Source organism: Quercus robur, chromosome 3 (genome assembly GCF_932294415.1).
Source record: "Quercus robur chromosome 3, dhQueRobu3.1, whole genome shotgun sequence".
Taxonomy (NCBI): Eukaryota; Viridiplantae; Streptophyta; class Magnoliopsida; order Fagales; family Fagaceae; genus Quercus; species Quercus robur.
The window spans coordinates 44617722-44689810 of NC_065536.1; the positions used below are offsets into that span (position 1 = coordinate 44617722).

General features: G+C 36.6%; 3 protein-coding genes across 4 annotated transcripts; all 3 read right to left on the reverse strand.

Moving 5' to 3' along the window:
• Positions 1-6082: 6082 nt before the first annotated feature.
• LOC126718033 (uncharacterized) lies at positions 6083-7183 on the reverse strand. The gene has a single exon (XM_050420057.1). It carries the CDS (start codon positions 7016-7018, stop codon positions 6443-6445), a length of 576 nt encoding a protein of 191 aa, XP_050276014.1. The 5' UTR covers positions 7019-7183; the 3' UTR covers positions 6083-6442.
• A 16400-nt stretch (positions 7184-23583) lies between these two features.
• Positions 23584-24927, reverse strand: LOC126718035 (protein SRC2 homolog). Its single transcript, XM_050420058.1, has one exon. It carries the CDS (start codon positions 24816-24818, stop codon positions 23970-23972), a length of 849 nt encoding a protein of 282 aa, XP_050276015.1. The 5' UTR covers positions 24819-24927; the 3' UTR covers positions 23584-23969.
• Positions 24928-25757: 830 nt separating this feature from the next.
• On the reverse strand, positions 25758-29425 carry LOC126718036 (probable 3-beta-hydroxysteroid-Delta(8),Delta(7)-isomerase). 2 transcript variants are annotated; one of them, XM_050420059.1, is made up of 5 exons: positions 29261-29425; positions 28658-28821; positions 26924-27070; positions 26726-26834; positions 25758-26292 (listed from the first exon to the last, which is right to left on the reverse strand). In XM_050420059.1, exons 2-5 carry the CDS (start codon positions 28809-28811, stop codon positions 26028-26030), a joined length of 675 nt encoding a protein of 224 aa, XP_050276016.1. In that variant the 5' UTR covers positions 28812-28821; positions 29261-29425; the 3' UTR covers positions 25758-26027. The 2 variants fall into 2 exon arrangements, with proteins under 2 accessions (XP_050276016.1, XP_050276017.1); XM_050420060.1 differs by having other exon boundaries at positions 28658-28816; positions 29261-29402.
• Positions 29426-72089: the final 42664 nt, after the last annotated feature.

Genomic DNA, 72089 nt, shown 5'->3' on the forward strand with positions numbered 1-72089 from the left:
GGATTAGCTATATTTGTTGTGTTAATAAATAAAGTAATAGCACATGTGACAACAAGAAAGCCTAGGCTTTCTTGTGTTAATAAATAAAGTAATAGCTATATTTGTTGTGTTGAGTTATTGTATGTGTTGCAAACAATTATTGTATGGAAGAAGTTTGAATTGGACACTTATTTTTATTTTTACTTGTGGAATGTATGGATCTTTTTTTTATAAATGCGTTGTTGAAATAAATGTGTTATTCAAATGTGAGGTTTTAATAATGTAATGATAGGTTATAGGTTAATATCAAAGTCATGAAAAAAATAAAAACAGAAAATAAGTTTTAGCGACGAATTTTTCCGTCACAAATATAGCAACAAAAAATTGTTTTAGTGACGAAATATTTTATCGCTAAATGTAGCAGAATTTTGCCAGAAATGGTTCTAGGGACGAAAATTTTCGTCGCTATATGTGCTTAGATTTTCTTAAAAATAGTTTTAGTGACAAATTTTTTCATCACTATATGTATTCGAAAATAGTTTTAGTGACGAAATTGTTCGTCACTAAATATGATTTAATTAACTAAAGTGTTTTTAGTGACAAAATATTTTCATCACTAAATAGTGTTTTTAGCGAGGAAAACATTTAGCGATGAAAAGTTTTCGTCGCTAAAAGTTTTTTTTTATAAACAAGTTGGACTTTTAGTGACAAAATTTTTCATCACCAGGATCACCAGGACTTTTAGCGATGAGGTTTCAGCGACAAAATGAGTTTCATCGCTAATTAGTAGATTTTGTCGCTAAAGGTCCTTAACGACGAAAAACTGGACTTTTAGTGATGAATTTTTTTGTCATTGAAAATACATTTTGTTGTAGTGCCTAAGTCATCAATTGAAAAATGGGTGTTAGAAGAACTTGAATACAAAAATTGAATTAGTTTGTTTACATCTCAAAAGGGAAGAAAAATGGATTTTAAATGAAATATATTGTGATATAAAAATATTAATTTAATTAATACATAAATATAAAATAAAAAAGGCCCATTCTAGATGTCTACTTAAGCCCCAAAATGTCTCAAGTCAATCCTAGATAGTACACATATATAAAGAATTAACCAAATTTGCCCGATGTAGAGGCAATCAAGAAAGTTGCTTAAGTGATTATATAACATACAAAAAAGGGCTAATCCAACCAATCATGCTTTCACAATAGATAGAGCCAAACATTTTATAACTTAATTGGTACCTTTTGGTGTTTCAAATAGAGATATCTAGGGTTCAAACCCCCACACCCCTGTTGCATCTATTGAATCATCAAACAAAAATGAGTATGGTCATAGAAAAATAAAGTATCTAATACTATATATAAAAGTGTAAGACTTTTCTTGCAATTAAGGAGGTGATGCTACATAGGAAAACTACCCATCTGAAATTCTGCCATGATAAGTTAAAAAGTGAAATGTTATTCTATTTCTCAATGCTACAACACCATTTAAAAGCCTTTCATTATAAATAAAAAATTAACCGCTTAAATTAATTAAAAAAGGCTTGCTTGCTGTATAGAGAAAGGGGAAGAGAACAAAGTTCGACGGAACTAAACACAGACCAAAAAAAAAAAAAAAAAATTCCCTTCACTCCAACGTTTCAATTTCATCTTAATTGTTGCTCTAATCATTCTCAAATCTCAACTCCATCCCTTCTCTAATTTGTTCACAAATCTGGCGATAACTATGATTTATGTTTGGCAGTTTGGGTATTTGCTTTGTTTTGATTTAGGTATTTTGGTAAGATTTCTATCTCCCTCTCTCCGCACTTTACCGTTAGAAATTCTCTGCATTTATCTCATTTTGTTCTTTGTTTAAAGTTTATTTACAATTATGGGCTTTTTTTTTTTCTTTTTCTTTTTCCTATAAAGAGTGGATCAATGGGTTTTAATGATTAGGAGTGTAGATATTGAAAAAATCAGATGCTAAGAAAAAGCTTGCTGAGACTACAAACAGAAAGTTTTCCTCTTTATTTTCAATTTGTGCATTAAATATGATCTTTTTCTTTCCTATAATAGTTGGATTAGTTTGGATGTAGATCTTTGGGTTACATGTGGCTTTGATTAAGGTATTTGCATTATAATGGTGTAATATAGATTAAAACACACAGGAATGGAATTAATGTCGGTGTCGTGACTAGTAAAAGAAGCAGGATACGCTCTGCACCACTTAGTGGTGGTGCATCCCAAGTGGAAACTACATCACATCTCTTTGACTCACCGCACCCACCCTTCATCAAAGCCTCGCTGACTGCAATGCTGAATAGAGAACATTTTTGGCTAAAGTCCAATATGTCTTCTTTTCTTGGTTTGGAATGAATCATATTTTTTGGTAGTCTAAGTATAACCTGGCTGCTTTTTTTTTTAAGGAATTACAGACTCTTTTAGACAAAGATACATATATTTATTGAAGTTGGTACAATCTCCAGTTATGGTTATGACTTCTATTTTGGTAGTTAACTTGGGACTGTTTTCAATTGACAAGTAGAACAGTAACAAATCTGTTAACTGTTCTTTATGAGATGTATATGTGTTGATTGTGATTTTTATGTTGCAGAAGCCATTGAGTGTGGGAAAGAATCCTTAAAATTGCTTCTAATATTGCTTCATTTGGATGATTTAAAAGTTATATAGGCATGGCTTTATGTATAAATTTGCGATGTTTATTTTGCTTCTTTTATGTGTTGAGCTTTTGACATCTGATTTTTTGAGTAAATTGTCTATGGGATTTTTCTCCTCTATCTATGTGTGTGTTTAATTGTGTAATATATGCGTTCCAATTTTGGTATTATTCAATTCTAATATGGATGTTGCATTGTATCAATCTTATAGGAGTCTAACATTGATTATCTTGAATGCCATTTGGTTTTTTGGTACATGTTAGTCTATTGGTTAAATATTTTTGTATTTTTAGTTTCTATTGAGAGATGATGTCTTTAGGAAATGTCTTCAAAATTCCTATCCACAATCTGTTTTTTTTCTGAGTGATTTATTTTCTTTAAGATGAAACTTATTCCTAAATCAGTTTATGATTATTGATATGCAGATTATCAATAAATGCTTGCTGAACATTGAATTTACGTTTTAAATCAGTTTAGTCTTGGTCTCATGAGCATTCAACATTACAAGCTTTTTTTTTTTTTTTTTTTTGCTTATACCCAAAATTTTGTACATGCATGTGTTTGCTGCACTCATACCCAGTTAGTGCCAAACATGTTGGATGATTTATGATAATAATAATAATCCTTTTTGTTTTTTGGTAACCGATAATAATAATCCTTTGAAATTGATAGAGTGCAACATAGTGCACCATTCTCTAATTTATGTTGATGTTACTTTGTTAGGTTTTAATTGCTATTAAAAGCAGGAGAGTAGTTGAGAAAGAGCCAAAGACAAATAAGAAAATGACTATTGATGAAGTCGAGAAGAGAGCAAAAATTGTCAATATCCTTATCACAAAATTTTTGTATTATGATTACATTATTAGAGTATGATAGTTGTAGGTTTGAACACTTAGCAAAAGAACTAATGTTCTACTAATAGAATTTATTATGATTTTACATATTTTTCCATCAATAATAAATAAAATAAGCTCGTGCATTGTGCAGGTCATGCGCTAGTTATTATAGCTACTAAAACTTTTACTACATAAATAATATAATTTGACATGGTAATTAAGGTGGAAGGTGCTATGTTATATACTTTTTTTTTGAGAGATAATTACAACGTGTTGCTAACCCCGCAACTCGAACCCTTTTCCCTCCTAGACCTCCAAGTACTTTGTGCATGGGGAGACGCTAATTCAGTTACAAGGCCTTTGGCTGCTACGTTATATACTTAAATTTCATAACATTTTTTTTTCTTTCTTAAATTTAGGTTTTAGAAAAGAAAAAAAATCATGTATTCTTTTGAAAATTTTAGTTCTTTGATAGTACTGAAACGTAAATGTCTCTTAAAAAAGACCATAGTGATGGAGGGAGGATTTATTTGTTTTTTTTTTTTTTTTTTTTTTTTTTTTTTTTTTTTTTTTTTTAAAAATTATAATAATGAATTGTGGGGGGTATAAAACCGGGAAGCCCATGTCAACGTCTGTGTTGGGCCCAAGGCCCGATCCAAGGAAGGCCCACCCCTTGGCCATGGGAAGGATCCTCCTCGGCCATGGGAAGGACCCTCCTCGGCCATAAATGTAGCCGAGGGCAAAGGGAGCAACTCGGTCCTGGTGATGACATTCTGGGTCATTTCACCGAACATGAAAAGTACTAAAACGACAAAGAACAAGGGAAAGGCTGCCCTTACTGCAATTAAGTACTCTACACCTGACAAATAAATTATAAAAATTATTTATAATTTTTTTTTATTTATAAAAATTATAATAATGAATTGTGGGGGGTATAAAACCGGGAAGCCCATGTCAATGTCTGTGTTGGGCCCAAGGCCCGATCCAAGGAAGGCCCACCCCTTGGCCATGGGAAGGATCCTCCTCGGCCATGGGAAGGACCCTCCTCGGCCATAAATGTAGCCGAGGGCAAAGGGAGCAACTCGGTCCTGGTGATGACATTCCGGGTCATTTCACCGAACATGAAAAGTACTAAAACGACAAAGAACAAGGGAAAGGCTGCCCTTACTGCAATTAAGTACTCTACACCTGACAGAGCCATGCTTTTCAGTTTTTACAACCACCCCCAACCACTTTGGGTATGGGCTGATGGGACAAGTACCAGCCTTATAAAGCTGAACCTGCACGTGAACGTTGGGAGGAGGGAAAAAGCTAGTATAAAAGGAGGAAGAAGTAGTCTAGAAAGGGGGGACTAGGTCCAAGAACCGGAGCCATCCAGGCCGTGCCAAGGAGAAAGTCTTCTTGGATTAGCTCAGTTCACCTCTGTGTGATCATCATGAACACCATGCCTACCGACTGTCCGTTCACCAAGACCTAGCCTTTTAGCCCACTCTCTACAAATTCATTGTATTGGGCCCGTTGGTCCAAGATCCCACCCACCGTGTGGTATTGGGCTGAAAAACGAGACCCTACATGAATCATTTAATAATAATAAAAACATGTAGTAAATTGTTGAGATGTAAAATACTAAAAAAGGTTTCAAGGATATTGTAATAAAATTTGTAGTAATTTTAACATTTTCTAACACTATAAAGTTAAAATATTTTTGTTTGGAAAATTTTAAAATATGTTAAAAATTTCATTACATCTATACAAACTAACGTGACAAAGAATGTAATTGGTGCGAAGAGCTTTATAACTTAACTGATTAGTATTTTCTAGTGTTTTTAATAAAAATATCCATAATTTATTGAATTATTAAAAATAGAATATGATTAGTAGATTTAAACAACATTATAAATGAATGTTGTTATTATTATTATTTTTATTTTTATTTTTTGATAAAATATAAATGAATGTTATTGGTTACACATCAGCTGTAAAGGTTACTTACTAATTTGCATCCTTCATATTAAGCTTTTTGTTTTTTAACTTCAACTTTACTTAAAGTAATGTTATAGTAACACACTTCGACGTGGACATTACCGAAAGAGTTTGTAAAGACGCGTCGTCTTCTAAATACAAAAGTTGTCTCAACAAAAGCCTTAAAACATATTTTAAATATTTTTGAACTTTTACAGCGAGCAACAGCTCATGTATAGTTTTTATGGCCTGACACTTTCCTTTATCGTTTTAAATTGATCTGTTCCACTTTCACCTACGTCATTTTTTTTTTCTATTTAAATTTACTAAAATTTTGAAAATAAATAATAAACACATGACGTATGATTTTCTTTTTTGTTGAGAAAATGACATTTTTGAAGGAGTATAAATTGGAAGGGACATAAGATTCTAGTTCCTATCATATGGTCATAGCATAAAAGTTAATAACAACGATGTCAATATGTCACTAACCAATGTTGCTAATCATTGTTTCAGAGCCTTTTATTGTTGAGAACTAAGAGAAGATCATCAATATATAAATTAAAAACTAAATATAAAGAGGTAAAAGAAAAGAAAAGAAAAGAAAAGAAAGAGAAATGAATTGACTGGATCCTTCCTCAAATGTTATAGCCATGAAAACAAACAGATCTGGCTGGCTAAATTAAGCTTTTATTCCACATCAAAAATATACACTAGTGTTAAAGAGTGTTACAACCTCATATGTCAAAGTACCCATAACAATCCAAAGAGACCCAAGAACTGTAGAAGCTAAAGAAGAAGATATAAACTGATACATATAAAACTTTTGATAGAAAACAGGCTATGGACCGAATCGAAGTAAAAGAAAGACAGCCCATATACATATCGCTCTTTTCTTGATCGAGCTGGCTAGCATTGATCATCAAAGATTTCATGTTGTGGTTATAAACGTTATGACATAATGGCAGCAGGTTCACCTTTCCCTATTCTTGAGTATTGATCTTCAAAGACTTCTCTCAAGCATCTCTTGGTACCTTTTGAACGAGTCCAGCTTTTGCATGCGCATCTGTTTATGGAACCTCAAAATGAACAAGTCCGCAACATGATCGATCTCATCTTCCAGATTAAAATTCTCACCTTCCTCCCTGGCATTCCTTACCAGATCAATAATGGACCCACCCTGATCCTCAAACTCGAGATCCTCTTCATCAAACAACGAGTGCCTGAGATCTGGGTACTTATCATCATCGTCATCATCATCATCAGCCTCGGCCTTCTCGATCAGCTGGGTGTGACTCGAGCTCGCTTGCGACTTGTTTCTCATGGCGTTGTAGAGAACTATGGCCATGCTTTGCTCACCTATCTCGTCGTTGTTTTCTTTGTCATTCTGTCCAAGAAGTCTATGGATCTTGTGGGAGAGTGAATCCATTATAACCTTCTTTTGCTTCAACAAGGAGAACATTATAAGGCGAGCTTTGAATGCGCTTGTTTTGTTCTTGATAGCTATTGACTTGGCTTTAGCTATAGAACTCAACGCAGCCATAATCTGTTTGATGATAACAGAAGCCTTGTTCTTCATTTTTCTAATTAATTAAGCTTAAGACGAGGGTCAAAGAAACCCACGAAATTAAGAATAATAAAACCGATTGAAACAAAAATGGAGGATATTATCAAAGAAAGCTCAAGCTCATCAAGTTGTGAGTACTAGAGAGGGTTGTAAAAGCTACGTTAGCATGAAGGAATAATGAAGCCTTTGATGGGGTTTATATAGAATACAAAAGCTGCTGCTTTTGTTTGCGTGAGTCAGTGAGTGGAGTAATAGTGCGTGATGAAATGGAGCAAACTAAACAAAAAGCTTCAAAGGGCAGCAATCTCCTTTTACTAACACACGTGGTATAAGCCTAATATTGGAGAAGTTATATCCTGTTTCCGTTGTATTGGATATAAACCACAAAAATATATATATATATATATATATATATATATATTTTTTTTTTTTTTCAAAACGGAAAAGAAAGGGATTTGCAAGTGTGGTTTATGCATCCGCGCCACTTAATCTCCCGTATTGCGGTATGCAATGAGATGACGTGAATATATTAACTAATGGGGCTTACTACTACACTTAAACTTTTGTATTGCATTATGACATGAGACTATATTAATATATTAATAAGGTTTACTACTACTTAATCTTACAATTTTCGAACTCGCTGATATAATGATCACAAAAGGTTTCTTTCTTCTCAAAAAAACAAAAAAATTGCAAGAGCTTTCTTCCACTAGGCTTGCTCCCTGGTGTTCCCAAACACTTTCTCTAATCCTTTGGAGAAAGTAAGTAAAAATGTGGGTGCACCACTACCCACTATAAATATATTCATTGTTAAATACTAAAAAAATACATACATACACACACACATATATATATATGTAGAGACACGATTCTCAAACGGCCCAACAATGACGTTGGGCTCGCACGTGGAGGATCCCTCACAATAAGATTTGTAGAGAGTGGGCTTGAAAGGCTAGCGTTTGGTCACAGGGCGTTGGTCCAAACCGGACTTTAGGGAAACTTAGGTAAGAGAGGACTACAGTCAAGATATCCAAGCCCTCCAGCTTCATAACCTGAGAAATTGGACTCCTCGGATCCTGTCCGAGGAGCACGAATGCCTTTCCCCGGTTACCCGGCGGTGGGATTTTTTGAGGTGGCGTCCATATATTGTCTGGGCATTCTCATCCCTGGAGTTTTTCCTTCCAGGCCGGATGAGGATAGAGAAAGAGAGATCCCCCCCCTCATCTAATTTAGTTTTCCTTTCCTTTTATACTAGCCTACGTTTGCTGTCCCTCGTCCACGTGTAGGGTCAATTTTTTCAGGACTGATATTTGTCCCGTCAGTCTAATCCCAGAATTGTTGGGAATGGTTAATAAAGCCTAAAAATCCGGTTCTGTTAGGTGCAGAGTCTTATTAGTGAAGGGTATTAAGAACAACTTCCCTGAGATATTTTCTGATCTTTAAAGTTTGCCCGTATACCACTTTCATCAATGAGACTTTGGGTCTGCCGAGGACCAAGCTGTCCTCGGCTGTATCCCTGGGCCATTTTGAGCTTCTTATCTTTGAGCTTGGGCCATGGCCTTCTTTGGCTTAGGCCTGTGGACTCCCCATAAGCAAGCGGGCCGGGCCCATAAATTATTGGGCCCCACAATAGCCCCTCAAAACCCTGCTGTCCAACATCTTGGTTGGAAAGGTGGGTTTTGATAATACCGAGCCTTTATTGTGGCTCATTTAATTCAGCCCTTGATCGACGTTGGCGACTCTTCACCTCCCCAGGGAATGCGCCGGTCTACAAGACGTTTCCCTCAATTTACGCGCGATGCGTTTATGCCGTTTGGCTATCCGAAGCATGCCTTTAATATTCTTCTTTTACGAGACCTCCCAAATTCAACGGTTTTGATGGTGTGGGGGAATGAAACGGGCGTATTTATGTTTGCAGATCTCCTTGGAGATCTGCACACATTAAGTACTCTGCTCTTCGTCCTCTATATAAAGAGAGAAGACAAAGGCTGATTTTCTCATACCTGAGTCCCTCAGATTCCTCCCAGAGTTCGCTTCTTCTCTCTGGTTATACCTTATCCGATAATACGTTCAGCACAGTTGTCAGCCATGAATAAACCATTCCATTCCCAAAAACACCATGTCTTAATAAAGCTTGAGATGGCTCGGTCAGGGCAAGAATGGCGGAGACTCAAGATTTGTCTCCCCTTCCTTTTAGCCAAAATCCGAAGCAGGGACTCGTCACATCTCACTTTCGGTGTGACCGAGTCAAAAACATCCATTATCACCACCATCCGCTCTCTCATGAGCATATCTAACATGGCACCAGTGTGTTAGGAGTCAGAACTGGGGCAGGGACTAAATGCCCCTGCTTCTTCCTGTCTTCGTTCACTGGTGCCACCCTTTGCCTCTCTTTCTTCCTTCTCACCTTTTCCCTCTTCTTCTCCTCCTTCTTACTCATGTCCTCCATCTTCTTCTTCCTTCGCGCTCCTTGATGACAAGAGCTTGCTGAAGTGCTTCCATGTGTTCCAATTCTTCTTCCTTCTCCTTCATCTTTTTCTAAAGAAGGTTCTTCTCTTGATATGAACAGTACTGAGGCAGAGATTGGAGAGACTTTGAAGGCGAGTTTAAAAGACATCTGACTGTTTACTTATCTGTATTGCGGATGCTATTGTTGCTTTGGCAATTCATTTTTGTATAGGCTTGTTTAAGCCCTTCTTTGTACGTTGTAGTAATTTTTCATATTAATAAAAGTTATTGTTATTCTACTTCGCATGTTCTGTTTATATGTTTTAATAAATTTGCGAGCACTGCTCGGCACAATAGTATAGCATTTGAATCAATGACAACTAAGGCCAAAATACTTGCTAATAAAAAGATGCCACCATAACTTTAATAAAATTATTCGACATGGCAATGCCGACCAGTGAGGAACGAGACTCACCTTAAAATTAGCTGAGATAAGGACTGAGTGTTTGATACAGTGTAAGAAGTAACCATCCGAGGACATGTCGCCCGCAAAATGATCAGTTTCCTTAGGCTAATGAACATTGGGTCGTTTCGCCATCTTCTTAACACATTGGCCTTAACCTTTTACAGTATTTTGAGTTGAGAACCTTCCCCATCCGAGTAGTTGGCTTCCCCAAAAAGGCTTGAGTCCGAGGACTTCGCAACGCCTGGGTTCTGTCTAAAACTTGTGTTTTTCTTTTCTTTTGCGTACTTGGTTTCCCCATAGGCTTGAGTCCGAGGACCATGCAAGTCCTTGGTTCTGTCCAAAACTTATGGTTTTTCTTTTGTGTACTTGGTTTCCCCATAGGCTTGAGTCCGAGGACCATGCAAGGCCTTGGTTCTGTCCAAAACTTATGGTTTTTCTTTTGTGTACTTGGTTTCCCCATAGGCTTGAGTCCGAGGACCATGCAAGGCCTTGGTTCTGTCCAAAACTTATGGTTTTTCTTTTGTGTACTTGGTTTCCCCATAGGCTTGAGTCCGAGGACCATGCAAGGCCTTGGTTCTGTCCAAAACTTATAAGATACCTTTTTTGTACTTGGTTTCCCCATAGGCTTGGGTCCGAGGACCATGCAAGGCCTTGGTTCTGTCCAAAACTTGTAAGATATCTTTTTTGTACTTGGTTTCCCCATAGGCTTGGGTCCGAGGACCATACAAGGCTTTGGTTCTGTCCAAAACTTGTAAGATTTCTTTTTTAAGTAATTTTTTCTCTATACTTATTTATTTTTCGAGGGTTAACCCCTAGGCCAGGGAGGGGAGAGTTGGCTTGAGGCCGGAAGCCCCTAGAGCTGCCCGCGCCGTTAGCAGTGCAAGGCGTAGCCCCTAGCAGAAGCTTATGTCAGAGCAACAACTGCACGTCACCGGAGATGGGAAAAACTCGCGAATCTCTGCTTGCTAGAGAGTTGACTCATGCGCCACCCGTGCCAACGCGCAAGCCTTCCCACAGACGGCGCCAATTGTAGGGACACGATTCTCAAATGGCCCAACAATGACGTTGGGCTCGCACGTGGAGGATCCCTCACAATAAGATTTGTAGAGAGTGGGCTTGAAAGGCTAGCGTTTGGTCACAGGGCGTTGGTCCAAACCGGACTTTAGGGAAACTTAGGTAAGAGAGGACTACAGTCAAGATATCCAAGCCCTACAGCTTCATAACCTGAGAAATTGGACTCCTCGGATCCTGTCCGAGGAGCACGAATGCCTTTCCCCGGTTACCCGGCGGCGGGATTTTTTGAGGTGGCGTCCATATATTGTCTGGGCATTCTCATCCCTGGAGTTTTTCCTTCCAGGCCGGATGGGGATAGAGAAAGAGAGATCCCCCCCCTCATCTAATTTAGTTTTCCTTTCCTTTTATACTAGCCTACGTTTGCTGTCCCTCGTCCACGTGTAGGGTCAACATTTTCAGGACTGATATTTGTCCCGTCAGTCTAATCCCAGAATTGTTGGGAATGGTTAATAAAGCCTAAAAATCCGGTTCTGTTAGGTGCAGAGTCTTATCAGTGAAGGGTATTAAGGACAACTTCCCTGAGATATTTTCTGATCTTTAAAGTTTGCCCGTATACCACTTTCATCAATGAGACTTTGGGTCTGCCGAGGACCAAGCTGTCCTCGGCTGTATCCCTGGGCCATTTTGAGCTTCTTATCTTTGAGCTTGGGCCATGGCCTTCTTCGGCTTAGGCCTGTGGACTCCCCATAAGCAAGCGGGCCAGGCCCATAAATTATTGGGCCCCACAATATATATATATATATATATATTATTGAATGACTTAATATCCTGATAGTAGCAAATTGAAAGGCAAGCATACTTAATTTGCTCTTTGAAAAATACAAGAAATTTTACTTTGGCATTGAAAAGTGATAATGCATTCTTTAACACAATTTATAATTAGGTTTGTTTTCCTATCCAATAAGTCTAGGGCATTGAAAATGTTACAGAATTTTTTACAACCCCTCATTTCTTTTGTGTTTGTGGTATGCCTAACTGAGTGAGTGAAAGTTCTATATGAACGACGGTGTAAAAAAACCAGTTGTTAATGTATTTATTTTAATGTAAGTTACAGAATTCTTTTCTATCATTTAATGTGATGAGAAGTACCGTTGAGAAAACAATTTAATTGACATGATATATGCTACACACAAGATTATCTGCATGGAATAGTCATGTGACGAAACTTAAGGTGTTTTTGCCTAAAACTTTTACTTTTAACTTATTTGTTTAGTCTCTCTCAAAAAAAAAAAAAAAAAAAACCTTACTTGTTTATATACTGATTTTAAAAACTTCATTTTTTTTTTTCTAGATACAATTATATTAGAACTAACTTTCAATAAAGAAACAAATTCCCCCAACCAAAGAATAAACAAATAAGTTTAATTACAATAAAAAATTAAATTAAAAAATGCACTCTAAATTCTAAAAGTCTCTTCAAAAATCTCCAAACGCAAAATTGTGTGGAGAGTTAGTCAATACTACTTCCATTGATCGACAAAATTGTTGCTGGTACAAGGAAAAATAAATAAATAAAGAGATAAGAGCTAGTCAATATTACTTCCATTTACCATATCAACCATCACATAAGAAATTACATTTTAAACCCTAAATTTTGTGGGGATTTTAAATTAAACTCTATAGTTTATAAGTTAGATCATGTAATTTGAGGGAAGTTTCAAACTAAACCTTTGATTTAAAATGTGTTTCAATTACTTTCAAACCATATGCGGATATGCCCTAAGGTCAATAATGATGGAGAGAAAGAAGAGAGAGTTTGAATTAAATGAAATACTTATGAAATTATTTATTTTAACTTAAAAGCCCTTAAACTATAATGTCTAATATTATAAATATAAAGGAACTTTAAAGTTTAAAACCTTCCTAAATTATAGTGTTTGAAATATATTTTTTTCAAAATAAAATTTCTCATTATGTTATTACTTGTACTAATAAAAATGCTTGATTATGATTACAGTGGTTACAATATAATTTTTTTCAAAACAAAAACTCTCATAAATCCTATTACTCATACTAATACCATTTAAACCATTTATGGGTTCTGTCGTCTTATTAAAAAAAAAGGAAATTATGTTTTATTCTTAAACTATACTCTATATTATATTTTGCACCATAAACTTTTAAATGCATGTTTTGCACCTTAAACTATAACTCTTATTATATATTTTGCACTCTAATGTTAAGCTTGTTGTTAGCTTGGACAGAAATTTAAAGTTTAAGATACAAAGTGTAATAAAAAATATAGTTTAGAATAGTAAAATATAATTTTTTTTTTAAGGAGATTAAGAAGATGGATAATTAGGTTTTTTCATGTGGTGTCATATTTTTTTATCCAAGTTAATAATAAGTTTGATGTCGAGGTGCAAAATATAACAAAGATCATAGTTTAGGATGCAACATTCAAAAAGTTTGTGATGCAAAATGTAATTGAGTATATAATTTAGAGTGATAAAGTGTAATTTTTCAAAAAAAAAAAAAACTATAAATATGTTTCTAATAACTTTTTAATTTTAAAGAAGAAAATTAAAACTTCACGTAAAAAATTGTTTGCCTCTTGTTAAATAATACCACAAAGACAGATAAAAAGAATCTCCTGCGGTAGGCAGGGCACATTTATTTTTCCTTTTTCTATTTTAAAATAAATAAAAAAAGGGGTTCAAAAGGACTTTAGGCGGTGAAAGTTAAAGCCATTCAGAGTGATAGAAAAAGCATATGAGGATTCCTTGTCCCATTAGGTGGTTGTGTTATACTTACTCTATGAAAGAAACTTTAGAAAAAGTGAGTTCCAATTGGATACGGTAAATTTTATATTGATGAATAAGAGATTTGAAATTCAAACTCTTTTATACTGAAAATTAATTAGTATCCCTTTAAAAAAAAAAAATTAGTATCTTAGGTATGATGATAAAAAACAGTTTTCATGAAACAGATGCTAGAGAATGAAATTCTTTTGTATTTATAAAAAACTATATTTAAAATTTTGTTTTACAAAACATGCATTAAATTTAAGGTTAAATTATAAATTGCACTGAAATGAATAAATCGAGGGTTACAAGAATGAATTTAATTTTAGGTAAAATTAGATAATACAGTTTGTGGTGTAGACATACGTAGCGTAACTATAATCACGTTTGCTTCAAACACAAATCATTTATCTCACTTTTGGTGCTCTGCTTTGTACTCTACTAATTACAATTTGACATATGTTTTATATATTATTTTTTATTATACGCTTTGGTTATTTCATAAAGAAATTAGAAATTAAAAAAAAAAATAGCAAATTGTGACTTATAGAGTATAAAGTGAAACACAAAAACTGAGATAAAAAATTTGTATTCGCTTTGCTTCCATTTCTTTTTTTGGAAAGGATATTTCATTTCATCAGACATTTTGAAAATAAAAAAATTCATCTAGTTATAATATATCATTCTTTTATGTCCTTCCTTTCTGTAAATGTAATTTATTCTTTTATTCAAAAAGGAAAGTGGTATTCCAATTCTACCAAAGTATTGCCGTTCCATTTTCATTTTGCATTGTTATTGTTTCAATTATTTAGTACACAAAATTTGGTTATGAATTTGGCTGTACCTAATTGCTCCACTAAAAACATTAACATGGATAAATATTTTAAAATTTTAATTGTTGGATTGCATATTTTTTTTGTTCTTAACACGCATGTTAAATTTCTTACCAATCATTAGGTGTTATTAACTATTCGATCCAATAACTTATTTTTATGCATAATTTTATACTATAAAAACTTGAAATTTAAATATTTGATAGTTGACCTAGCTATTAATCTTTGATCATCTGAAATTTTTGCAAATATAGAGGAGATAAGGAAAAAAATGTAATTTAATGGTAGATTTTACAAAATTCACATTCAATTAAAAGATATTGAGTGGAGTTGTAGTTATTGACTACAAATTAGTTTGTAGTCAAACGTTGTCCTTATTTAATATACTAATTAAAAAAAAGACAAAATTTAGTTACAAAATTAGTTGTAAGTTGTAACTTAAGGTTATAACTTCCTTTAAAAAAATTAACATTACTACATATTTTGAAAATCAAATCGTTGAATTGTATATTCTTTAGCTTTTAATACATATGTCAAATTTTGTGTAAATCGAATATTATTTACTATATGATCTATAAGTTTATATTTTATGCATAATATTAAACTACAAAAACTTGCAATTTAAACAATTTATTGATGACATAGCTATTGATATTTAATTTTTTTAAAACTTTTGCAAGTATGAAAGATAAAAAAATTAACATTATTACATATTTTGAAAATCAAACCGTTGGATTGTATATTCTTTAGTTTTTAATACATATGTCAAATTTTGTGTAAATCGGATATTATTTACTATATGATTTATAAGTTTATATTTTATGCACAATATTAAACTACAAAAACTTGCAATTTAAATAATTTATTGATGACATAGCTATTGATATTTAATTTTTTAAAACTTTTGCAAGTATGAAAGATATAAACAGAAAATGTAATCCAATAATAGATTTGTCGAAATTTACATCCATTAAAATGATATTAAGTAAGGTTGTAGCCTTAGATTAGGTATAACCAATTTTGTAGCTAAATTAATGTTGTCCTAAAAAAATTAATAAAGAAAATGATTGTAATTTGAAAGAAATATCTTACAACACAACTTCATCAATCAACATATTTACAATTTTTACCAAAAAAAAAAAAAAAAAAAAAACAATAGCAGCGAGGAAGAGACATTAGTATTATATAACATCAACATGAGACTTCAATGTACCGATTTGGCATAAACATGGTTCGAGAAATCAAAACGAGTGGCTAGGTTTAGACCAAGTTCCATTATTGAGTTAACAGTTTCCATCTCAAAACGATAGCTATTTCGAACCTTGTCAACTATTAAAGGAATACCTACTGAGCAGGCATTTAGGAAATACATGATGCATCTTGTAAATGTTAGTCATTCATGCAGAAGTACTAGTATCATACAAAGTTCATTAATACAATAATACCATCAAGCTATCATATATATATATATATATATATTTATTTATAGAGATGATTGGTTTTGTTCCTAGCTAGCTAGAGCTAGGGATGAAAAATAAGATAAACGGCGCACATGCTTCTGATTATTGAAATGCCATGAAACCTTCGAAGATGTTTCTCAAAATGTCCCAGAACACAAAGGAAGCACCAAAGTTCCCAAAATAATCCTAAGGAACGTGCTCCCCAATTTTGACTGAGAGGGAATTATAAAAATAATAGGGCGTTGGGGGTGTTATAGGGGAAGAACCTAGCTAGATGGTAGTCTCACTTTTCTGAAACCATCACTGCTTGTTTGCAGCTTGGTCCTTTATGGGAAAGAGCGATTACCTGGAGAATGAATATCAAGCACAACTTTGTTTCTTCCTTTTTAAGGAAAGACTGAAACATCAGCCTTTTTTTTAGTTCACTCTTTTTTTCTTTTTTTTTTTTTTTTTGGGACAATTTTTTAGTTGTCACTTATAAAAGCATGATGGCTGGCTTTAGATTTACTTAAATTTAAAAAAAAAAAAAAAAAAAACCAGTGCATGTCCAAAAGTGTTTTAGGAAATGAATAGAGCCTGTCTATGAATAAAGCCTCCCTACTGCAGCCGCGAAGTTCACGTTTAAGACTTTGTTTAGTTGGGAAGGTAGAAAATGATATTTGTATTTTTAATTATTATGTATGTTTAGTAAAGACAATCAGAAAGTAGGAGAATAAAAATTAAATTACTTTTATGCCCTACTCATTAAAAGTAAAAAGAAAAAGTAAGGGTAATTTTGTAGACTATCATTACCATTTCCTCTCATCTTTTCTCTCCAATTTGGAGAATAAAAAAGTGGTGGGCCAAGGTGGAAAAATTAATCCACACCATTTTCTTTCATCCCTCTTACTCCAACCAAATAATAAAAAATCACATTTTTCTCTCCATATTCCTTCCCTCATTCTCCATTTTCTCTCTTTTCACCCCAAACAAACATTGGCTAAGGGAATTATGGCTTTTGTCATTTTAAAGGTTTTCTGAGTATCTTGATCATTTAAAAGGTTTTAGGAGGTATTTTTGTTATATTAAATGGTTTCAAGGGTATATTGACCATTTGAAGATTTTCAAAGCGAATTTTGGAGGTTTTGATAGCGTTTTGATAATTTTTGGGTATTTCTATCATCTTAGATGTTTTTTATGGAGTATTTTCATAATTGTCAAGGCTAAAGGAAGTATTTTAGTCATTTTGGAGTTTAAAACAGTATTTTGATCATTTTGGAAATTTAAGTGGTATTTTGATCATTTTGGACTATGTGGTATTTTGGTAATGTTAGAGTTTTTTTTTTTTTTTTTTTGGGGTTGGGGGGGGGGGGGGGGGGGTTGGGGGTTCTCTTGAAGTTGAGAATACTTAATGCTCCTATAAGGATGTAAAGCATTTTTAAAGATGGAGTTTTTCTTGGTCAATGGAAAATGATTAATTAAATTTGATAAAGTTTTTTAACCACCTAAATACTTGAAAATTAGGAAAATATTTTTTGGAAGATGTTTTATGCCAAAATAAACAAGACCTTAATAACATTTGAAAATTTCAGTTTAATTACCACTCCCTACTAGTTAATGGAAAATGATTTCCATTTGACAAAGTTTTTCAACGACTCTAAATGTCTAAAATTAGTTAGTAAACATTTTCCAAACTATACTTTATAGTTTACACAAAAACAAATGGGACCTTAATAGCAGATGAAAATTCTAGTTAATTTACCATTCCCTTAGAGCATCCACATTGGTGGAGGCACATTTTTAACTTTTTGGCATCACAAAAAGCCATTTTATCTATTTTAACTTTCCATTTTACAACACACCCAACATCAATGGTTTTTTTTTTTTAGCTACTTCATTTAAATATTATTTTTTTATTCTTCCTCATCTCTTTCTCTCTCTTCCTCTTCGTCTCTTTCTCTTCTCAAATACAAAACAAGCAACCTAGCAAACCCACAAAACACCCTCTACCACCACCATACCAACCAGCCACCCAAAACTCAAACTACCAACCACCACACCCAAAACCCAATCACACTCAACAACCACCCATTGCCACACCATGTACAACCCACTACCAAAAACCACCACAAAGTCCGATCAATGACATAAACCCATGGCCAAATCCAAGAAACCCACACCCAAAATCAATCACCACCACCAAACCCACGGCCAAACTCACAAAAACCACCACACAATCCAAGAAACCCACAGCCAAAATCCAATCAACCACCATAGACAAAATCCAAGAAACCCACACCCAAAATCAATCACCACCCCCAAACCCACGGCCAAACTCATTAAACTCACAGCCACAAAGAAGAAAGAAAGGTGAAGAAAGAAAAAAAGAAAGGGAGAAAGAGAGGCAAAGCAATAGAGAAGAAAGAAAAAAAAGAAAAAAAGTGGGAGAAGAAAGAATGTTGAGGTCCAAAATGTAGAAAGAAGCCAAACCTGTAAAAGTAAGAAAGATCCAGCCCACAGAAATGAGAAAAGGAAAAAGGCTTGGCCCTTAAAATGAAAAAGGAGAGCCTGACCTATAAAAAGAAGAAAAATAAGTCTTGGGCCTTAGAAAAGGAGGGATGAGGAAGGCTTGGCCCAAGGATGTAAGGAAGTCATGATACCTAAGAAAGTCCAAAGAAGTGAGTAGGATTTGGGCCTAGATTGTATAGGATCCACCAACCTCAGAGAGTAGATCGTTGAGAAAAGCTGGAAGACGCCAACTAGGACGTGGACAGCTTTGGAAATGACAAGCTCATGTAAAAAGGGGCACAAAGGGCGAAGGAGGTCTTGTCAATATCAGCTTTCTATGACCCAGAAGAGAGTGATAGAGATAGATGGTGATTTTCTGGGTTCTTTTTTTTCTACAATACCTAGGCCCAAATAGAAACAAGGATCCTGAGCTTGATATTTGTTATTTGGTGGACTGGGCTTGGTTCACCGCAGCTATGTTGAACTAATTACGAACCAAGTTGCACACAAAAAATAGGTCCTACAACACATACACATCCATACATACAAAATATATATGTATTGTACAGTAAGGAACAGTAAAGGAATAGTAAATAAGGAAAATAAGACGTCTGGATCCTCAGAATGATAAATAATGTTTCATTATTCCTTAGGTTTTTAGTACATTAGGTCATTTCTCTACTAGGATATGTCACAAGATCCAAATAAGTTCAAAAGTCACAGACTTAGATAGCTCTTTCTAGGCTTCTAAGACATGTGAGGTTTGAATCCTTTTGAATCCAAGTGCATCCTCTAGTGTTTGTCTCAGGATTCCTCACAGTGTTTTCCCTCTTCTCTCTTTTTTTTGAATTCAAAAGGAGTTTTTCAAAGGATCTCTTTGCTCTGATTCACTATTGCTAAATGTTTTTTGCTGTTGGCCCCATCCCCTTTTATAGTGCCTTCTTAGGGTTTTTGGTGTACCATTGATTCCCTCCATTTGCTACCTTGGGTACCATAACTAATGTTGTGTCAGTAATATTGGTGGCTGGTCTCTTCCTTATTTCTTATTATTTTCCCCTTTTGAGGTTTCCTCCCCAAAAGTTTCCAGTTGACCTTCCTCTTTTTGGAGGTCCTAAGGGCTGACTTTCAATTTCCTTTTTCCAAGGCTTCTAAATGCTACTTTTCAGACCCACCATTTTGGCTGCTCCACCTTTTGTCATTTTCTCGACATGAGCAGATTCCTCTCAGGCTGAAAGATCCTCAGCCACCTTCCTTCATGGTCCACATTCCTGCATTCCCTGAGGTAACAGACTTCCTTTTTTGAAGTGTTGATTCCTAAGCCATCAGCTTTTTTTTGAACCATGGGCGGTTAATAAGACATATCCACCTTCGTTCTTTGTGTCCATGAGCATGCTCCCTTGGGTTATCCCAATCCCAATTGATTTCTTTTTGCATATCTTGAGGATCCTAGGCTTTTGGGAGTCCCAAGGCATCCTGGTCTAGTTCCTTTCTAGGCTCCCCAACAAATTTCCCTCACAAGGGCTAGGCTGAGCTTCCTTTTTCCTTTTCCTTTTCCTTTATTTTATAAGGCCCAAAACTTACTCATTAATGGTTTTGGACCCCTTCCTACTTATCTTAAGTGGATCTTGATTGGCAGATTTGGGCCTTGTCCCTTCTTTGAAGGCCCAAATAGGTTTTAAACTTTAATTTTGTAATGTTTTGAGCCTTGACGCAATGCTTGTGATATTTTGGACCTCAACAACCACCACACAATTCGATCAATGACACAAACCCATGGCCAAAATCCAAGAAACCCACGGCCAAAATCCAATCAACCACCATAGACAAAATCCAAGAAACCCACACCCAAAATCAATCACCACCTCCAAACCTAAAACTCATAGCCACAAAGAAGAAAGAAAGGTGAAGAAAGAAAAAAAGAAAGGGAGAAAGAGAGGCAAAGCAATAGAGAAGAAAGAAAAAAAGAAAAAAGTGGGAGAAGAAAGAATGTTGAGGTCCAAAATGTAGAAAGAAGCCAAACCCGTAAAAGCAAGAAAGATCCAGCCCACAGAAATGAGAAAAGGAAAAAAGCTTGGCCCTTAAAATGAAAAAGGAAAGTCTGACCTATAAGAAGAAGAAAAATAAGTCTTGGGCCTTAGAAAAGGAGGGATGAGGAAGGCTTGGACCAAGGATGTAAGGAAGTCATGATACCTAAGAAAGTCTAAAGAAGAGCATTGGACCCGGGTCCAGATTGCATAGGATTTGCCAGCCTCAGAGGGCAGATCCTTGAGAAAAGTTGGAAGACGCTAACCAGGACGTGGACAGCTTTGGAAATGACATGCTTATGTAAAAAGAGGCACAAAGGGTGAATGAGGTCTTGTCAATATCAGCTTCCTATGACCTAGAAGAGAGTGATAGAGACAGATGGTGATTTCGGGGCCAACACCTGTTAAAGGAACCTAGGACCTTGGGTAAGGCAGAACAAGTGAACCAAGAAGGAAGGTGGCTAGGAGCCTTTCTGGCCACACTATTAGCAAGAAGGAATTTGCCCCTATTTTAGGGAAAGAAACAAGTTATGAAGAGTCAACATCAAAATCTCAGAGCTTTGAGGTGTCCTTTTTAAGGCCTTGGGGAAAGAATGAGAAGTTTTGATCTTAGAGAAGAATTTAGACTTACTCAGAAAGGATCTTCCACTAGAGGAAAGTCAGCAGGTGGGCTTTCAACTATCAGTCACCAGGAAAGTGAAGTAAAAGACAAAAGGGGAAGAACCAGCCACCAATGTTTGACATAACACTGGTTCTAGTACCCAGAGCACCAAAGTGGTGGATTGTTGATTTGGAAGAATCTTCAAACAGCATTATAAACAGGGTAAAACCCAAGCCAAAAGGATTCATTCAGACATAAGCACTCAAGATACAAAGAAAGCACCAAAAAAGAGACTATAAGCACTCATTTATTATTATTATTATTTTTATAATATTTATATTTTACCACAATATTGCTGAATACTTTGAAACTTAATTTACTTAATTCATATATATATATATATATATGTAAGTTGTCATAGAATTAGTTTCCGAATATGGAGTGAAATTGTTCTACTAATTTAATTTCTGAGGTTGGAACAATCAAGATTTTTGGATATTTCTAGGAGACTTACATATTATATTATATGTAAACTTTATTTTTTAAATTGATTAAATGATTTTGAATTTTATCCTAAAATTTCAAAAATTTAAGCAACCTCCCAAACACTTCCTTAACTACTCAATTTTCAAAACCAAATAGCTACACACAAATCTCAAACACCCATTTCATTATATCAACGAAACGAAGTGATAAAATAAAGAAAAATTTGTTAAAAACATTTCCATTTATAAATATTTAATTGCCTTTAGCTAGACTTCCATATAAAAAATAAAAAAATAACACAAAAAATACTCTAAAATCATCATTGACTTTCACTTTTATCGTCATAGCTCATATCGATATTGCACTAAATAGTAATAAAAACTACAAAGAAACCTAAAAGTCATGAATTCTAAAAAAAAAAAAAAAAAACAACTAAGCTCATCAATAATCAATTAGAATGTTTCTTTCTATTTCTATCTAGTTCTAAAACAAAATACAACAATAACTTTCCCACACCAAAACCTAAAGATCCAAAACCAATCACGTCCATTACACAACTCATAACATCTGACCTCGATATCAAAATAACAAGTCATCATCGTCACTCAATAAAAAAAAGCAAAGCCATCTTTCTTGGTTATAGCCAACTCATATGAGTTGAGATGGAATGATGAAATTGGAGCTAGGTAGGTGTCATTGAAAGGCTGAAGATATATTGCATCATTCTTAGTTAGGATGTATTTGAGGGGTAATTATTGGGTACTCTCAGAGTACTATAAATTGTGCCCTCCTTTCTCACCTAACTGTGGGTCCCACTAATTAAATTTATAATGGGTTTTACAATTCATGTGAGAAGGGGGAGTACGCATTTATAGTACTCCCGAAGTATTCAATAATTTTCCGTATTTGAGATGAGATGGCATGAATGGTTGTAGGCATGTATACATAAAGGAGTAGAATTGCAAGAGGTTTTTAGCTTGAAACATTGAACCAAATAAAATGAATACTCTTACAAAGAATCATTATTCTTTAATAAGAAAAGTATTGAAACATTGAACAAAAGAAACCGAAAGTCTCTATTTTTTAGTTCTTATCCTGTGGCTTTAAAAATTATTTCAATCATCTTTTCAAAGAGAGCACCACATTGCAGTAGTTCTCTCTCGTATAAGATCTCTACTTTTATATACATACATATATATTGATTTGTCTATTTTTTATGTGACACAATGGGTTACACATAGGTCCAGATTGGCGCAAGAAAATTCCTTTTGGTCAATTTCATTTGATTTTTCTTTCTCCAAAGAAAAAAAAATCACTTGATATTTATTTATCCTTTTGCAAATAGCAAAGTAAAACAAAATAGGAACGCAGTTTTTTTCAACATTTTTCAAGTCCCGACTCCCACCCTTAGTTCTAAACTTTCACTCAAAAAAAAGAAAAAGTCCCAACATTGGACTGGGTTTTACAATTACACTAGTATTCTAGAATTCCTATTTCAAAAGAGAGTATAGTATAGTCTTATAAACTAGTATTCTAGAATTTTGACCATCTGATGCTAATTTCTTTTACAAAACATTTTTCTACCGTAAAATGAATTTAAATTTTGACCAATTTTTTTTGCTAAACTAAATTTTGACCAATTGATTATGAACATAGTTTTCCTTCTATTTTGGGCAGGACAACAAATGAAGTCAATTATACACTTATAGTGCCGTATACGGCACAAAATTGGATTTTTCTTGAATGGGTAACGCAAAGGAAAATTCGATGGGTCTTGAAGTTGAAGGCTACGAGGTCAGCAAAAGAAATCAAGCTTTGTTTCCGAAATGAGAGTTTGCTTTCGTTATAGAAAGGTAATTCAACGTAGGACAGAGTTGGTATTTGCTCTCAACCACACAAAATTTCTGGCCTTGAGGCTTCCTTAATATTTTGATTTTTAAGGAACCTCATCTCAGAAAAGGGATTGCATTGATATCGACCTAGTATCATTGCAAACGGGATACAATATTTGATCATCAAAATAAAACCAGGCATTACAGCTAACAAGGATATTATAGGCTATAGCTAACAGCATAGTTCCCTACAAGTGCAAGGCGTGCAACTACACTAGTAACAACTTACAAGCCCCGATCACAACTTGTTAGATTGTGAGATTGTGAGTGATTTATGTAAAGTGGTGAGTCGCAAAAGCAGAAAATGTTTATCACTCACAATTGCACAAATCAACAAGTTGTGAAATTTGGTGTATGATTGGTTGTCCCTAGAATTATTCTGCAAGCCCACATGATAAGCACACTAGTAGTCCACAAAGCTACGAAGAGCTCCCATTCCCTACTCCTATCTTGGATGCATCATCTTCAACCTTCCCCAATTGTCCAACCCCTGAGTATCCACACAAGGTGTAAGTGTGTAACCATAACTCATTGACTCTGGCGTGTACCAGTATGTCCCCGGAATTCGAATAGACGGCATGGGATGATATGGGTGATAAGGCACTCCATGGTAGCCGGTAGGAGCTAAGTGTGGCATCAGTGATGGTGATCCTGGTATCCAATGGTTGAGCTTGGGGGAAGGGATGTTAATTGGAGGTGGAGGAGAAAGAACATCTTCCAATGAAGGATATCGTATATCCCTCGACTGATTCTGAACTTCCACGGTTGTTGGAGAATGAACTTTGTCACTAGCTTCAACAATCTTGGTTTTCCCATTTATCTTGTCACTAGCTTCAACAATCTTGGTTTTCCCATTTATCTTGTAAGAAAAATTCAAGACCCCAGTAGGCTTATTACTATCACAAGTTCGAACTTGGTAGCTGATAAACCTCACGGGTCCATTAAACTCATCAATCAAGTCCTTGAGAGGAACTTGGACTTGACCGATGGTTTTGTTTCCAAAAACGATACCTTCACTGCGAAGCTCAAATTTGAGGAGAAAATGATTGCAGTGATCACGATGTGAGATGTGTTTAAGATCAAAGTGCACGACATGATTCCACTCAGGATTCCCATCTCCAACTCTGTCCACTGGAGTTTTTTGACGCTGTAGATGTTGTTGCTCTTGGTTTTTCTTCACTTCATTATCATTGATAAGTGAAACGACAGCGTAGGCCGATAGCTTCCGGAAGAGATTGAAGGATATGAGATCTTTACACGAGATTACCTTCAATTCTATAGAGGTAAAATCCATGATTAATTTGGCTTGATCGAGCTTTGCACAAAGTTGAAGATGCTAAAACTATAAACAAACAAGGGTAAATAGCTAAAGAATCCAGATGGGGGGGGTGGGGATCTCAGCTATGTGAAGTGGGGCACACGCAAGATGCCGTGGGAAATATGCACCATTGACCACTTGGTAGTCTTGTACTAACGACAGTAACAGAACAAGACTGCACTCTAAAACTTGGGTGAAAGTCTAACACGAGTTTGAGCTTTCACACTAGTCTCTTTGAAAGATAAAAATGAAAAAGACCGATAGTCCAATACCGTTTCGCTATCTGCGAAGAGAGCCAAGTCAATGGTAGTTGTGGTCATGGCATCCTTTCTTTTCTGTAGAACATTCATCTGAGGGAAAGTAATGGATCTTTGACGAGATCCAATCTTCCAGATATAACATTTTTATTTTTATTTTTTTTGAGCATAAAATAAAATCATTACTGAAAAAGCTGGAAAGTTTCACAGCTTTAGAAGTCTTATAAAGAAAATGATACTTGATAACGCGCACATTGTCAGGTTATACTTAAAAATAATGGACTAAATTTTTTAGACTCGGTTTATTGTACTAGTTCTAACTTCTTATAGCACAGAATGCATGAGATAAACTCTCCAATTTAGATAAAAGAAAGCATTTCTTACATTTCTAAACATCAAGAGCATATACTGCAGTAACTGCACAGTACAACCATCCAAGGGTTTGGCACAATTATCCAAGGTTGAGAGTTAAGACGCACAAAAGAAGAGCTACCGAGATTCAGATCATAAAGTGGCACAAGTACAACTGATAGGGTTAATATCCATGTCTGCTGAGCTGCAAATAGATGCAACTGTCTGCGTTTGAAATTATAAGCACAATGAACCTAGAATTTCCAAGTTAAAATTAAGGGATTATGCATGCCACCAAGAACACCAATTAGATACAATCAATGAGTAAACTTGTAATTCGAAATATTGATAACGTAGCAAAACATTCACTAAAACAATCTTAGTGCAAGAAATTTGTAATTACTTGGAAAGTTGTGCTATCAAAAAAATGTCTATTTTGCTGACTGCAATCCTTGAGTCAATGTTTCTGATTCACCCGGGGTAAGTGCATCACTGAGAAAACTATTATATCAAAAGAAACTACAATTTCCATAATCAGAATTCTGAAACTTCAGGAATCAAGGAATTCAAAAACAACTCAACGGACTTTTGTCTTTTTCTGGCCTTGGACTTGGAATGCCGCACAAATCTTCTTCCAACAACGGATGGAAATGAGTGTGGGTATTACAACCCAGGAGGCATTTGCTCCAATATAGTATGCATAGTAGTAAAATGGGCTTGCAGCAAAGTTATCGCCTTCCAACCAAGAGGTTATGAAATATGCAGCAGTTCCATAGAGCTGGCCAAGAGAAATGGCAAACTGAAGTATATAGCTGTATGACTTTCCAGTAGCTACTGCATACCTGCCACGTGTCAGCAACCATGGCACAGGAAAAATGATGAGTGAATAGAAAAATTTGCAAATCAAACTTAAATTCAGACAGGAACAGAAATAGCAAGACTAGAAAGGAGAATCAAAATCCATTTCTTCCACTTCCATTCACTGATTCATTCATTTTGTTAAACTTATATAACATATTTCTAAATGGTTTTTCTACTTTTTCATTTCTACTCTTCTTACAGTAAGCCTGGAAAGTCAACAGTACCAGAAAGCATACACACACACACACACACAATAATCTGGTCTGGCAAGAGGGATAGGGATTGCATAGCACCTACTCTCCAAATATATGAGTAATGAACACCGATAGAAACTATGTAAAATTTCCAAATCGAGAATACAGACGAGCATAAATATTGATTCTTTTTGGAAGCATGATATACAGTAGGTCTTACACTGCTAAAAGGCTAGCTGGACCCTCCAACACTGCAGTTAGTCCTTCAACAGCAACAACTCCTGCATCCCTTGCTGCGTATCTCGAATCACCTTTGCTGTATTCTTTCCCTGTGGGTTTCAATTAATGATTATTGACAATTAGAGAACTAATAAACAGTTTGGGGGTGAGGCCATTTTAATTGCAAGGAGAAACTTACAAACTTCAGCCAGGTAACAAGCAGTTTTATCCTTATAAAATTCTGGAGAAAAAACAAAATAACCCTCAAGAATCATATGAGTGAGGCCTGTGAAAGCCCACCAGCACATGAGCCATCTTTCAGTCTTGGATCTTTTGGGTGATCCCCCTGGTTAAAGAAAAAAGGCATACTAATTCAATTAGGCTCCTAAAAGACAATACAAGTTGTCAATATACAAGAGATTTAAATTTTAATAATAAAAAAATTGAAACTAATACATACACCACAAAGAAATTAAATTATCAAGAACATCAACGTTCAAGACAATTCTTAAAAAATCAAAACTCAGCCATAGCTCCTTCTTCCTCTACCAGATTAAATTGTTAAGAAACAGAATCCAACTGATGATTGTCAACTAGACAGTGTTCAGAGGCCAGACCAGAGACATTCCTACATAATGTATTCTAAAAGAGCCTCTAAATATCAATCTCTTTTACAAATATAAATGGTTGTATTCATTCAAGGGTGTAATAGTCTAATGGCTTGCACACCCTTGTCTTAGTCCATTAAAAAAGCAAATGAAGTTCAAACTGTTGTTACTCTACTCGAAGTATAATGAGGGGCCAAAGCATGTAGAACCACTTGATAGTTCACAAAAATGTGGACTAACATGCATCGCATGTGAGATTTCCACTAAGACAGAGCATGGTGGAAATATAATTCAAACTTTTTAAGAGAACATCATTTATTATCTTGTCTGTCTTATAAAAATGTATAAGTTTACAAAACTACCCTTAAATAAATTTATCAGTTTTTTTTTTTTAAAAGAGTTATTCTTAATGAGGCAACTAAAAAGGTGCTCCAATTAGATTGATTTTTTAAAATATTTGTTAGTTTTCTTCTCAAATAGTTTTGAAAATAAAGTAGAGATATAATAGGAACATACGTAAATTAATGGCTTTTATTTTTAGAAACAGGACAATATTTTGGGACATTCCAAAATAAAATAGAAGACAAACAAACTGGGATGGAGGGAATATGTCATTAAAAACGAGTTTGGCTTACCTCAGTACTCTTTTCACTAGAATCTCATTTTGTTTTAATGAGAAACTGCCACATCATCCATTAACTAAATAAAAAGTAAAGATTAAAATCCACTACCACTTGTCATTGTATATTTAAAACAAAAGGACATGTCTAGTTAAAAAAATATTAGAGTTAAAGCCAAATCTATTAAAAACATTATCCTAAAAAAAAAATTTTAGCCAAACAATAAATTCTAGTGTGGACCCACCATTTTATGGATTGGAAAACAAAAAACTATATTTAAATACTCCTACCAAACATGCCCTTAATTATTAGTCACTTTAAAGCTGAGAATCCGATAACCCAAAATATTGTACTCCATCCAACATTTCCCACCTACTTTTTTCTTTTGCAAGCACTACATATGCATCGCTCATTGTTAGTTTGTTACTCAGTTCAAACATCAAACTGAGGCCTCTTATAATTGAAAAAGTACCAACTTATTTCGAAATTGGAACAATAATTTCAGTATTCAGGCAGGAAAAAACATACATCACAATGCTAAAAAAATTAGAAATCAGGATCTGTTTAAAACCTTCCAATTCTCTAATTTATCAAGATAGCAGAAAGTGGCTCTAAACATTATAGTAATCAGTGACACAAATCAATTCGGTATAAGTAAAAATTGAAATGAACTTTAAGTAAATGTAAGAGTAAAAGGAAGCAAACCGGAGAGGATGAAAATGGTGGAAACAACGAGCAAGGAAGAGACGGCATAGAAACCAACAATGGTGGACTGTGAGAGGACACCTGGCACGAAACCTGGCAACTTTAGATCTCTAGGTATGTATGGATGTTCCTCATGGCTCTGAGATCCCTCCATTTTCGCTTTCCTTTCAAAAATTTAAATATACACGAAAAATCATCAAGCCCAAGTGAAGTTTGAAGTGGCTGAAGCAAAACAATGGACAGGCTCATAGGAACCACATTATTTTTGTCTATAAATCTCCAAAATCCAAATTAACCATGACCCAACACAATAATAATAATAATTAAAAAAAAGAAAAACACGGGGGTCAACAGATATCAAATTCCAACGAAAATCACAACCTCTCCAACATTCCAAATCCAACCAACAACATAATAATATACAAAAAAAGCAAAGGAATGCAGAAGCAGAAAAAATACAAACACTTTGACAAATCCACACAGATCTGAACATGACTGACTCTTAAACGCAGAGCACCAAAGCTTAGACCCCACAAAATTTCCCAGACAAATCCAAATTTCAAAATGGCAAAATAAAATGTAAAGGCTTGGAAAGAGACATACCTAAGAGAACTCGAAGCCCTGTAAGGAGCAGAGAGAGAAGAGAGCTTACAGACCAAAGGACATGGGAGCTTATTTTCTACATCTAGTCTATATATAAAAAAGTCAATCCGCAGAGAGTTACAATAATTTTGGTTTATGCAATACGCGTGTACATTTGAGATAGCTTGTTTTTATTGATGTTTAAAACTTGTTGGTGAATTTGGAGGAGATAAAAAATAAAAGTTAATTGAAATTGTGCCGTGAAATTTATAAACAATACTAAAAAGTGTTGTAAGACATATAAATACTAGTAAAAATAAGAATAAGTCGGCAAAAATAATTGATCTCAAATGCATACCCCGGTTTTATTGGCTTTTTCCCTTATTTTTATTTTGTGTGGAAATATTGCATATTGAATACACTTGTTATTTATTTTTTATTTGCTTATGAGCTGTTAATCTAAATAAATAAAAGGATAAAATTTAGTTACAAAATTAATTATAGTCTAAACCTACAATCTTACTCAATATATTTTTATGAGAGATGCTATGTCTATAACATTTTTACAATAAATCACATGTGGTTAGTTGTTATTGGTTCAAATTTCAAACTAACGCTAAGATTACTTTTTTGTCTCAACGATAACAACTAGTAATAACTTACCACTTAAGATTTGTTGTAAAAATGTTGTAGACATATCATTTCTCTATTTTTATTGGAAGTAAATTTTGACAAATCCGCAATTGGATTATATATTTTTCTTATATCCTCCATATTTGCAGAATTTCTAGAAAATTAAAGATCAACAACTATGTCATCAATAAATTGTTTAAATTACAAGTTTTTATAGTTTAAAATTGTGTATAAAATATAACCTTATAGATCATATAGTAAATAATATCCGATTGATACAAAATTTGACATGTATATTAAGAGCATAAAGAATATGCAATTCAATGGCTAGATTTTCAAAGGACAAAGTTTAGTTACAAAATTAGTTGTGACCTTAGACTATAACTTTACTCAATATCTTTTTATTGGAGGTGAATTTTGACAAATCCACTATTGAATTACATCTTCTTCTTATATCCTCCAAATTTGAAAAATTTCAAGAAAATTAAAGATTAATAGCTATGTCATTAATAATAATTTTTTTAAATTGCAAGTTTTTGTAATTTAAATTTATGTTCAAAATATATGTTTATAGATTATATAGTAAATAATATCCAATTTACACAAAATTTGACATGTGTATTAAGAGCGTAAAGAATATGCAATTCAACGATTAGATTTTCAAAATATGTTGTAATATTTATTTTATTGAGTGAGTTTGTAGCCTTAAGCTACAACCAACTTTGTAACTAAACTTTGTTCATTTCCAAAATATATAATAATATTTATTATATTGGGTAGAGTTGTAGCCTTAGGTTACAACTAATTTTGTAACTAATTGGTAATTAACACAACAAATTGCCACAATATTTTCACAATTGTTGAGGTGTTAATCCCTTATAGACTAAAATAAAATAATAAAATATCATACTGAAACCAACCACAATTAAAAATAAAGGTATTGCCGAAAAAAAAGCGACATCTACAACATTTTTCATAATACTTTCATAACAAATCGTAGATGGTAAATTATTATTGGTTCATTATTATTGGTTCTAATTTAAACTTACCAATAAAATTACTTTTTGCCTACCAATAACAACCCGTAAAACCTACTATTTTATGATTTGTTGTGAGAATATTGTAGACATAACATTTTACTTGTGAAAATATTAAGACATTCGTTGTCATTGTAATATTTTTATAACTATTAAACTGTCAATTCTTTATGAGTCAAAATAAAATATAACAAAATTATAAAAGTATTATGAAAATGTTGTACCATTATGTTGTGTTTTTAGAATTGTTTTTGGTTTAGTTAACTTTGTTAAACCAAAATTCACTATTTTACATACAGTTTTTTGGGATTGACTTTTTGTATTTTTTATTATTATATTTTTATCTTTTTACACCATTTTAAGTAAAAACACGTAGTTTTACCCAAAAAAAAAAAAAAAAACTTAAGATAAAATCACATTTTATTCTTTATGTTTGAGGTAATCCACAATTTTTACTTAAATTTTAAAATCAAGCAATTTTTCCCTTAATATTTTGTAAAAGAGCAAATATGTCATATTATTATTCTCTTAGTTAAACCCTAATGAAAGCTTATGATTATTAAAATATTACATTGTGTAATGTCTAAAATACTCAAACTAAATTTCAATATTCCAAAAAATTATTTCTTCACTTATTTTGAGTTTTAGCTGGTAGTAATGCTTAGAAAGTTGGAATGGTGATATAAAATGTTTTATTCATTACCTAAAGAACATTGATTTTTTTGGTTTATATCTTTGAAACTTATAATTTATCTAATGGAAAATTCGATGACACTTGCCTTTTGTTATCTTTTTTCTTTTCTTTTCTTGCCTAAAATGGGTGTTCATTAAAAACTATGTAAGCTAAACATTGCACCTAGACTTATGTAGAATGACAAAGAATAAAGTAGGAATGAAAAAATTTTCATTGTGTATGGTTGAAGGTATTTGATGAAAAGTTTCAATTGTAGTATATGACATCATTCATTATGAATATTTAAATATTATGACAAAGTCTTAGCAAAACTCAATTGTTTATTGTTGGAATATGATGATATTCGTTATCATTCTTAGAAGTTTTTAGTGAGTGGATATTGCCTTTAGCAAATAAATACTAAGAAACTATTATATTGAAATAGATATTTATATGTTAAATAGATATCCTAACTTTGTGTGTGGCATACAGGTTGTATGTATATAGTTTCATACTTCTTGAAATAGAAATTTTATTTTAATTTTTTCACTCAACTAACGTGCCTTACACGTGCCACCCTAACTAATATTGAATACAACAATTGAATATAGTTGAGTTTTTAGTTGACTTTGGGTAGTGGGTACCCTTTATCTTCTTTTATTATTATTTTTTTATTTGCAAAAATACATTTTTTGTTCTTACATTTTGGACCTAATCTTATTTTGGTTCCTAAATTGATTTTATGCCTACCTAAATCCTTGAAAACATAAAATCATTTCTATTTTAGTCTCTATCATCAACCTACTAACTGAAAATGCATACATGGCAAACTAAGTGCTCTGTTGGCAAGTTTTGCAATTAAAAAATAAATAATTGATCCTACTTGTTATTAGTCACACATTTTTTATTTTTATTTTTTTTTATACAAGATATAAATTCTATTTTAACTTAATCTAAGTATATATGTGTGTGAAGTTCCCTTCTGGAGATTTGAACCTCGGTCCTTGCCCCCCACACCTTACAAGCACTTAGTCACACGTTCCTATCATATCCCCATCAACCAAAAAAATTCATTTGGCATTTAAATAATGTCATGTTAGCATTAATTTTTTTTTAAAAAGCCATAAATCAGTGTTAGTTTTTTTAAAAAAACTAAAATTAGTATAAACTCCTTTTTATTTTAACTCATCAAATTAAAAAAAAAGGGTAATTATACTAAGGCCAAAACTTAGGTACAATACCTTATGTACAGTACCTTAGGTTCCAACCCTTTTAAAATTAAGACACATGGCTACTTAATAGAACTACTAAACGACATTATTTTGTGAGAAAAACCAGCTCTTTCACTTTTGTTGAATACACAAATCTCTTTGCAAAAAATTATGCACCCATGCCTTCTTTAATAAAAGGGGCTGGAAATTGTTGAAGGCAACATAATAAGCGATAACACCAGCACTAGTACCGTTGATGAGTCTCTCATTAGTTGCAGAAGAAATTGAATTTGAATTTGATTTCGGGTCTATGTTACACTCTAGGTAGATTGTCTAGATCTGATGTGAGCAATTCGGGTACGATTCGGCCTGTAACGAGAACTAGCATGACCTTGCTGCCTTCCCGTCAGGACAAGTCCCCATTGAGTCTAAACAAAAACAACCCGATTTCGAGTTACGACTTTGTTCTCTAATCTGCCAGGGGCTAAGGGGGTGTTTTGATTTGCTGTTTCCATAACTCATAACTCAAAAATGGTGGGACCCATGACTCAAAAGGTTATTTGGATTTCAATAACTCTGTTTCCATCACTCAATTATCTGATTTTTGAGTGATGAGTTATGGAAATTGAAAACACATTTTAGCTGTTTTCAATTTCCATAACTCATTACTCAATGGCATTTTTGTAATTAAAATTACATATGGGTCCCATGGTCAGACTTTTTGCACTGACTTTATCTTCTTTTCTTTTTTTTCTTTTTTTTGTCTTTCACGAGTCTGGCTCTCTTTATTCCCCTCTTCTTCTTCTTCTTCTTCTTTTCACTTTCTGGGTTTGGTTTTTTTTCTTTTTCTTCTTTTCTTTTCTATTCTCCTTTTCTTTTTTTCTTCTTTTCTTTTCTTTTCACGTTGGTTTCTGGGCTTGGGATTTTTTTTTCTTCTTTTCTTTTCTTTTCACTTTCTGGGTTTGGTTCTTTTTTTTTTGTTCTTTTCTTTTCTATTCTCCTTTTCTTTTTTTCTTCTTTTCTTTTCTTTTCACGTTGGTTTCTGGGCTTGGGTTCTTTTTTTTTTTTTTTTTTTTTTTTGGAAAAGAAAAATATTGGATAGCCTAATAAATTACTGGATAACCATTTGGTTATATTGTAGATTTGGGAAAAGTATGAAAATAAGGATCATGGTGGGCTTGATTAAAATATGTGTTAACATGGATGAAGAGAAAAGCAGAGAAAAACGAAGGGGAGAGGCAGGGGAAAAAGAAAGAAAAAAAAAAAGAGAGAGAGAGAGAAAAGTCAACTGACATTGGGTCAGTGGGTGGGTTCCACAAACAATTGAAAAATATTGAGTGATGAGAAGTGAGTGATGGTGCCAAACGGGGTAGGGTGTTTTAAGTGATGAGTGATGAGTGATGAGTAATGAGTGATGGATGATGAGTGATGGGTGATGGGTGATGAGTGATGAGTGACGGAAATTGAATGAGGAGTGATGAGTGATATAAAAAAAAAAAAAAATCCAAACAAGGCCTAAGTCGCACACAGGCCGAAAGAGCTGTGGGAATTTTTTTGACTGAAAATGGTAGAAAGTTTTATTGATATAAAGTATAAACAAAATACAAATGCAGAAGAATGAAAAGAAGCCAACAATAAGAGTCATATCCTTTTGAATAACATGGGACACGTCGTCTAACATAACCCATTACATGTCAAATGATTCACAAGCAACCCAACACCATATGAAGGTTAGAGAAGACAAATATAGCTCACAGCCGCTGCTCATGGTCATAGGTTCTACTAAATCCTTTTTAGGGGTATTGTTGTACGTTAATGGGATTCTGATAAGTTCCTAGAGAGAGAGAGAGAGAGAGAGAGAGAGAGAGAGAGAGAGAGAGAGAGAGAGAGAGAGAGAGAGAGAGAGAGAGAGAGAGAGAAGAAAATAAGAAATTGTTTTAACTTGTAATGCTGTTTAGTTATTATGATAAGTGTCCATGTGGCTTAATTTTAAAAAGAGAACCTAAGGTACTGTATATAAGAGAGTATATTTAAGTTTTAACCTTATACTAAACCCATTTGTGGTTTGGCCCAAATTCATATTGCATACCTATGGTTTGAAAAATGTCACTTTACCAACTGAGATTACCTCTGTAAGGCTTCCGTAACCCACCTCTCAATTTGCACCATTAAAAACATATAAAATATTTTTTAAAAAGACCAAACAAAATCAAAAAAAGATATTTGTAAAAAATGTAGAAGAATAACAAAATGAATTAAACCCAAAACGTAGGCAAAATTTATTTCTAAATATCTGTATTATCATCCACAAACAAAAAACATAATTAATACAACAGTCTCAAACCCATCATTATACCAAACACCCAACAAAAAATGGATGAAGGTTGGCTTGAGAGAAGGCACATGATCCCAGCAACGGCAACATGAGAGATGCTCTCTACGACCGTCCTTCTATGAGGTGAGGCAATGCCAATGGCTTACGGAGAGAAGTTTATCCAGCCACGGCTATGGTTTCATGGGTCTTGGCTTGGTGGGTTTGGCCTTCGAGTATTGGATAAATTTCAACAATTTAATTTTGTAATAAAGCAAAATGAACAACACACAAATCTAAATATAAGCAACAACACAAATAGATATGATAGACAAGAGTAATAAACAAATACTGAATATATTTAAAAAAAAATCTGTAAATAATTAAAAACTCACAGACCAAATGCGTGAAGGATGAATGATTTAGATCAAGTCTTGTGTTTGAGACAATCTCCTTAAAGCAGATTTCACCTCTCACACAATTACTGTGGTGTTTTGAGACTCACGGACGTCTACCTCGCAAGATGAAATGATCTACAGCATAAAAAGGAAGCACACAAGGTCGTGTTCTCTTTGACACAAAATGAAAGGACAAAATATTCTCACTAGAGAGTTTTTTCTTAGAAAAAGTTCTTTTTCATGAATAAGGGACAATGAAATTGTATGTAACTTAAGAACTGAAACACTGTTTCAAAGATAACTGTTGTATACAGACTTACTAACTCAAAATAAAATAATAAAATATTATTATAAATTGGATAAGTGGAACTAGTCCATACATGCCTAAAACCCAACCCAATATCCAGCCCAAACTCATATTCTCTATCATTTCCAATGTGGGACTCAAGGTTTTTCACCACTTATAATGATAAGGATAATTTTGTAATATTGGAACTTACCCATGACAAGGCGTAGAGCGACATTCCAAACCAGCCCGTCAGTCTTGCGTTTATCAACACGTGACAAACAGTAAGTCTACAAAGCTAACAGAATTAACTTAGGATGGAGATGGAAAGCTGATGCCGCCAATGATGAAGGGATGAGCGAGACTAACGGTTCTTACGTAACCCTAACTTGGTCTCCACACATACGTATAAGGAAATTTCTTGTGCCTCACGCCTAGTGTTGGTTAAAAAGTCTCCTACAAGGAAAGAATTCCAAAAAATATGCTCATGAGAACTCCTATAAGGAAAAGACTTCTAAACCAAGGAAAGAGAGGTCAACCTTTCATTACTATAAAAGGCCCAATACCCTCACTAACCATGGTATGCATAATTCACCCCCAACTCTGGCACTCTAGAGTTGTGAGAAGTTCTAACTTGATCTTTGGAGGGTATTTGGTCGGCACCACATCGGTGCTCTCTGTGAGGTCTTCTCTTTTTGTGTTGTGCAGGTGTTATTTCGAGCACGTGATGACCGTGTGGCTTACTGTTGATTTTTCGGCATCATCAGTTGGCCCCGTCTGTGGGAAAGAACTTTAGCAACTTGTAAGCCATACTATTGCTTCCCAGACAAAGAGTTGCATGGTACTTACTCGCTCGATGGCAACCACTAACAACGTTCAGGGAGACGAGCCGCGACCCATTGCCCTGGAGAAGCAGGTCCAAACCCTCACAGCAGCAATGGAACATCTCACCAAACAGAATCAGGACCTAGAAGAACAGCTACGGTAGAAGAACGCAGCGATGGTTACCGAAGAGGAAGATCAAGAAGGTACCAGTGTTGAGAGAAGAGACCGAGAGAGGCCGGAAGGTAGTAACGCCCCAAGCAGACCAGAACGAGAAGACATGAGCTGTCCATTCGTCACTGATATGGCTCCACCCCACATTGTCGTGGAGATGCAGATGATGAAAGAACGGATGGACTTTATTATGAACACCCGTTGTCCAACAAGTAGGCTGGGGGTGCAGGTGTTGTGCTCCTTTCTCCTGAAGGAGACAAGATTGAATGTATGATCTGCCTCGATTTCCCTACCACCAATAATGAAGCGGAGTACAAAGTTTTAGTGGCAAGGCTTGACCTCGCCAAAGCGGTAAGAGCCGCAAACGTAGTTCTTTACTGTGACTCTCAGGTCGTCACCAACCAAGTAAATGGGGATTATGAGTGCAAGGGAGAAATAATGAAGAAATACCTGGAGCAAGTAAGAAGAAGGGTAGTTGACTTAAAGGCCAAAATCATCCAAATTCCTAGAGGAAAGAATGAACAAGTCGATTACCTTGCCAAAGCCGCGTCAGCAGAATATATGATCACCCTTGATAATGTACTCTCTTTTGTTTAGCTTTCTCCACTAATAGATTCGAATGATGTGCAGGAGATAGGTTCTAAAAACGACTAGACCACACCATTAGCCTCGTACTTAAAGAATGGCGTTTTACCAGACGGGAAGGAGGCCGCAAGGAAGTTGAAGATACAAGCAACGCGATTCATCTTAATAAAGGACGTCTTGTACAAGAGAGGCTTCTCCCGCCCATTTTTAAGGTGCTTGGGACCTGAAGAAGCAGATTACGTCATGAGAGAGGTACACGAAGGGATTTGCGGAAACCATTCAGGGTTAAGGTCGTTGGTGCACAAACTGGTGCGGGCAAGATACTACTGGCCCACCATGTAGAAGGATGCCCAGACTTATGTCAAAGGCTGCGACAAGTGCCAAAGGTTCAACAATATCATCAGACAGCCGTCCTAAGAATTGACCCCAATGATAGCCCCATGGTCGTTTGCTCAATGGGGATTAGACATCATGGGGCCATTCCCCATAGCGATGCGATAGCTAAAGTTCCTAATAGTGGGCATAGACTACTTTACAAAATGGGTAGAAGCTGAAGCCTTGGCCACCATCACGGAGAAGAACGTGCGAAGTTTTGTCTGGAAAAACATCGTATGTAGGTTTGGGATCCCTAGAGTTTTAGTCTCAGACAACAGGAAACAATTCAACAATAACACCTTCCGAGATTTTTGTTCGCAGTTGGGGATCAGGAATCACTACTCCTCCCCTGCCCACCCTCAAGCTAATGGGTAGGTTGAAGTCACCAATCAATCTTTACTCAAAATTATCAAGACTCGGCTCGAGGGGGCAAAGGGTATATGGCCTGAAGAGCTGCCAAGCATACTATGGGCGTACAGGACAACAACGAGAATGCCTACAGGAGAAACTCCATTTTGGTTAACTTATGGGAGCGAAGCAGTCATTCCAGCTGAAGTCGGACTCACAAGCTACAGGGTGGACAGTCATGATGAAAGTAAGAACGATGAGACTATCCGCCTACAGCTTGACCTAGTTGACGAAGTCAGAGCGACAGCCGAACAAAGGCTCGCACGGTACCAGGACTGCATGGCTAAACACTACAACTCTCGGATCCGACACAGAGATTTTCAGGTTGGAGATCTCATTTTACGGAGGGTCATGGATGCCACTAAAGACCCCATCCAAGGGAAGCTTGGCTCTAACTGGGAAGGACCTTACTAAATCACGTCATGGCAGAGGAAGGGCACCTACCACCTGGAGATGCTGGACGAACAGAAACTGCAGCATCCATGGAACACTGAGCACCTATGGAAATACTACCAGTAGTGATGAGGGCATGAAGAACAACCCCTTTTTATTTCTAGTTTACCTTAGTTAATTTCAATTATAATCCTTAGTTTTTTCATTTACTTTTGTTTTGCTACAATACTTTCTTTAAGCCCAAAGGGTAGGTTTTTTCAGAGAACTACTTTTCTATGAATGGTTTATCATAATAAGAGGAGGTTATTCAGACATGACTAATGTGTTTTTCTACAAGTCCATAAAAATGGACAAGTCCATAAGTCCATAAAGTGAACGAATTTATTATTAATGTCCATAAAGTGAACAACTTTGTTAAGTCCATAAAGTGGACGAGTCCATGAAATGAACGAGTTTATAACATGAAGTGGGTGAGTTCATTATTAATGCCCATAAAGTGGATGACCTCATCCCAAGAGGATGAAAAATCATCATGTCCACAAAAAGGACAAGTTCATTACCAAGACCACAAAATGAACGAGTTTATTACTTAGTCCATAAAGTTGACAAGTTTGGTTGTCCCTAAAAGCGGACGAGTTTATTTATAAGCTCATTAAATAGACGAGTTCAGCCTAAAAGGATTAATGCTAGTCCAAAAAGGACAAGTTCACCAGAAAGTCCGAGGAATGGGCAAGCTCATCCATTGTTATCATAAAATCCGCTAGTATATAAACTTGCAAGTGAACGAGTTCACAGGAAAGTTCATAAGATGACCCATAAGGTTGACAGATTAATAGTTGATATAGACGAACTTATAAAGCCCAAGTTATTCCATGATGGCATTTTAATCAATAATTAAGGTGGGCAACAAAGAAGGCCTGATAACATAGTCAACAAAGCTGTCAAGATAATCAAACAGATTACGAATTCATCTTATTAAAGTTAATGAGACCAATAGAATAGACCTATGGACGAGTTCGCGAAGTGGACGAGTCCATTGTAAGGTTTATTAACTCTCAAACATTAGTTCAAGACGGATGAATCAAAATTTAAAATAGACAAGTCTATGAGGTACATACACGTGCCAATAAGCAAACGCCCAAAGCAACAGATATAAATCAACATAAAGTTTAGTCTTTATAAACCAAGCCCAAAAAGCAGCAGGGCGTTTTACAGAGTTTTAAAAACAAAGCAAATCAAAAGGAAAAATACATAAAACTATGAGGCTGGAGGGATTGGAGAGTTCCTGTCAGTCTTCTCCTCGGCAACAGGGTCTTCGACGTCCATGGGCCCAGTAGACGGGACCAGAGAGGTGACGGGGGCATTTGTGGCTGGCTGGGCAAGGACAAAATTACCATATTTTGGATTAGACTTCGTGGAGTTGTCAGTTTCCTCTTGGACAGTGTCACCAGCAGGAGTTGATGGCAGGGGCTCGTCCATAGTAACCGTGGAAAAATCCAGGTAAGGGTAGAGGGACTTAACCTGCTTAAGGCAATCCTCAAACCATTCACCATAATATCGACCATAAAAATCTATGAACGGCTGAGAGGCCTTGTATTCATTTACGGCGTCAGCTCTGGCTGTCTCCACCTGCTCAAGGAGGGCCGTAAGCTCTCTCTACTTTCTCCTTCGTTTCTCGCTCACTCATTCTCTGACAACCCTTCTCCTCCAGCTTACCCTTCAGATCTTTTACCTCCTCATTAAGAGAGCGAATGGCACCCTTGTATTGTTCTTCCTCGTCCGTCAAGAGCTTTATGCGCTTATGCAAGCAGGCAATCACTCCTTCTTTGGCGATGCCTCTATCTTGCAAAACTTTCATACTTACCAATGCCTACAAGGCAGAATAGCCGTCAGCTACTAGACAAATGAGTAAGTAAGAAAGTTGAACGCAAAGAAAAATGTACCCAAGCAAGATCAAAGAGGCCCGACGCCCCTAACTCGTCAGTCCCCTACTTAGCACAAGGGTTTACATCCTTATCTCTGATGATGGATCCCACCATCTTGATGGCATAGTCTTTGTGCGTGAGAAGGCGACAGTCTGTTCCCTAAGCAACAGGGTCTGATGACGTCATCAGACCCTTACCTACGCTGTGGCCAATCTTGGGGGGCATCGGCTTTTTTAGGGATTTGTCCCCAACAATAACAGAAGGCTTTTTGGGTGGACGATCGTCCTTCCCATCGACTTTTCTTTTGTGCATGCCCTTCCCGATGGCTTTTGGAGCTGATGAGGCCACCCTATCTCCATTTGTCTTATTTTCTTCTTTCTTCTTTTACTAAGCAGCGGATGTGCGCACCTGCGCCTTCAGCCTAGCAGCCTTCATTTCTGCAAAGGATATGTGACGAGCATAAACTAAGTAACGCCTAAGAAGTAAGAAAAGGAAGAATAAAGCGACGAAGGAAATAAGAAATACTCATGACGGCGAGAGTAAGTGTTTAGCCTGCAAGTTGCTGGGGTTGGCTCCAAACCACCACAGTACGCGTATAGTGTGTCAAGGGTAATCAAATCCCTGCATTTGTGCTTTTCGAATGGAATTTCAAGAACCCGTTGGATGAAGGCCTCCTACTCGTCGGTAATGGGGTAGACACTAGCTGAAATAGAAAAATGACAATGAAATTAGAACACTTGCAAGAAGACTAAAAGGTTAGAAAAAAGATGACAGCATTAAACCTGAATCCTTAACAATGCCCCAAGTGTTATCAAAACCGTAGGGCATTGTATCCCACTCCTCCGGACGACATACCCAATCCGTTCCTTTGACAAAAAAGTATTTGCTCTTCCGATTCCTGTTGGAGTTGAGCATGTCTAATACAATCCTCAACACTTTTTTCCGAGCAGCAAAGTGATAAATCCCTTGTGACGAGATGATGTGTTGAGGTCGGTAGCACTAGAAGAACTCGTCTAGCGTAAGCTGACAATTCCCTCTGCTTAGATGACCCCATAAGATCTCCGCCCCTATGAAGATCCTCCAGGCATTAGGAGTGATTTGGTTGACGAATAAATCAAGGACGTTAGGCAGCTGACGGTGTAACGCCATTAGTGGTAGCCTCAATCCCACTGCGAGCGTGGCGTCATACATACCAACATCCTTCGTCTCTCCAGAGTAGCGCTTCTCAAACTTCCCAAGAAGACGGATTGGTATGTGATCGGGGATTTGGAAACGGTCTCTCAAGTTCTTAAAAATGTTGGTCGTCATCTTTGGTAGGAAGTCATTGATGGTCCACATTTGAGGAAGAATGAACGGACGAGTATGCCCACTTCCAGGGTTTCTTGAACTCCCAACCTCGGGGGTCCTATCATCCGCATCATTTTCGTCCCCGTCACCCTCCATTACCCCTTCATCTTCAATCTCTCCCTCGTCTATCTCTTCCTCATCTTCCTCTTTAGGGATGGCAATTTTTCCCCGCCCTGCTTAACCCGCCCTTCCTCGCTTCGCCCTACGCGGATTTTCCCCGCCCCGCAAAGGCAATGGGGTGGGGATGGGGCAAGATTTTAGCCCCGCACCACAGGGCGGGCCGGGGATGGGTTTAGACTTTTTAGACCCACCCCGCCCCGCCCCGCATTACTAAGGGTTATAATTGTAATTTTTTCATACCATAAAACCCTACTATTTAAAAAGAACATGTAAGTTCAAAAACGTGTACCAATCCACTTTTGAACGTTTAGACCCCCAAAAACCAACTTAACCAACACAAGCAATATGTTAAACAACTAGTGTGCGGAAACTTAACATATGCTATAATATGGAATAGGTTAAACAACTATCTAAGCCACAACAAAATAAACCACAGCAGATAATGTAAAGGCAGAGATAGAGAGGAAGGAAGATGCAAACACAGAGATAACACCCGGATGTGTTATCGAAGAGGAAACCGAAGACCTCGGCGAAAAACCTCTCCGCCGCCCTCCAAGCGGTAATCAATCCACTAGAAAATACAGTTGGGATACAAGGACAGCAATAGACCCTCCAAGCCTAATCTACCCAATGCACCTAAGCCCTCCAAGCTTCTTGCTCCAACGAGGTTACGCCGAACCTTTTTCTTTTCTAGCTTTCCGGATTCCGCTACTACACCGTAGCATCAACCAATGAATATTGGCTCCTTCCTAACTGCTTCCCAGAACTCCAAACGACTGTCTCACAGAGATGATAATGGTGAGAACCAGGTTTGGTATAATGGCCTCTCAAGGATTTGACAATGGAGAGGAAGAGAGTGAGGGATTTTGATGAGACTCTAAGGTAGAGATTGTGGGTAAAACAATCTGGTTTTTCTTTAGGGTTTCTCTCTCAAAATTCTCTCTGGAAGCTCTCTTTCAATCGTGGGTTAAAAGGGTATTTATACTGGAGTGAAGAGGAATGCGAAACGTCAGGTTTTTCCAAAACAGGGGTGGCTCGCGGCTTGACCTCGCGGCTTGACTAAGTCGCGAGTTCCAGTCGCGAGTTAACCGTATGGCCAGTTGTCCTGTTTTGTCCTGTAGTGCTCCAGCTAGCATGACTGTTCATCTTCCAGCATGCTTGGCACGTGTGCATCTTCTGGCGGGTTGAAGCCGCGAGGCCAGCCGCGAGTCCCAGCCGCGACACTCTGTTTTCTTGCACACTCTTGAGCAATCTTCACACTATCTCACTCACTACCCTTACAACAATCCCACCTAAATACAGGGTTACTAAATGCTGAATTACAAGCAAATTTGGCACGGAATAAAGCCAATTAGATGGTTGAATAAATTCAACCTTACAGAACATATTAATATTAGCATATTTTATTCTACAAAATGTGATTCTCTGCCTTTATTTTGTTATGTGTTATACTATGAGATTTTTTTTTTAAAAAATTGTTTTTTTATAATTGTCTTGTTAAACACTTGGATATATTATTCAATTTTTTCTAAAAATTGATTTGATTTGATGGGATAAATTTAGTTTTAATTTCAAGTATATTTTTATTAATGAAATAGGTTTCATTAAAAAATTTGTACAAGTTGTAAGAAAAATTAACAAAAAGTAGAGTTTTACGAGGTGGGGTGGGGCTTCACGGGGCCTCAAGGAGCGGGGATGGGGTAAGACAAAACCATGAGGGGCGGGGACGAAGACCTCATCCTTCGGCCCTACCCCACCCCATTGCCATCCCTATTCCTCTCTTATGTAATTTTGCCCATTCTTGTTAGGAGAACGGGTTGATGTCTCTCTTTCTGATGACCAAGAATGGCCCTCCTCAAGCTCCTGTCTTGTTTGGTAGACTTTGTCGTAGCCCGCTCCTTCATGGACTGACGACTGCTCACTAATCGCTCCCATAGACATTTTTTACCTACAAGCGATGGAGTTATTCTAAGTACCTAAGTTGACGGCCTCACTAAAAAGCTACACTATCAACTAAAATGCAAAAAATGATAGATAGAAGAAAAAAAGAGAAGACTTACCAAGCAAACGATCATTGGGAGAAGTGACGGTCTCAACAAACGGATGAAGAGTGTAAAAAGACAATGGGAGCAAGGTTCTCCAAACAATAAGTTCTCTCTCTCGATCGACAATAAAATGGGAAGAATGGGAAAGAGCTGAGATATATATAGAATTGAAGGGTGTATAGAAGACGAAGCGACACCTTCGTCCAGAAGCGGAACCAGTTGGAATGCGCCACATGTTCAGGCAATTAATGCAGGCTGCTCAAGGAAACGCCCATAAATGCTTCTTCCTTATTCCTGAATAAATGAAATTAAATAAATGGAAGTCATATAAAACTGAACTCCACAACTGGTCAACTTTAGCTGACAAGGTTATGAAGTAGGGGGTAACCGATAAGGATAATTTTGTAATATTGGAACTTACCCATGACAAGGCGTAGAGCGACATTCCAAACCAACCCGTCAGTCTTGCGTCTATCAACACGTGACAAACAGTAAGTCTACAAAGCTGACGGAATTAACTTAGGACGGAGATGGAAAGCTGACACTGCCAATGATGAAGGGATGAGCGAGACTGACGGTTCTGACGTAACCCTAACTAGGTCTCCACACATACGTATAAGGAAATTTCTTGTGTCCCACGCCCAGTGTTGGTTAAAAAGTCTCCTACAAGGAAAGGATTTCGAAAAATACGCTCATGAGGACTCCTATAAGGAAAAGACTTCTAAACTAAGGAAAGAGAGGTCAACCTTTTACTACTATAAAGGCCCCAATACTCTCACTAACCATGGTATACATAATTCACCCTAGTTCTGGTACTCTAGAGTTGTGAGAAGTTCTAACTTGATCTTCGGAGGGTATTTGGCCGACACCACACTGATGCTCTCTGTGAGGTTTTCTCTCTTTGTGTTGTGCAGGTGTTGTTTCGAGCACGCGAGGACCGTGTGGCTTATTGTTGATTTTTTGACATCATCATATAATAATATCTTCAAGTGAATATAGAAAACATCAATTTCTTATTCACTCCATACTATTTTTTCCAACATTGAGTTTGAATGGGGGGTTTGTATTTTTGGAAGAGATGGGTTTGGTGGGATTTTGTTTTGTGGAATCTGCTTGGTTGTGGGATTATGCAGGTAAGGTGTTTGGATTTTTGTTGAGCTTATGGTTTATTCTTAGTTGATTTTTGGAGTTTGGCTCTGGGTTTGTGCAAGTAAGGTGTTTGATTTTTGGAGGCCGTGGTTTGGGTTTTTCTTGGCTGTAAGTTTCTCCTTCTCTTTTATGTTCTGGCTTTATTTCTTTGTGTAAAGTGTAAACTCTTATTTCTTAGGACTCTTGCTTTTGCAATGCATTGATGGATTTTTTTTTTTTTGGCAAAGTATTTAACTAACATGGAGCAGTATATTTTATATTGCAAAGAGGGAGAGAGATGGAAGATTATTACAGAATGAAGAAAGATGCAATTGCAAGCATTGTGCATGAAACATGGGTTACCTACGAATTTGACCAATCGTCAAATGGTTGATTCCTCTTTTTTTTTTTGATACTTTCATTAACATAAGACCAAGGTCCAAGGCAAATAACCCAGGTTTAACATTACAAAATTGCTGGTTGAGTCCAACTATGGTGAATTAGCATCGTAGTAGCAATAGAGGCCATATTAACAACATCATATAAAATTGGTTTTGGAACAATAATGAACTGGAAGGTCATTCCCTACTGTTGGAGAAAAAGATCAATTAACATAGCTTGATCACTTCAGTGGGGAAGCTTCTTCTTGTTGCAGATTTGTTCCAAGTTCTTGCTTCCAGTGCAAAGGTGCTTCTCAATCAATCTTATCCCCATATGTGAAAGAAATTCTTAATTTATTAGAATGTGTGTTTGTTATGAATACAATTTCACAAAAAAATAAGCATCTCCTTTTTTTCAGCCAAGTTTCTTAATTTTTACAAAACCCACACTTTTTGATCTTTATTTCTTCTTCTTCTTCTTTTTTTTTTTTTTTTTTTTTTTTTTTTTTTTTTTTAATGTTTTGGGAGGAAAGAGACATAAAATAAGTGCAAAAATACACATTTACCCTTGTTTTTAACAAAGGTGGGTAGCGGGAGACAAACGGAGCTTACCTCAGGTGGATAAAGTGACACTTTTTAAACCACAGGTAGGCAAAGTGATTTCAAGCTAAATCACAAGTGGGTTTATTGTAATTACCCCTAAAACAAATCTCTATACTCTCTAAATATAACATTGAGCGCCTAAGGGAGCCCAAAGCTGTACCCTTTGGAACTCTCCATTTAATCTCACACGCCAACATATTCCCACCCTCAAATTATGCTAATCTTAAACCTTCCAGCCGTTGAATAACAATTATTACTTCAAATTTCTCCAAGTGGAATGGTGGCCATGAAGGCCACCTTATGAGCTTCACCACCATTGAGTTTGTAAAGAGCCAAAATTTAAGGAATTTGAAGAAGAGGGTGTTGGAGTTTTTGGTGTAGATAATAATTAGGATTTTATGGTAAGAGAGTTTGGAGACTTTGAGGAAATGGGTGTTTGTAGAAACAGAAAACAAATAAAGATTCTAAGACGGTTTGAATTTGGAAATGAAGCACCACCGATGATCTCATTTTATTTTTTGAAGTTCAATTTGTGGGTTTGTGTTGGTTTGGTCTCCTTCTCTCTACCTTTAATCTGGGTTTTCCTGGGTGTTCTATGTTGGTGGGTGTGCTATGTTGGTGGTGGTGCTGTGTTGTTGTGAAGCCCAAATTGGTGGTGGTGCTGGGTTTCTATTCTTTTGCTTGGGTTTCATGTTCATGCCCAGAAATACATGAATGCGGAGGATGCAATGCTTGCAAAGGAGATGAAAGGGAAAAGGAAGAGAGACGAAGGAACAAATAGCAATCGGGATAAGAAGAAGGATATATGAAGTGGCGGACAGACTACAGGGAAAAAGAAGGAGCTTCCAGATAGGAAAGCCAAGTTCACCAACTTTACTCCTCTAATAATGTCAATTGAGCAGGTCCTTATGCAGATAAGAGAATATCCTTCCCTGCAATGGCCGAAGCCAATTAGCACTCCCGTAGAAAGAAGGGACAAGAACAAGAATTGTAGATTCCACTAGGACCACGGGCATCGTATTGATGAATGTAGGCACTTGAAATTCCAAGTGGAAACTTTAATTTGATAAGGGAAGTTGCAAAAATACATTAGAAAGACGGAGCCATACAGGTAACAACGGAAGGAAGACCAGGATAAAACTCTAGAGGTAAGGGATAACAAACCCCCTGCAGGAGAAATAAAGATGATCTCGGGAGGATTGACGACAGGCGGAATGCTAAGGTCCCTGAAAAAAGCACAGGGGAGAGAAATAAACAACATCCATTCGTGGGTCCCTCCAATGAAGATGCCAAAGAATGATGAGCCTGATATTGTATTCTCTAAGGGAGACAATTATGGCATCAGACAACCCCATGACAATCCGCTAGTAATCATGCTTAGAATAGAAGAATTTAACATCCATCGAGTGCTCATTGACAACGAAAGCTCAGCAGATATCGTCTACTTGCCTGCGTTTTAGCAGATGAAGTTGGATAAGAAAAGGATCAGGCCTTACAACTCGCCTTTGGTAAGCTTTATAGGGGATAGAATCGTCCCTAGAGGCATTGTTACTCTAACTGTGATCGTAGGAACTTACCCAGCACAAGTCACTAAGGAAATTGATTTTTTCATAGTTGATTACCCTACAACATACAACATCATCCTGGGAAGACCTGCACTCAACAGACTAAAAGTAGTGACATCAACATATCACTTGAAGGTGAAATTTCCAACAGCCTATGGAGTAGGAGAAATCAGAGGAGACCAAGTTCTACCAAGAGAGTGCTATCAAGCTGCCCTAGCATCAAGAGAGAATGACATATGGGTGATCAATGAACTAGAACCCATTCTCGAACCATCAGAAACACCACAAGAAGTTGAGATTGTCCTAGGAGATTCGACGAAGGTATTGAAGATCAGAACAGCACTCCCAACCTCGAAGAAAGAGAAAATGATCTCCTTCCTAAGGGCAAACCAAGATGTTTTCGCTTGGAAACATGAGTATATGCCCAAGATTGATAGGAAGATCATACTACATTGTCTCAATGTCAACCCAAAGTGCAAACCTGTGTAACAAAAATGGAGAATATTTGTACCAGAATGCAACAAAACTGTGACTGAAGAAGTAGAGAAGCTATTAAAGGCTAATTTCATTAGGGAGTTATTCTATCCAGATTGGCTAGCAAACGTGGTTATGGTAAAGAAGAGCAACGGCAAGTGGAGAATGTGCATTGATTTCACAGACCTGAATAAGACTTGCCCAAAAGACAGCTTCCCTTTGCCAAGGATTGACCAGCTAGTAGACTCAATTGCTAGACACAAGCTAATGAGTTTCATGGATGGATTCTCTTGATACAACCAGATTCTTATGGGCGAAGACGATAAAGAGAAAACCTTGTTCATCACTAGCCAAGGATTATACTACTATAAGGTTATGCCCTTTGGACTGAAGAACGTAGGAGCCATCTACTAAAGATTGGTGAATCGTATGTTCTCTCACCAAATTGGAAGGAATGTGGAGGTATATGTGGATAATATACTAGTGAAAAGCAAGGACAAAGCCAACCACTTGGACGATCTCAAACAAACCTTCAATACACTATGTAAGTACAATATGAAATTAAACCCGATAAAGTGTGTTTTTGCTGTTGCTTCAGGAAAATTTTTGGGATTGATGGTGTCCTAAAGGGAAATAGAGGCAAATCTAGACAAAGTAAAAGCAATGATCGAGGTCAAATCATGAAAAATAGTGAAGGAGGTACAGAGCTTGACAGGGAAAGTTGCAGCCTTAAACAGATTCATCTCTAGGGCAACAGACATGTGCATGCCATTCTTCAAGGTATTGAAAAAAGTCCTTCAATGGAATGACAAATGCGAGGAAGCCCTTGCCAAGTTGAAGGAGTACTTGACGAAACCACCTCTATTAAGCCCTTCAATGATGGGAGAGAAGTTGTTCCTCTACTTAGTAGTATCCAATATTGCACTAAGTTTAGCACTAATCAGAGAAGAAGGGAACGTTCAGAAGCCAGTTTATTATACCAGTCAGGAATTCCAAGGAGCAAAGGCAAGTTACCCAAGGATGGAGAAGATAGCTTTTGCATTATTGGTCGCCTCCAGAAAGCTCCGTCCTTATTTCCAGGCACACCCTATAGTCGTCATGATAGACCAGCCTATAAGAAAGATGATGAATGAGATAGATTTAGCAGGACGACTCATTCAATGGGCAACTGAATTAGGCTAGTTTGACATCGAATATCGGCCTCGAGCAGTAATCAAAGTCCAAGTACTAGCAGACTTCAATGCAGAATTCACTTACTCCTACAAGGAAGAAGAAGCCCCCATAGAAATATGAATGGTCCAAACAGATGGGTCAGCCACGAAGAAAGTGGAAAGAGCAGGAGTAGTTCTTATACCCCCAGAAGGAGAAACATTGAGGTATGCAATTAGTTACAGTTCATAGCAACAAATAACGAGGCAAAATACGAAGCATTGCTAATAGGGTTGAGTCTAGCAAAGGCTTCAGGAGCAAGGAACCTTATCGTCTAAGCTAATTCTCAGCTAATAATTGGACAAGTGAAGGGAGATTATGAAGCCAAAAGAAGAAAGGATGCTGAAGTACTTAAAGATCATCCAACGACTCTTACAGCACTTTGACAGTCTGGACTTTGTGCAACCCCTCAAGCCAAAAATTCAGAAGCTAACTTTCTAGCAAGATTAGCCTCGTTGGACGATTACAATGCGACCTCCGAACTATGTGTAGAGATAAGGGGGCAGCCGAGCACAAAAGGTGAACAAGTTATGAAGATAAAAGAGCAAGATGAGTGGATGATTTCCATCATCCGTTACTCTAAAGAAGAATTGCTCCCAGAAGATAAGACGGGGGCAAGGAAGATACAGATCAAGTAGCTCGCTTTGTCATCATTGACGACGTGCTATACATAAGGGGGTATTCACTTCCATATCTAAGATGTGCCAGTTCAGAAGAAGCAGACTATATGCTCTGTGAGATACATGAGGGAACTTGTGGACACCACACTGGGGCAAGATCCTTAGCAGGAAAGGCACTCAAAGCAGGATATTACTTGCCAACCTTACAGAAAGACGCGTACAACATCATCAGAGCATGCGACAAGTGTCAACGCTTCGCAAATGTCCAAACGGGACTAGGAGAGACGATGACGCCCATCTATTTACCATGGCCCTTCGCCTAATGGGGAATTGATGTTATGGGACCCTTCCCTCTAGGGAAGAAGCAACTCAGATTTCTAATACTCACAATTGATTACTTAACAAAATGGGTAGAAGCAGAGCCAATGACGATGATAACAAAGGCTAAAGTCACAAGTTTTGTGTGGAAAAACATTATTTGCAGGTTTCGAGTCCCACATGTCATAATATCAAACAATGGAAAGCAATTTGACAACCCCAAGTTTCAAAAATTTTGCCAAGACTTAGGAGTCAAGAATCACTATTCTTCTTTGAGACACCCTCAAGCCAACAACCAGACAGAAGTGACGAATAGAAGCTTGCTCAAAATTATCAAAACTAGGCTTGAGGGGGCAAATGGGGCATGGCCTAAAAAGCTACAAAATGTCCTTTGGGCATATAGGACGACCACAAGAGTTCCAACAGGAGAAACACCATTTAGATTGACATTTGGCACTGAGGCCGCCATATCGGTGGAAGTAGGACTGACGAGTTACCGAGTTAAAACATATGAAGACCAGAAAAATCAACAAGAGCTTAATAACAATGAGGACCTAATTGACGAAGTCAAAGAAGAAGCTATGAAGCGAATGGCCAAGCATAAGGAAGCAATGGCCAGATACTATAACAGAAAGGTTAAGGTGAGAAGGTTCAACACAGGAGACCTTGTCCTTAGGAAGGTGTCACAGGCAACAAAGGACCCGTCCTAAGGAAAACTTGGACCAAGCTGGGAAGGCCCCTACAAGGTAATCCATCATTCCAGAGAAGGCTCTTACTACTTGAAGTCTTTAGATGGCCAGAAACTACCTCGACCATGGAACATGGAACATAGAACACTTGAAGAAGTACTACTAGTAAGAAACGCTTTACATTTCAAGTTGCCTAATTTTCATTTCAGTATGTATGACAACCATTACTTTCATCATTCATAAAGTCAATAATAAATGAAAGCTTTATCCACGTGTATTTTTCAATAATTAGCCATGATCTACCATGTGCAATACATACTTATCAACAGTCATCCATGATCTATCACTATCAAAATGTGTGCAATGCTTAGGACTTGTTTTGTTTCTTCTACTCAAAATCTCTTCTTCAGGGCTTTCAATACATACCTCGATAGAAGTCTAGATACCTGCTCGACACCTCCTCGATACAAGCCTTTCTATCGAGTTTTCTGGGTTTTTCTTGATACCTATTGATAGATAGCTCGATCCATTGAGCCTTTTTCTTTGGGGTCTTTGTTTGCTCGATAGCTTCTCGATACCTTCCTCAATCTATCGAGAATTTTTGCCATCGACACCTCCTTGATACCTCTCGATCTATCGAGATTTTGTTCTTGATAGAAGCTCAATACCTCCTCGATCTATCGAGCTGTGTTTTCTATATATATGTTGAGGTCCGACCCAATTTTGTGTTTTCTCAAATATCTCGATCTCTCTCTCTTCTCTCTTGACCTAAAAACTTTCTTTTCATTAAAAACCTTCCTTCAATCAAGTTTTCAGCTTAATCCAAGTCTCAATCCCTTGGTAAGTGTTCTTTTTCCCTCTTTTTCTTCTACCTCGTGTATTTTCATGCATTTTGTGACCTAGGTTTTATTTTTTTGGGTAAAATTTGAGGTTTTTGTCAAAATTTTTGGGTTGAGTGTTGTTAAAATGAACTCATATAATCATGCATTGCATTCTAAGTTCATTATAACTCTGTTTCATGCATTCTAGGATTGTGTGCTTGATTTTATCTTGTGAGTGTTGTTAGGTTGGATTGGGTTTTTGCCCATGATGTAAGTTCATTTTACATGTCACATGTTCAAGCATCTTGATACATTGCACGTTCTTTTTCTTTTCTTTCCTATACCTTGTCTTCTGTTGTGACTCTGTTTCTCTCTTATCTCTCTCTCGTTTAGTCTCCTTATCATGGCACCCAAAAAGTCTATTCCTTCTAAAAACCCGATTCGTCGTGGTTCTTGATCTTCTTCTCTTCCCCCTAATTCTATTCGGTTCCGTGATGAGAAGGCATGAGTTGACTCTCTAAGAACTTTTCTAATCGGGCGATTTATTCGGAACGCCAAGTCATTTTATCTGATTTTCTAGACACTCCTCTACCCGGTGCTATTAGCTCTCAGGCATGGGCTTCTCTTTGTGAGAAACCCTCGAGGTGTCCCGATGTGTTCATAAAGGAGTTTTACTCCAATATACACGCCATCGATACCTCTATGCCCCTGTTTACTATGGTATTCCGTGGTACCTATATCGTAGTCACCTCAGGCTTCATTTCCGAGGTACTAAGTGTCCCTAGTGTGGATCGTCTGGATTACCCTAGTCATCCTCGTCTCACTCCTATCTCTAGAGACGAGTTGGCCTCACTCTTCTGTGAGAAGGCCATGTTGTGGGGAGGTACCCTTAATTTCTCCACAATTGAGTTCACTAAGGGACCATGGTTCCTTAATATGGTGATGACCTTTGTTCTCACTCCGTGGTCACACTATAGCACCATCACCGAGCCTCGTGCTCATTTTCTTCTTTCTTTCATAGAAGGTCTTTCTATAGACTATCCTTCACACATGATAATGTCTATCATTGACAACTATCGTGACACGACTATACGTGATAAGCTCATCTTTCCTTCAGCTATCATGCGTATCCTCACACACATGTGCAACACTATCCTTCCCTCTCCTCATTTCTATATCATGGGTGCCATTTGCAAGGAGTCTATTTGGCGGAGTGCAGCGTAGCTTGATACAAAGCAGCCATAGGTGGAGCCTTCCGATGCAGCCCCAGCTGACCTGCAGGTCCTTCCTTTTGACCTTCTTCATCCTCTACCCCTTCTTCCTCGTCTCGGGTTGTTGTCTCCCTCGTAGATATCATGGAGCATCTTCAGCACATGCATGTTGATTTTGGTAGTCATCTGGACCATCTATTTGATGAGATGTGTCAGTTGAACATCAGAATCAGTCGCATTGCTCACTGCTAGTCTCGACTTGGTGGTTTTGCACCCTCACCTTCACTGGAGCTTACTGAGGAGTCCTCTTCTTCGGGTGGTGGAGATGACAACCTCTTAGTATGATGCTGATGATAATGCTTTTGGCTTAGAGTATGATGCTGAGATGACAACCTCTTAGTGATACACCCTTTGTCACTTGTGACAAAAAGGGGGAGTAGTTTTCTAGATGAAAGTAGTCTAGGTGTTAGGGGGAGAGCTAGCATAGGACATACTAGATAGGGAGAGAGTAGCTCTGAGTGTTTTTGAGGGATGTAGTGAGGTTTTGATGTGTTCTTTTCTCATTACATAACCCATGGTCATATGACCAATTTTGACATACATTGTATTCTTTGATATATATATATATATATATATACATGAGATGATGTATGTTTTCTTCACTTTTGTCTCACATATGTTGTTTCTTTTCTATCTTTACACACATGTTTCTTCTTGTATACAACTTGTCTATGTTTCACACTTGATGCCTTGATGAATCTTGTTTAAGTGTTTCAGTTAAGACAGGTTGCAAGTCTACCATGCCATGATCTCTTTTCTTGCAAATTTTTTCAAGAGTTCGTGTTAGGGATAGACTTATGTACTTTTGTATACTATGGGGTAGTTGTGTTAAGACTTCTCTCATAAATTCTTTTTTTGGTTTTGTCACGAATTGCCAGAGGGGGAGATTGTTAGGGTCATATTTTGTTGTAATTGGCTTATCCTTTGACAAAATGCACTTGTAATTGGGTAGATCTAAGATGGGTTTAGTACTTCAAGAAACATGTTGTTGAAGTCAAGTATTAAAGATATGAAGATTGGTCCAAGAAACAAGTGAAGAATAGTTGTCCATTATGTCTTGACAAATAGCTCGACAGATGCCTACTATCGAGACTTAATGTGAAGCTCAAGATAGCTCAACAGTAGCTCGATCTATTGAGAATTACGATTTTAGAATTTCCAGATCTGAAATTCGGCTTAATCTTGCATATTTGTTTAGGGTTTCTTTTCTCACAACCTTAGACATATATAAGGCTTATTTTAAAGGCCATCACAAAAGTATACAGAGACAAAGAGACTTATTTTCTCTGTGTAAAACTACTGTGTTTGTATGCCATAAGATTTTGTAACTGAGTGCTTCCAGATCTTCATTGTTGATGAAGTGAAGAACTTTGTAGACAACAACATCTGTTCAAGTTGCTAGAGTTAGTCACGCAATTGGGATCCATGCAAAAGGGTTAGTTAGAAATTGGAGGTTTGTGTATCAAGGGAAAGAAGGCTACTACAAGATCAATTCCAATTGGGTATTAGAGCAATGGTTCAACTGTAGGTTGGTATTTCGAGATAGACCAAGGATAGTTGGTAAGATTCCTTATACTTGTTACTGATTGATTGTTGATTAGTGGATTCTTGGGAGTGGTAACCTTAAAATCACTCGGTGGGGTTTTTGCCTTGCGAGGTTTTCCCCATTTGTGAACAAATCACTGTGTCTAATTTATTTTCCGCTGCATTTAGTATTTTTGGTGATTTGTTGGTGCCTTCACGATTTGCATGCAGTTGAACCTAATTAATCAATTTGGGTAATTGAATTAATTAACCGGGGTCAAGCTATGGATGTTCCTCATGGCTCTAAGATCCCTCCATTTTTGGTTTCCTTTGTCAAAGTCAAAATTTGTGTTAAAAACTACTGTATTTTTAAGGTTATCTACCTAATATACTAGTTCGAGGCAAGTCAAAAAGTGTTGTGTACAATTTGAGCAAAATGGGTAAGATGCTCGATTTGTTTTTAATGGAAAAAATTTTTACAAGAAAATGACTCGATTTCTTGAACATATTTTCTCATATTTGGTAGCAACCTTGAGAATGAGATGAAAGATGTTTGTGGGTGTTTGCAGAAAATCAATAACATTTCTTATAATTCAACCCACGTGTTTCTTTTTTGGTGCATATTCCATCAGATTTCTTATAATCACAACTTCTCTAACATTCCAAATCCAACCCAAAACAAAAGACTATGCACAAAAAGAAAAAAGAGATGAAAAATAGCCAAGGAATGTAGAAGTAGAAAAAGTACAAAGAACATGACTGACTCTTAAAAGCAGAGCACCAAAGATTAGACCCCACAAAATATCTCACACAAATCCAAATTTCACAACAACAAAATAAAAAAGTAAAGGCTTGGAAAGAGACACACCAGAGAGATCTCGAAGCTTCACAAAGAGTAGAGAGATAGAGAGAAAGGGAGCTTACAGACCAAAGGATTGGAGAGCTTGTTTTACTGAATATAGTTGAATTTTCCGTTGACTATGGATAGTTTACTTCTTCTTCTTCTTCTTTTTTTCAATGTTACCAAACATATTAAAATGTTTTTCACCTAAACAAACAAAGGAGTTGTAAGTGTTATTGATGAGATGAGGGACCTCTTCTGTGATTAGGTAGATAAGTGAGACTTTAAAATCATACTAGCTTGGGTGGCACGACATGGCATGTGCTGCTGTTTGAATAAAAAAATTAAGATATAAATTTTATTTGAAAATGTATAAAACCATATACTTAAACTTAGAATATATTTTTAACTCTTCTTCTCCTTCATGTAGGAGCTCCTCTTCTCACTTACTGTGAGCTTTACTTCCTCTTCTTCTTCCTAAATTGTGGGAAGCCGAAGAGTGTGTCCACTTGGGGTTAGCTTGATATAAATTGTACGTAGACTGGCACTAGCTTTACCATGGAATTAGAGGTTCTTGAACGTATATAGAACATGAAGCTCACTACGGATGAAGACGAGGCCATGTCAATCCGCTTAGTGAAGAGAGAAAAATATTGGATGAATTTTCCCTGAGCCTCATAGGGCGATTCCTCACATCGAAGCAAATAAACATAAGGCTGTAAACAATTTTCTTTGGTCTATGTGGAAGCTAAGAGACGACATGAAGATAATTGAAGTGAGTGAAGGGCTACTATAGTTCAAGTTCTTGATGGAAAGCCAACTGATGTGGGTTTGGAATAACAGGTCCTAGTGCTTCGACAATCATCCTTTGGCTTTGCGACGATGGGAAAAAGGAATGTTAGTCAGGTCCGTGAAGTTCTCGAAACAACCCTTTTGGATTCAAGTTTGGGGTTTGCCATTTGACCTTATTAATGAGGAGGCTGGAAGTGACATTGGTAGGAGTATAGGGGAGTTGGTGGAAGTAGACTATAAAGCTTTCAACTCGGACCAATCCAAATTTCTACAGATACGAGTGGAAGTTCCACTAGATAAACCTCTTCGGCAGGGAGGCCCGGTGATCAGCCTGAAAGGAGAGACATCTCGGGTGGCCTTCAGGTATGAACACTTGGTTGGTTGGTGCTTCAACTGCGGCCGAATAGGCCATGATAAAAAAGAATGCCCGTTACCTATTAAAGCAAACAACGGAGATCGACCTTACAGAGAGTGGCTCAAAGCAAGAATAAGTGGGGAGACTGGTTGAAAAAAACGGGGACAGTACCATGCACACCGAAACCAAAGACCTCCATGTGCACAATACCACCACCGCCTGAAACCGAGAAGCCCATGCAGACTAAAACCGAAATATTGCCGAATCGGGTGAACGTTACTGGCAGCTTGAGAATTGCGGAGAATCAGCCATGATCCATAAAATCCCATAACCTCTCAGTTATGTCACCACAACTGGACACAGTTAATGCGGCAGTTTCAAAACCCATAGAAATCAAATACTGTAACAGCCCAGCCCCATAACATCCCAATAAAACAGTCATAGCTAGACATCTCAAATGCGCCAATTTCAGTCCAACAACAATCATTGGACGCATTAACTAGTACTGAAAATCAAGGAAGCAACTTATTCTCAATCCCAATTACTTACGGCGCGAACCAAAAACACTCCCAAACCCTAGTCCCACCTTCACGTGACTAACTTAGAGAACCAAAAACAAAACACACGTGGAAAAAATTACACGTTCCCTAGCCACAGCACAAACCGAGTCCTTATATTCTAGCCTATTGAAAGTGGGCACAAAGAGATAGAATGAGAGCAACGACCATGGGAAAGATGAAGCAAAACGGTTATAGATTAAGGAAAGCGAAATACAAACTGGATTATCAACAGTAGAGGTTGATGCTTAACCCCGCTGATCATAATGATCGTCCTAAGTTGGAACTACTAGGGGCTTGGGAATCGCCATGCAATCAAAGTCCTTTCCGAATTGGTGAGGAAAAAAGCTCCCACAATTTTGTTCCTCATGGAAACAAAATTGTCTGCTCGAGAGATGGAATCGATTAAAACAGTGTTTTGTTGCTCTGGTATGCTTGTTATGTAATGTGACTGATGTAAGGGGGATTAGCACTACTTTGGAAAGCAGATGTAACTGTGGACACACAAACCTATTCACCAAACCATATTGATGTGAGAGTACATACAGAAACTTCACCTCTATGGAGACTAACAAGGATATATGGCCATCTGGGGGAAGAACTCAAAGCTGAAACATGGAGACTCATGAGACACCTTCATGCCCGAGCATCTCTACCTCAGGTATATTTAGGTGACTTCAATGAAATCTTGTCCTCTGATGAAAAAAACAGTGGCAATCTTAGACCGATGGCTCCAATGGTTTAATTCCGACACACTCTCCTTCATTGTGGACTAGTTGATATGGGGTTCAATGGCTATCGATATACTTGGAGGAATGGTAGGCAGGGGGTAGCTTTTGTTGAAGAGAGATTAGACAGGGCAATTGCAACAACGGAATGGCGCGAGATGTTCCTGAGAACAAAAGTGAGCCACCTTTCAGTATCATATTTCGATCATGATCTTATCCTAATAGACATGGAGCTACCTACCCAACCCTAGAGACAAAGACACAAAATCCAACGGTTTGAAGAGAAGTGGGTGGCTCACACTAATTGCGAGACGATAATCTGGGAGTCATGGAATCAGACACAATCTCACGGCAGCCCCATGTATTGCCTATTTGAGAAAATAAAAAAATGTAAAATGGACCTCATAGCATGGAGCCATGCCACTTTTGGGAATACTAGAACTCGGGTTGATGCAAAACAAGGGGAACTTACCACATTGATGGAAGCGGGGTATGGGCTGAATGTGGAAAGGATACATGGTGTGAAGGAGATAAATGAGCTCTTACACCATGAGGAGGTATTTTGGAGACAATAGTCGAGATCCTTATAGCTACCAGCAGGGGATAAAATACAAAAATTTTCCACCAAAGGACGAGCCAACGAAGAAGAAAGAACAATATTGTGGGGTTGTATGATAGGGAGGGAGAGTGGTACACCGATGAGGAAAAAATAGCTAGCATAGCAGAGGAGTATTACAAACACCTATATACATCTTCTCCTTCATTGGATATGGATGACATGATTGAATCAGTGGATCGAGTGGTGACGGAGGGTATGGCACAATCTTTGACTCACCCTTATAAGGAGGAAGAAGTGAAAACTACTCTTTTCCAAATGCACCTATCCAAATCACCGGGGCCTAATGGTATGTCACCTTTCTTTTTTCAAAAATTCTGGCATATTGATGGACATGATGTTACAACTGTTGTATTATCTGTTTTACACTTAGGGAGATACCTTAGAAAATTGAATTATACACATATCGTTCTTATCCCAAAAAAAGAAAAAGAAAAAAGATCCAGAATATATTACAGAATTCTGCTTGATTAGTTTGGGTAATGTTGTATCATGAATTATTTCCAAGGTTCTTGCCAACCAAATAAAACCCATGTTACCCTTTGTAATATCTGACTCACAAAGTGCTTTTGTACCTGATAGAATTATAATAGATAATACTACTATGGCTTTTGAAATGATCCATCATATGAGAAACAAGAGAAAAGGAAAAAAAATGGCCACATGGCGGTGAAACTCGACATCAGCAAGGCATATGATAGAGTGGAGGGGCAATTCCTCCAAAGGATAATGCTAAAAATTGGCCTACCCAAGCAATGGGTCAACCTAGCCATGGAAGCTGTGTACACTGCATCATACTTGACTCTCATCAATAGAGAAGCTAAAGGACTCATTGTCTCCCTACCTATTCCTCCTATGTGCAGAGGGTCTCTCCTCTCTCATTCGTAGAGCCAGGGAAAACCAACTTTTAAAAGGAGTGCTATCTTGTAATGGTGGGGTCAAGATCTCACACTTATAGTTTGTAGATGACAATTTACTATTTTGTGAGGTAACAACTGCTCAATCTGAAACCTGCTTGAGCTACTAGCATTGTATGAGAGAGCATAGGGTCAAGCAATCAACAGACAAAAAACCACACTATTTTTCAACCCAAACACAAGACCACAAGTGAAGCTAGCTATTTGAAACATGCTGGGAGCACATATCATGACCAATTGTGAGAGTTATCTTCGATTACTAATGGTGAAAGGTAAATCCAAGGTGAGCACTTTGAGGGAGGTATAGGAGCGGGTAACAAAAAGTGTGATGGGATGGAAAGAAAAAAATATCTCAAAGGTAGGAAGAGATGTGTTAATTAAGACGGTAGCACAAGTGATCCCAACTGACTCCATGAGTATGTTCAAAATTCTGAATAGGATTTGTGATGACATAAACTCGGTAGTAGCAAAATATTGGTGGGGTCAAACATGAGATGAGAAGAAGATTCACTAGATTAAATGGAGTAAATTGTGCAATCCAAAGGATAGAAGAGGAATGGGGTTTAGAGACATTCATGCATTTAACCTTGGCATCCTAGCCAAACAAGCCCGGCAGCTGATCCAAGGAAGCCACTCTCTTTTTTACAGAGTATACAAGGCACATTACTTCCCTACTTGCTCATTCATAGAGGCCGAACTAGGGTACAACCCCTCCTTTTTGTGGCAAAGCTTGATGGAGACTAGGGACCTGATTTAGGCAGCCACAAGTTGGAAGGTGGGAGACGGGAGGAGCATTAAGATTGATGACCATAGGTGGCTACCACACCCCCACAATTCAGACCTGATGCAGATAAGAATATGAGGGTCTGTGACCTCTTCAACCCAGACACAAGGCAGTGGCACTCGTAGATACTCCTTAATACCTTCATGCCCACCACTGTGATGGATATTCAATTCATCAACCTCAGTACAACAAACAGCCGAGACAAACTAATTTGGAAGGAAAACAAGAAGGGTGTATTCTCGGTTAAAACGGCTTATCGAGTAGCAATTCGTTTTAAACAATTAGAATAGGTGGAGCATTCTTTGGCACGGGTTGATAAAAAGCTATGGAACCGTATTTGGCAGCTACATATACCACCAAAGGTGAAGAATTTTGTTTGGCGGGTGTGATCCAATATACTCCCCACTCGCGCGAACCTAATTCGAAGGAAGGTCCCACTGGACCTAGCCTATGAAGTATGCCAGCAACATGATGAGATGGTGGCTCATGCTCTCTTGGGCTGTCCCATGGCCAGAAATATATAGGTGATGGTGGTGGGGAAATTGCAGAAACAAAGCTCATCCGTTGAGGATTTTTATATACTGGTGCGAGAACTAATGACTGTGCTTTCAACAAAAGAACTGTAAGTGTGGGCTATAGTATCCTGGTCTATTTGGAATGCACGAAATAGGTACCATTTTGACAAAAAACAAACCCACCCTTGCGACATTCTGCGAGGAGCAATGACACTACTGCAAGATTACCAGAGGCTCTGCCAATGAATAGCTACAGCAGTGCTATCTTTAACAATGGGGTTACGTTTCCTACTCTGTTTTTTGTGTCAAAGGTTTGTCACATGCATAGCCATGCCAAGCCAATTATTCAAATGATGTATTATGTTGGCATGGCATTTTGTACCTCTTTACTTTCATTCAATAAAATTCTATCTTTACTGTCAAAAAAGAAAAAAGAAAGAATAAATATTTTACATATAAATATCTATTTGCCATAACACTTTCTTGGAACCTGTTTGCTAAAAACAATATCCACTTATTAAAAATTTATAAGAATGATGATGAATATTGATGATGCACCAAAATCATCAATGAGTTGATCATTTACAAATGCTCCAACGGGGGTACCTGAAGAACAAAAGGGTAACAAACTTGCAGAGAGCATTGGTGGGGTGTTGGCCAAAGACCCTCCGGAGGTTAAGTCAGCGATAGAAAAATTTCTGATAACTCAAAAGTGTGAGAGCTAGGAAATTTCACGTACCTCAAGGAAGTAAAGGTTTTGTGTTTATATAGTGGTGTAGAGATGACTAAGATCTCTTGAATATAGGGGCTTTCCCTGTAGAGAAGATCATGGAGTTAAGGCTCCGAGATCTTAGGGCTTTTCTCCCAATACTGGGAAGATATGAACATGTAGTAGGATCTTTGGCGTGGTGCGCAAGTTATTTCCATATAGGGGTTCATGAGTGGACATCATGTAAAAGTTTCATGGGGCCCAACATGTTTGACCATCGGTATGCGTAGTCCTCTGTTAGGCATGCTATTCATCTGTCAGGGAACCCTCAATCCCTATGCCATGTTACGTCCCCCAAGCTATCCATTGGCCTTTATGCTTGCGCCAACCATCGGGCCAACCAAGTGTTCGATGAGTCTCTCATGAGGTGGACGATTGTTGGGAATGCTGCACCATCAGGTTTTTATGTTGGTGGAATGAGGTATTCATAGACGAGTCATCAGTTGAGGTATTTCCATCTCGACGGGGTGAAGAGTTGATTTTTTATGTTGAAAAATATCCCTGTCAAATATTATCATCTTCCAACAATAAGCAATTGACATTATCACAGTATTTAAATTTTCGCAATTAATGATTCCATATGCTACAGTTGAAGGTCTTCATCAAATACCTGCAATTATCCATAATGAAGAATTTGTTTATCATTTTACATTTTATGAGTCTAACTACAACATTTAACTTATTTAGCTTTTAACAAATACCCCTTTAAGTAAGGGGAAAAAAAAGACATGTTTTATTGAAGTAACCATTAGATAAAGTTATAGGTCTAGAAGATTTAAATCTAGTATATCAAAGTTCTCTGGGTAACAAATAGAACACCTTATATCACCATTTGAACCTTCCAAGAATGACTACCACATAAAACTCAAAATACATGGAGAAAACTTTTGGGAAATTAAAATTTAGTAGGGGTATTTTAGACATTGCACAATGAAATATTCTAGGAATTATAATATTTCATTATGGTTTAACAAAGAGAATAATAGTAGAGGTATTTGCTCGGTTTTAAATTTTAAGGAGGAATGGAACCACCCCAAACATAAACAGACCTTTATATATATGTGTGTGTGTGTTTATTTTGGTTGCAAAACTGTTTTTTTTTTTTTTTACTTTAAATGGTGCATTAAATAAATAAAAAAATAAAAAAAGAACAAAAAGTCAGCTCAAGAAAATTGTGTGTAAAACAGTGAATTTTGGCTCACAAAATTTGACTAAACCAAAAAAGAAATCTAGGAACAAATTAAAATGTCACAACATTTTCCCAGTACCTTTATTTTCAATTGTGGTGAATCCCTGTTTAATATTTTATACTTTATTTTATTTTATTTTGATCTATAAGGAATTTACACCTTAGTAGTTAGTAGTTGTGAAAATATTGTGATAACAACTAAATGTCATGATATTTTCACAATAAAATACCTTTATTTTCAATTGTGGTGGATCATGGTCTGATATCTTATTATTTTATTTTATTTTTATCTATAAGAAACTATCTTATTATTTTATTTTATTTTTATCTATAAGAAACTAACTCATATGTCATAAAATTTTCCAACAATTTCTTTATTTTTAGCCATAGTTCATCTAGTCTCATATTTTATTACTTTATTTTATTTTGACTTATAAGGAGCAGACACCTCAACAATTATGACAATTTGTTATATCCCTATAAATAAATATATATATATATATATATATATATATATATAACTCCTAAACCAAAATAAGCATATAAATATATTTTAAAAAATATAAAACAAAAAAAATTGACATAAAAAAAAAAAAAAAAAAAAAAAAAAAAAAAAAAAACCTACTCTCCACTGAAACTTGACTAAACTAAAAACACTATCTTAGCCTCTTGGCTCTTTTTATTAGTTGATAGAAATAGATACAGAACTAACTCCTTAACAATTGTGACAATTTGTTGTCTCTGTATAAAAAAGACTCCTAAACCAGATAAGCATATAAATATTTATAAAACAAACAAAAATAAATTGATGTACTTGAAAGAAAATAAAAGCCAAGTCACCAAATTAACCAAACCCAAGCCTCTGAATAAGTTTTAAAAAATGTGTTTTTTAGTAGCATTAGCATGAGTCTAAAACTTGAATAAATCAAAAACACTATTATTTAGTCTCTTGACTCTTTTTATATTGTTAATAGATAAAAAACAAATTGACACCTCAACAATTATGATAATTTGTTATATCCATATAAAAAACTCCTAAACCAAAATAAGCATATAAATATATGTATATATTTTTTAAAATAAATAAATAAGCTGACCTATTTGAAACAAAAAACCCAACTCACCAAATTGACCAAACCCAAGCCCCCTAAATAAGTATGAAAATTTGTGTTTTTAGTAGCATTAGCATGAGTCTAAAACTTGGCTAAACCAAAAACACTATTATTTAGCCTCTTGGCTCTTTTTCTATTGGTAATAGAAAAAAAAAATGACACTTCAACAATTGTGACAATCTATTGTATCCGTATAAAATAAAACTCTTACACCAAAATAAGCTTATAAATATTAAAAAAAAAAAAAAAAAAAACCAGTTCACAAAATTGACTAAATCAAGGCCCCTGAATAAGTATAAAACAATGTGCTTTTTAGTAGCATTAGCATAAGTCCAAAACTTGACTAAACCAAAAGCACAATTCAGTCTATTTCTTAGCCTTTTGGCTCTTTTTATATAGTCAATAGATAAGGAGCTAACACTTCAACAATTGTGACAAATTGTTGTATCCATGTATATATATATATATATATATATATATATATATATAAAATTCTAAACCAATATAAGCATATAAATATTAAAAAAACTGACATATTTAAAATAAATAAATAAAGTCAGCTCCCCAAACTAGCCAAACCAAAGCCCCTGAATAAGTATGAAACAATGTGTTTTTTAGTAGCATTAGCATAGTCCAAAACTTGACTAAACCAAAAGCACTATTCCTTAGCTTTTTGGCTCTTTTTATATAGTTAATAGAAATGAAAATAAATAATTAGACTAAATTACAATACCGTCTATAAGATTTACAAAATACTAGATTTCATCTTGTAAACAATGAGGCCAATCAACTTGCTCATATCATTTAGAAGAGCAGTTTTTTTGCAAATTGTGATGTATAGGTAGAAGAACTACCAAGTAATTTGCATATTGTATTCCAAACTGATTTTATTCATCAATAAAAGTTTCCTACATTTTTCTCCAAAAAAAAAAAAAATATATATATATATATATATATATATAGACTTATTGCAATTAGGTAAATAAAGTGAGACTTTAAAAATTTTACATGTATAAGTAAATTGGATTAAAGTTCACTATACTCCCTTAAAAAGTTTGGATAATTTTAATTTTATCTCCTAAAGTTTTAAAATTTAAATCTATACCCTAACTGTAAAAAGTTGTTTAGATTTAAGTTATTTTATTGATAAACCATACTAATGTGTCCGTTAAATGTCAACTCAACTCAACATGAAATTTTAATGTGATTACAATATTATATTGTCTACATCAATTTAAAAAAACATTTATCTAACACTTTATTCTTAAAAAAAAAAAAAAAAAAAAAATCTATTTCCATCTTTTATGTTAATCTTGTGAGACTTTAAGATTATAAATAAATAAATTATACTAAATTACAATACCATCTATAAAAATTTACAAAACAGAAGCTTTCATCATGTAAAAAGAGAGGTTAATCAACTTTCTCATACCGTCTAAAAGAATACTCTATAGATTTTGATGTGTGGGTAAAAGAACTACCAACTGATTTTGATGCTGTATGTTAGGTTACACATTTGAATGAAGTCCCACATTGAATAATAATGAGAAGAATGAATGGTTAGTGAAAGTTCAAATATGTGTATAAACACCCTTGAACGTTTAGACCCCCAATATACAAATTAACCAATTCAAGCTTTATGTCAAACAACTAGTGTGCGGAAAATGAACATAAGCTATAATATGGAATTGGATAAATTATCTAAGCCAAGTTAAAATCACAACCCACAACAGATAATAAAAGGCAAAGATAAAAGGGAAGGAAGATGCAAACACAAAGACAACACGCAATGTGTTATCGAAGAGGAAACCGAAGCCCTCGGCGTAAAACCTCTCCGCCGCCCTCCAAGCGGTAAACAATTCACTAGAAAATGTAGTTGGGATACATGAACAGCAATAGACCCTCCAAGCCTAATCTACCCAGTGCACCTAAGCCCTCCAAGCTTCTTGCTCCAACGAGATTGTGCCGAACCTTTTTCTTTTCTAGCTTCCCAGATTCCGCTACTAGACCGTAGCATCAACCAATGTAGATTGGTTCCTTCCTAACTGCTTCCTAGAAATCCAAACAACCCTCTCACAGTGATGAATATGGTGAGAACAAGGTTTGGTAAAATGCCTCTCAAGGATTTGACAATGGAGAGGAAGAGAGTTGAGGAATTTGAAGAGACTCTAATGTATAGATTGTGGGTGAATCAATCTTGTTTTTCTTTAGGGTTTCTCTCTTAAAATTCTCTCTGGAAGCTCTCTTTCATTTGTGGGTAAAAGAGGTATTTATACTGGAGTAAGAGAGGAATGTGAAACGTCAGGATTTACAAAACAGGGGTGGCTTGCGGCTTGACCTCGCGACTTGACTGAGTCGCGAGATCCAGTCGCGAGATAACCGTATGGCCAGTTGTCTTGTTTTGTCCTGTAGTGCTCCAGCTAGCATGACTGTTCACCTTCTGGCATGCTTGGCACATGTGCTGCGTCTGGCGGCTTGAAGCCGCGAGCCACCAGCGAGAACAAGCCGCGAGTCTCTGTTTTCTTACACACTCTTGAGCAATCAACACTCTATCTCACTCACTACCCTTACAACAAACCCACCTAAATACAGGGTTACTAAATGCTGAAATACAAGCAAATTTGGCACGGAATAAAGCCAATTAGATGGTTGAATAAATTCAACCTTACAATCTCCCCCTTTGGCTATTCCGTAACAAAACCCTAAAACAGACTCTAGACTTAACATGTGAGTTGGGAACAGTTGAGCAAAACTCACTCACACCTAACTCTAGAAGCTGTGAAGCACTTGAATCATATGAATATAAGACTCCTGAAACACAACAATACACCATGATCATTGTAAGCAGAAAATCGTGAAATGCATATGAAACAGGCAATATGTGATCAAGCAAAGATGGAGTTAAGAAACAAATCATGGCTTGATCAACCAAGTAATCACTACAAGGTAATGACCATAATGCTCATTCACACTTGGAATGAACACTAGGACATACAAGCTAACAAGCTCAAAGCAAGTCTCTTGCATGCCAAAACACTCAACCAATGCATAATACACTAAGTATATGCATCTAGGAACAATCCTACAAGGGCACAAGAGTGACAGTACATAAATCAAAATGCAAGACATTTAGATAGAAGTACTGATTTCAACATAGCATAAAAGGCTGCATTAAGCAAGGTACAAACCATAAAGCCTACAGAATATGCATAAAAACATTAACCCTAAAAGCTTACATAAGCACATGGGTACAAACACAATAGGTTGAATAACATCAACAATGTATATAAAAGATTAAACCAAGATTATAAGTTATGAGTTAGAAACAAGAACACACCAAAAACCACAGTGTATCACACCCATATAAACATTAAATACCCAAAACATAAGCATATATAAACAATATCTCTGATTTTGACAACTCCCCCTCAACACATTACTCCCCTTTAAGAGCTATTTTTCTGCTTTTCATCAACAATCTCATCAACAACAGAAAGAACATCTCCCCCTTTTTGACCGGAATGGCCAAAGGGTCACTGTCCATGCTGGGTGGTGAAGCTGTCAAGTTTTGCAAACAAAATATCAATATGGTCCTGCATGGCTCTCATCCTCTCAGAGTGCTCAGTCTGGACTCCTCTGATCCCATCAAGTCGTTCCAGAATGATTTGAAAAGCATCTGGAGGTGTATCTGAAGAAGTTGATGCTCTAGTCCTTTTGCCAGTCCTCTTGGGTGTTGAGGTTGATGCATGCCCTACTGCCTCTGCCTCAGTCTCCATTGGGACACTCTCTCCTTCATCACCTTCATCTTCTTCACTTGGAAGCCGAACACTTATCCTTTTGAAGGTAAGCTTGTTAATTGCAGAAGTTGTGGACATGGGACTGATGTCTCAAGGGATTGGAACACCCTTCTTTCTAAAGATCCTCATCAGCAAACTAGGAAAGATTAGTTTTGTCCTAGAAGTGGTTCTAGTCTCATCCACAATAGTGTCATATATGTGGGAACTGATGTCAATGAATGACTTTTCTTTGAGATCCATTAGAAAAATTGCTCTTGCACAGTTGATTGTAGTCAACTTCCTTATGAGATATAGGTTAAACATCATGATTATTGTTAGACACCTCATGTCCACTGGAAAAGCTGTGGTATTCAGACATTTCCCTTCTCTCTGTCCACCTATCCTTTGTTGAACAGTTTCAATAGACACAATCCTATCTTTGTAATTGACAAACTCCTGATCTTCTAATCCTTCAAGTGCTAGCCTTCAAGTCCTAGCACATCATCAATGTCATGTGCATCCAAAGTGAATTCTTTACCTCTAACCCAGCAGCTTAGATCATCCTCCCTTATCACAGCATTTGAATAAAATTCCCTAATCAGGGGTTCACACACTATAGGGAGATCACTCAGAAGCTTTTCCCATCCTCTCCCTTCAAAAAAGTTGGGAATAAACGTGTTCCTTAAATCCTCCAAATCCACAAACCTTTCTTGAATAATTCCTGCTTTTAAGAAGAAATCCTTGTATCTCTCAAAGTGGGAAACAGACCTGAACAAGTTAGGGTCCATTTTCATCCTCTTATCTGCCTTCTTTGCAGGTGTTTTCTTCTTTGGGGATGAAGGTGCCATTTGTGAACAATCAGAAGAGGCCACAACAACATAAAGCAATACATGTGCAGAACTAATCAGTACTATGTCATTAAAAAAAAAAAAAAAAAATGCAACCACACAGATGAACTATAGACACTTAAACCTTATGCTACTTAAATCAGCCACATGGATGAACAAGCCTAAAAGAGAAAACATAAGAACAATAGGGAGAATGCAGGGGAGTATTAAAGCAGCAGAGATAGAAAACATCCTAAAGACAGATATATGTCAATGAGACATACAATGGGATGAAAATGACATGACTCATAATCAGCATAGTAAGACTCACAAATGCTCCCAATAGATTCACACAATAGAACATGCACATTCAGCATAGTAAACTTCACATCCACAATAGGAACATTTTGAATCAACTCATTAGCACAAGTTTAGATAAAATGAGTAACCAAAAAAAAAAAACTTAGCTAAGCACATGATGAAGACCAAAAACAACAACTAAAATAATTTCAAACTTAAGCAACAGCATCCATAAGCTAAGCATGAACATAGAGCAATAGCCGAAACAGAAACCCATCTCAAAAACATAAACAAATGCGAATAATTAAGGGGGAAAAACACAAAATCAAGTAGAAAGGAGTTCAAGAATGAAAACCCATACCTGTTACTTGAAGATTTTGAGCAGAAAATACGCAACAATGGAGGTTGGAAATGGGAGCACGGAGTGTTTGGGATGGAGACAGTTGTGAGAGAAGATGAATAGTCACAAAAGTTCGAGGGAAAAACTAAAAAAGATTTAAAAACTGCCCCTATTTTTGCCAAACATGCGTTTTTCGTGACTGAAGTGAGTTGCCACAAAGTCGCCAGTTCAAGCCGCCAAAACACTCAAAGACAAAAGTTTGAAAAAATTTTCTAAGTGTTTTTCGCGACTGGAAGGTCTACCCGCGAGAGAGTCGTGAGCGGAGCCGCCAAAATCTCTGATTAACCCTCGCGACTGGACCTTCCACTCGCGAACAAGTCGCCAAAAATGACCCGCGAAGACGCAACTGAGGCTCGTGACTTGACTTACCCGCGACTGAGTCGCCAAAACAAGGCAAAAATGAATTTTTGAAAATTTTCAGATTTTTCTAACAAAATACTTTCCAAAAACACCTAAAACACTCAAAAATCTTTTTGTGCTTGAATTAACAAAGATTGAGCATGTGAAAACACATTTCATCAAGTACAATCACACAAATGAATATGACATTTATTGAACATAAACTTGTGTGTTGTGTGTGGATATCAACAATGAGATAGTCTTTAGTCTAATGTGAAACTTCAATGATCAATTCAACCAAGGCATACACAATTGGCACTAGATCATGTAATCCATCTCAATTATAGAAATATGTATATATGACCTCCCACAAAACTTGATAACATATCTTGGAGCTTTACATTTGACTCCACTTTTAATCATAACATTTGATCTTTTTGATCCTTTGAGACAATTACCTCTCATTGTGAGAGTGATATATGATATTTCACATTAAAGAACTAGCCTTTGGCTTTTTGAATAAACATTCACTTTAATATAAGGTCGCTTACCCTTTTTCCTAGTCGAATACCAGAATGTGCGACAGGCTTTTGCAGCTTAATATCTCTTTTCATTTGGAGATTTACATTTGGTGAGCTCTTTTTAGCAAAAACAAAAATAAAGAGTGGGAAGATATATAGACACAAGTCTATGCATGTTTCAAGATCATCATAACCATTCACTAATCATTCATGACAAATTTGAAGATCTATTTACAATAATCACATAGATTTCAAGATTTCTCCCACAGTGATATGAGTGCAAAGAAGCAAGCAATGCTCGAAAATGCACAAAGCCATTAGCACAAAGGTACAAGGCAAAACAGGTTTTGAGACAAAAGCTCAACAATGTCAATCAAACTTTTTGATTTTCTAATTTTTATGTGATTTTTGGATTTTTGACACTAGAAGAAAAGGATTGATCAAAAACAAAAAAAAACAAAATTAAAAGTATGCACAAGTAGACAAGCAAACAAACAAACATTGTCGCAAAGCATAGGAAGTATTAATGCATGGACATGTTGTAATGCTTATGCATGAGTACCCTTTTTCACCCACACATCACTTCCGTTTGGGGTGATTTCCTTATAGGATTGGGTACGGGAGTTAGGGTTTTCAAACCTTCGTGAGAAGCTTTCCAAGCAGTTGGTGAATGCACCAATCATCTTCATTACGTTCATCATTCCGGGATCACCATTTTGATCTCTAGATTGTTCACTTGCCCAATTTCTTCTATCATTTCTAGGTCCTCCTGACCTTTGAGGAGTTGCACTATTCTTTGCTCTTAGCTTTTGGCAATTTGATCGAGTATGCCCTTGAAGTCCGCAATGATGACACACATAAGTTGATCTAGGACCTCTTTCTGGTCGTGGACGAGACTTGGCACGAGATTCAGACCTGCCCACATACTGATTGCGAGGATTCAACAATCATTGGTTCTCCACGTTCTTCTTCTCCTCCATCTTGAGCTTCTCAACAGTAAGGTCAATTTCAACTAGATCTTTAGCCTTTACAAACTTCACTTCTTTAGTGACAGTTCTAGATGAGCTACTTCCTCCGGTATATCCCAATCCGGATTTGTCTGAAAAACTCTTTTGAGATGAAATAACATCATCTAGCTTCTTGGTGGTGACCCTCTCTATTTTAGCATTTGCTTGCACAACCTCTTGCTCAAGAAATCTCACTTTTGTGTAAGTTTCTGACAGCTCACCATTCAGTGTCTCTATCTCACATTTGGCTTCCCTATATCGGATTAGGAGACTTTTATAGTCCTCCTCTGCCTTCTTCATTTTTCTCACAGCAGCCTTGGCTACCCTTGTGTACTCACCCGACTTCTCTAGGAGTGAGTTATAATTCTCTTGAAGATTGGCTGTACTTTCATCTTCTTCAGCATCTGATTCTTCAACAATTCCCAGTGATTCTTCATCACTATGTTCTCCAAGGTCTCGTACAAGCAGGTTCAACTCGTCTGAAGACTCAACATGAGCAATAGTCATAAAAGCTGAGTAGTTCCCCTCTCCATCACAGCTTTCTTCAGATTCTGAGTCGGATGAATCCGAGTCACTTAATGTTGTGGCATACACTTTGCCTTTCGATTTCAAATAATTCGGACATTCTTTCTTAAAGTGTCCATACCCGTTACATTCGAAACAAGTGACACCTTGTGTAGGTTGGGATTTTTTTCCATCTTTCTTTTTGAATTCCCTTTTCTCCCTTCCAGAATTTTGGAATTTTCTTTTATCATCAAATTTGCCATTATTTTTGAATTTCAAGAACTTTCTGAAATTTTTAACAAGGTATGCAACATCTTTGTCAACCACATCTTCTCCCGATGAGTCTTGATCTTCCACCTTCTCATTAATGGTCTTAAGAGCAAGAGATTTACTCTTCTGTTGATTAGGCAGCGACATCCTATAACTCTGAAGAGAACCAACCAGCTCCTGGACTTTGATGTCATCAAGGTCCTTACTCTCTTCAATCGCTGTCACTTTAGCACGAAAACTTTCCGACAATGATCGAAGGATCTTCCTTACAATTTTAAAATTCTCCGTTTTCTCCCCCAAATTGAACTTGCTGACAACAACCTCATTTAGCTTCCCATAGAAAGAGTCAAAGGACTCATCCTCACTCATTTTGAGCTCCTCAAACC

Bases quoted from the DNA above. Each gene is read 5' to 3' on its own strand.
- LOC126718033 (XM_050420057.1), bottom strand. From the start codon at position 7,018: ATGAAGAACAAGGCTTCTGTTATCATCAAACAGATTATGGCTGCGTTG.
- LOC126718035 (XM_050420058.1), bottom strand. From the start codon at position 24,818: ATGGATTTTACCTCTATAGAATTGAAGGTAATCTCGTGTAAAGATCTC.
- LOC126718036 (XM_050420059.1), bottom strand. From the start codon at position 28,811: ATGGAGGGATCTCAGAGCCATGAGGAACATCCATACATACCTAGAGAT. The intron at 27,071-28,657 runs GTTTGCTTCCTT...TTCTTTAACCAG, and splicing joins CACCATTTTCATCCTCTCCG to GGGGATCACCCAAAAGATCC. The intron at 26,835-26,923 runs GTAAGTTTCTCC...TGAAACCCACAG, and splicing joins TTGTTACCTGGCTGAAGTTT to GGAAAGAATACAGCAAAGGT.